Source organism: Humulus lupulus, chromosome X, assembly GCF_963169125.1.
Source record: "Humulus lupulus chromosome X, drHumLupu1.1, whole genome shotgun sequence".
Classification (NCBI taxonomy): domain Eukaryota; kingdom Viridiplantae; phylum Streptophyta; class Magnoliopsida; order Rosales; family Cannabaceae; genus Humulus; species Humulus lupulus.
Genome location: NC_084802.1, coordinates 97,042,852 through 97,114,940, shown reverse-complemented (window position 1 = coordinate 97,114,940; position 72,089 = coordinate 97,042,852). Strand labels below are relative to the sequence as shown.

Genomic DNA, 72,089 nt, shown 5'->3' with positions numbered 1-72,089 from the left:
CTGTTTTTGGGTATTCTAGTTGTATTTTTGGAGCAGATTTCTGTTGGGTTTTAGTGTTGATATTGGGCTGGAATGATGGTGTTATTATCTAGGATTGTTAGCTTGGTTTTGGTGGGAATTGGCTTGAAGAAAGGATAGAAAATTGATGTGGAAATCTGGGTTCGTTGTGGGCGCCGCGGCCCGCGTGCGCGCGCGGCCATGGGAGGCTGAGAGATTCATGCGCGCCACGGTGCCTGGTGGGCGCATCGCGGCCCGTGTGGGGGTCAGTGGGGAGCTAGCCTCTGTTTCGAGGCTAACAGCAGCTCTGGTGGGTGGGGCCGCGGCCCTTAGTGCCAGATTGGGGTTTTAGGGTATTTTAGGCTTGGGAACCTAAGGGGTAAGGCTCGGGATGGATTTTATCACCCGGATTTATAGAATTCAAGGACCCGGAGGTTAGGGTTATGGCTCGAAGTTATTTATGGATTAGAATTTAATGGATGGACGTTGTTAATGTGTTGTGACTAGGTTTTTGGCGAGGCTCACATTAGAGGACTGTGCTTAGGGCATCGGTGCTCAGAAAGCTCGGAACTCAGGTAAGAAAACCCCTGTTTCCATAGAGCTTGTGTGCAGGGCTGAGCCCAATGTGTTGAATGGAAATGATATGCAGGGCCGAGCCCAATATGCTAGAACTGCAAAGCATAGCTCTTTATCTGTTTATGCTTGAATTCTGTACTTGTTGTTATATCATGTATGATATTATGTGAGTGATCGGCATGAGCCGGGAACGGTGTAGACCGAGAATGGCGAGGGGCCGAGAACGGCAAGGGGCCAGGAGCAGCGTTGAGCACGTGGGGTGCGAGTTTCCAGGGCGAGTCCCTAAAAGGATAACTGGGATATCCTCACGGTATGGTCCGCGAACCCAGGGCTTGGTAAACGCCAGGGACGGCTAGGCCGTATGTGTTTAGCCATTGATGGCCTATTTATATGCTTGACTTGTGTATTGCATATGTTATCTATTATGGGTTTTCTTGCTGGGCTTCGGCTCACAGATGCTCTGTGGTGCAGGTAAGGGTAAAGAGAAGATCAGCCAACCATGAGTATAGCAGGCATGAGGCGGCGTGTACATGTTTGGCCAGCCTGGCTGCCACAGCCAGGGGATTTTGGGTGATGCTTGTAAATGAACTTAGATTTTGTCGTTTAGTCGACTCAGTACAGTTTTAAGTTGTAAATATTTTCTTAATTGTATTTTGGGATCCCAAGTGTAAAACTTTTATGGTTACTATGAAAACTACTATTTCTAATGTTTTTCTTTTATTTATGGCTTAGTTACACGGTTTGACTTAAAACCTCGATTAGCGAGTTGAAAGCACGATTTTAAACTCACTTAGTAACGGCTCTAAGGAAGTAGGGCGTTACAAGCTGCATAAGGCTCGGCATGGGGCATGAGGCAAGTAGCTGGGAGGTGCGGCTGGGGCGCAAGGGCTGTTACTGATGGCTTGGAAAGGGCGCACAGGGCTGGCAAGCGTAGGGGTGCGTGTAACGCCCCAACTCCAGGGATCGTTACGGTGTGCCTTGTAAACAGTGCTAAACTCGCTAATCGAGTCATTTGGACAAAATCGTGTAACTAAGTATGATTAGCGGTTTAGGGATTAAAAACTTTGGATAAGATATAACGTTTCATTAGAACGTTTAATATATATGTTGGGATCCCAAAATTATAATTTCAGAGTCTATTACAAGAAAATATGTACAACAGGCCGTTCTATGCGGCAAAACAAGGTTTAACCCTAGTTCCTTCTCAACCTCGACCGTGGTGGACGAGCAGCTGCATATGTACACCTCATCACCTAAGCTCTCCAACTCAAGGATAGTCTAGTTTTCTTTTGCCTTTACCTGCACCACATAACACCCGTGAGCCGAAGCCCAGCAAGAAAACTTAATATGCTCATGAACAGTTATAACATGTCGTCGGATCATAAGGCACACGCCCTACTCCAACAGGCAACAGATCCACATAATGTTGAGTATAACACATCAACCAATGATCATAATAATCATCCAGGACTCTTAGCCCCAATAAATAGAGATGCGATGTTGAGTATAATACATCAACCAATGATCATAATAATCATCCAGGACTTTCAGTCCAAACAAATTGGTGACAATCGTAAAAGTCACAAAAGTGGGTACAACCCCTTATAGCCATGTGACGATAGGGTCACTCGGGCTTAATTGATAAGTGAACCTTTCATAAGTTTGAACAGGATAGGGGTATGGTGAATAGTCACCAACGTAACCTTCCTCATGACCTTAGATTCATAACCTTGGAACAACATTCCCTAGCCACGTGACAAACAGTCACTGGGCCATATGACCTGGCTTTGAATAACTAGTCTCAGACTAGCCAAGCGCTTATAAGTTCATCGACCTTAGGGTCGGTCCAGCGTTAATACCCCATATGAGTCATTCTTTGCTGATATCGATTAGATCTAATCTTCATTTGGCTTGGCGTTCATAATGCTATGCCATTTCTGACTCTTAGGTCAATAAAACACGACCAGTGTTCAACCCATTGTGAACTTGACTAGTAAATCACAGCTTCACAGATGGATCTAACACCATTGCCGATTCTGACTAGTAAGTCAGTGCCACACACAAGTAAGCCATGCCACCAAACATATATCACATATCCAATTTCCATAAACAAGGTATTCAGTATGCTTACTTAACATGTACTAGTACAATTAGGACTATGCACGAACACAGAGGCTGAAGCTATGAACAATATCATACTTAGTATATAAAGCATGTCATAATCACATGTTTCTCGTGCATCATATGCATTATATTCAACAATCCAACATGCACCAATAATAGCCATGCATGTCACATAAACACAGGGTGTTGTTTTCTTACCTCACATTCGAGCTAGAACCAATATAAGAATGACCCTTGAGAATGATCAACCTTTAAGCCCTTAGTGGTCACCTAGTCATAACCAAATATGGAACACCATCAATAATAATGATCAACATAGGTTTCCACACCAAAATCTAGCCTCCGGGACATAACCCATACTAATCCAAGTAGTAGGAACACTCCCGAGGCCTATAGCGAAGTTCCCGAGGTCAAAACGAGCAAACGGGGTGAAAACAGGGCAAGGGCTGCGGCCCTGGAACCTTGGGCCGCGGCCCCTAGAATTTTTTGAGCCAAGGGCCGCGACGGCCAGTAGGTTCACTTCCTCCACCTGCTTCCTCATGCAAGGGCCGCGGCACCCCAAGAACAGGGCTGCGACCCCCAACCCTGGGCCATTCCCAAACTTGATTTTAACACTCCAAAGCCTCCAAAATCATACCTAAACATTCCCCAATCATCAAATCAAAGTTCCCAAGCTTCCCAATACTCTAAAACCCTCAAAACCCAAGGTTCAAACCAACCAAAAACTCAATAATTCACAAAGTCCAATTCTAAGCTTAAAAGCTTTAGAAACTCAAAACTTCAAACTTAGATTACCTTTGATTGGGTTGTTTTCCATCAAATCCTTCGGTTAAGAAGCTTCTAATCTTTCCAAGGATCGCTATGCCTCGACCCTCGCTTGATTCCGACTCCTACAACTCGAAATTCCTTTAAGAAAGCTTCGAACGGTAAAATAGGCTATCGGGAAGGGAGAGAGAGATTTTCTAACGTACATTCTTATCTGACAAGCTACTTCAAGCTTAAGTAACCTCAAATAAATCCTAGGGCTCGGGGTCCTGAAAACACCCCCGGGGACATTATAGTCAAAACTTCCAGAATTCCATCCTGATCTCAAATACTCCCAATTTATCATCAAATAAACATTTCTATTACCCCAAACTTGACCCCGTTATGAAAAAACCGCTAACTCATAATCTATGATCGTCTCATGCCGAATAGCTCGAATATATCTCCATAATAATAAAATCTCATTCACAAATTACAACATGCACCCAATTTACAAATATGCCCTCAACAAGCCAAATTACCAAAATGCCCTTATAATTATAAATACACCCATATGCATGCATTTGTCATCATATAATAATATAATTCACATTAACACACATATGATCATTAAATAGCATCATAATTCAATTATGGCCCTCCTGGCCTCCTAATCAAGGTCCTAACCCTTATTAGGAAATTCGGGGCATTACAGTGCGGGTGCGCGCGGATGGCGTAGGCACAGGGGCGCGCTGGCGAGGTGCGCAGGGGCGCGGGCGCGCGGCTGGGCGAGGTGAGTAGGGGCACAGGCGCGCAACTGGGTGAGGTGCGGAGGGGCGACGGCACACGACTAGGCGAGGTGCGCAGGGGTACTGGTGCGTGGCTGGGTGAGGCTCGGGCTTCGGGGCTCTGAACCCGGGGCTCGGGCCTTACAGAATTTTTTCGAATAATTTAATGCAGAAACTTAAATTTCCAAAAATTCCTATGCCCCAAAATGACTTTCATTTTTTATCTAGAATTTTAAGAACAATTCCTAAACCCAAAACACCATATAGTTAACAACCCTTAAGAATAAACTATAATGATACATACATCCATCCATTCACATATATTACAATAACATAAAAATTCATATTATGCCCACACAGTAATTAATGCATGTAGAGATTAATGACTGCTCTTGTACCAATTGTTAGGAACAAGTTTCCTAATGCGCAGAGGAAAGGTGGTGGGGTTGGCCTTGTGTACAACAAAATTTTTGTAACATATTTAAACTACCTTTAAATATGCGGATCCATTATTTACATACATTAATCATAAGCAAGATAAGGATAGAAATCATACATCTTGAAGCCTATCAAGTGTCATTGCTATATTTTCGTAATAAGAACGATCTTCCTATCCAAGCTGCTCCCAGGTACTCACACCAAGATCTTCCACATCGTTCTCTACACCCCAAGAAGTGTGTGGGCACTTAGAGAATAAAGGATGGTTAATTTTTTATTCTACTGGATGTACTCAACACATGAGATCAAGAGAATAGACCTGAGATTGGTTCTTTATATTTTTTAGGGAGAGATAGAAAAGTAACGTTCTTTTCTTATTCAGAGCGAAAAACTTCTTTTTTTTTCTGATAAGTCTTACTTAAATAGAAAATATTTAAATTTTTAAAAAATAAATCTGTAACCAATTTAAAATTTATCTTTTAATTAATTAATTATCACATTAATGAAAATATCCAAAAAAATAATTTTTGAATCTTTCATTAATTAATTAATTAAATAAATAAATAAAATTGAAAAATCTATCCCTGAAAATCATGCAGTACACGCCACACACAGTCTATGGACTGTGTGTGGTAGTGTACAACCCTTAATTTTAGGGATATTTGATTTTTCTATTTTTATTTAATTATTTATTCAAACTACCTTGTTTGAGAAAATGTAACAACCTGATAACTAATTCAAATTTAAATTAAATATCTTTTTAACTAATTATCAAATATAATTAATTATTTGAATAAATATTTATCTTTTAAATTCAAATCTAATTTGAACTTATCAGATTATTATCTCCCACTCAAATAAAGATATTTAATTAATTCTACCAATTAATTAAAATCAATATAAATTTCGAAAATAAAATATTTAATTAATTATAATTTCAAAAATTATAATTAATTAAGTTTTGAAAATCAATTTAATTATTAACATCAGTTCAAAAATTACATAATAATTAACTGTTAATTAATTTTGTTAATTACAACTAATTTGTAATTAATTAATTAATCACTATTATCATATAATTGCATATTTGGCTCGAAGAACAAATTTCTTCATAAATATGTCTTTTAACCATTTTTCCTTTATATCAACTCTTACCTTGAATAATGTTGATAGAGCCGATGTGGGGATCTATGGACCTATAATTCCAAGCTCAAATAAATTTATGATTATTAATTAAACTCTTTAATTAAATAATCTTAATTTATTAATCTCATGATTATTCCATTATAAATATGAGACTGCACTATTGTAATTATAGACATTTCATTTACTGAGTACTTTATAACAATAAAGTGTCCATTGATATAATCATTAGATACAAATTAACCCTCTAATAATGGTTCATAATTAATCGGGAATAAAATTACCATTTTACCCTTTTAATTATCTCTTGCTTCCTTAAGTACCATTGACTTTACCAGTAAAGGTTAATTCATAACTAAATTATGAATTTGAGCTCAATAACCTTTTAGTCCCAAAACTCAACCCTTAAGGGAACCATTATACAATCTCTTGCGAGAAGGTATAGATTCCATATTTGTATACTATGTCCCCAGCCATTTACATTAATGAGTTCCCAAAACAAAAGTTTCTATCCTGATCATTCTGATAGACCCTAACGAGGGAATCAAAGAACTCATATAACATAAACAAGAGTTCATAGTAACTTCAAGATTAAGATCTATTTGTATATGATCATTAGTTGATATGTTTAATTAATACTTCAAAACGATATTTAACTAATTATTAATAAACATATCTGGTTCAGTTCTATATATTCTCTAATAGATAAAGTACCTCCACTAAAGTGTCCTACTACACTAGTGATTCGGATCTAGATCACATGTATTCATAATACTAGTGGACCGTACTTGCAGTAATTATTCTAAAGATTCCATAACTTTATTTTACTATGAACTATTCAAGTTCATTTATCTCAAACATAATCCTCCTGTACGAATACGTGTTTGAGAATACATATATGAACTTAGGAATTTTTCTGATATTTACATAATATTATCACAGAATAATATAGCTCATAAAATATATGCATAAAAATTTTAATTTATTTATTTATTTCTTAAAAAAATGTCTTACTGCATATGCTTTTAGAGCACAATTCCCAACAGACATCGCATCAACATTACTCTTAGGACCTTGTGCCTAAGATGAAACACTAGATGTACACATTCGAACATTGACAGTGTTAAAGTTACTCTTGAGGACAACGAGCCAACAAGAGATGCTAAACGCTGGAATCACCTACAAAACGATTTGAAATCTTGTTCTCGTGGCAGTCAAGTTACGTTGAATTTACAGAACCAAATCAAATATTAAAAACGATTTGAGTTCTTGTTCTCGTGGGAATCATGTTACGTTGAATATATAGAACTAAATCAAATATTCATAATAGTTTGAGTTATTGTTCTCGTGGCAGTCATGTTACATTGAATTTAGAGAACCAAATCAAATATTTAAAATGGTTTGTGTTCTTGTTCTTGTGGCAATCATGTTATGCTGAATTTACAAAACCAAATCAAATATTTAAAATGGTTTGAGTGCTTATTCTTGTGGCGGCTAGGTTACGTTGAATTTGTAGAACAAACCATGTAAAATAGGACTTACGGTTCTTTTTTCTTGTGAATGCAATGTTACGAAGAACTAAAATAATCAAAGGAGTTTAAAAGTAGTGCATGCTATCATTACATTAAATATTTACATTAGCGCTTGGGGGCTCGAGCATTACTGATTTTTCCCTAACAAAATGGTAGCATGCATGCCTACTTGCAAATTAAAAAGAAATTTTTTACAGATTATGGAGGACCTTGGCCTAGAGGGACCTCACCCAATAGCTCTTCTACGTGGTCGACCTCAGGAGGATGATCCACAGCAATGTCTTCCCTGGCCTTAGCAATTTTTGCCTCCTCCGCTTCCAGACACTCCTCAAGCATTGCCCACATGTTGGGCTCTTCGGCAAGCAACAGGTCTATATCCATGTTGCTTTGCCACGCAACATATATGGTGTGTCCACCATGGTGTCGAGCACTTTCTCTACCTCGGCTGCTCAGAGACGGAAGGCTTTGGCATCCTTCTTCGCCTGGGCCAACTCCTTTATCTGAGCTGAAAATTCTCTCTTTGCGTTGGCCAGCTCCTCGGTCTGAGTAATAAGCTCCTCCGCCCTCGTGGCAAACTCCCTAGTCCTATGGGCCAGCTACAAGGTGTGGGCGGCCAATTCCCCTTCTACGACCTAAGTCTGGGCTGTAGCTTCCTCAAGCAGCTTTGAAGAAGTATCCTCTATAGTCGACACATTCGACTGCTCAATTGCCAACTGGTTTTCCAGGTCTAGGAAATGGGCCTTCGTGTCCTTCACCTCTTTTTGGAGCACTGAATATGCCTCTAGAGAAATCGACGACTCCATAAGCTGGACCAGTTCGTCTCGGGCTTCTCACAACTCAAAGGAGTGCATCAGCATGATGTCTCCTAACTGCTGGCTGAAGGATGCAGTCTGTACCAAAATAAGTAATCAGTACAAATACACAAGCACAAATATAGAATGTAACGAAAAGGATATATTTGAGACTTACCCTCAAAGTAGAGTGGTGGTTAGTAGCAACCAAGGACACCTCATTGTCGCTACCACATCAGGCGAAGCTGCGGTAAGGCATTTCACATAGGGACCCTACCATCCCTTGGCGTAACTCTGCGGCAAGCGGAGCAACCTTCTCTCCAACCCTGGTTACAAGGAGGGGCTCCAACTCCTCGCAACTTGGAGGCTCGGCTAGACCCTGCGAATGTCTTCTTTGAAGAATCCATCAAGGAGATTGAAGTCCTTAGTCCCCTCATCTAGCTTGGAGTTGTAAAACTCCACAACCCTTCGGTTTTTCTCGAGATCAACTCTCACAAAGTGTTCGGGGAAGATGATGAGCCGAGGCACCTAAGCGGAAGGCTCACTAGAAACCTTAGAAGGGATTTCCTTACTCTTCCTGGTCTCTCCCCTATCTTGACGGGGAGAAACGGAGAGGTTAATGACCTCGCCAATAACTCCAACAACTTGGTGGAGGGGGGGGGGGGGGGGGGGGGCAGCTGCAGGAGCTGCCGAAACCACCGTAGCAGGAAGAATAGTTGCTGGGGATACAGCAACTGGAAAGAAAATTATTGGGGACGCAGGCCCAGTGACTAATGTTGCCAACGCTTCGGGTTTGTAAGGCCTTATCAACCTTTGTCGCTTGTCTCGGATCATGTCCGCCAGGCCCATGTTGTCTACACAAAGGAACCAGGAGGGTCAGTGATCGGAATGAAGAAAAAGTTCCTATAAAAATAACAAGAGCACCACCACATACGGTCTCCTCCGGATGAAGGACAGAGTGGGCAAACTCACGCATGAATCGAACCATCTCTTGTGTTAGGTTTGTCTCATATTGACAAAACCAAGTTGCATGCATGGACATCGAGATGTTCAGAGGCATACGACCCTGAGGATTCTTCCTTCTCTTCGGGTTATCCAGGAATACATCGATGAGGTCCTGGTAATCTTGGTACTCCTCATCAGTTCAGTGTCCCACTGAGACTTGTCCGCACTCACGAAGCGAGGGCGAGAAGAGAAGATGGTCAGGACTAGCTCCCTCCCTTAATCAATTAGCATGATAAAAAATGATGGGGGTGTTACCTTGAGGCATGGCGGATGGCCCGATCCTGGCCTCGAGCTCTGCCTCGAGTTCCTGGTCTTCTCTCGCCTCCTCGACTGCCTGGATGGCATGGGTAGTCTGTACGTGCTCTTCGAGGAGATACCTTGTATATGCAATCTCGGCATGGGAGGCCATGTCGTTCGAGTGCCTCAACGCCTCCATGTGCGATGCCATCGAGTCACAAAAGCCAATGAGAAGTACAGAGCTGATCCTCTGCCCTAGCTGCAGTAGTCCATACATCCATAAGTTAGCGTCATTGACGAGAAACACGAGGCTCATATTCTCGTCAAGAAGCTCACTCATTACCCTAAACCTTGAGTTGAAGGAGTCAACGAAAGAAGTGCAGTCGTAAGCACCTGAAAGGAGTGAAAAACTTAATAAAAGCTGAGAAAGGATACAAATCAAAGGCACGAGGAGAAGACACTTACCAACACTGGAAAAATCTAGGAGAAGGGTGAGATTGGTCGTTGTGGGAAAGCCACTGGTCTTTGTAGTCGTGAGCATGGTTGTCGTTACCACATGGGGCCTTATATCTCATCCCTAGTTTTGTATACTTCATCAAAGTATAATAACCGTCTCGTCCATCCTTCTTCGAAACCTAGAAAAAACTGTAGAGATACAGTATCTCCGCGGGGGATGGAAAATGCCAGTTCTGCATCTTGTACATAACATATAGTCCCGCCAACACCCGATATCTATTCGAGATGAGCTGGAAGGGGGCTATGCTGATGAACTTCAAGAAGTCGACATAATATTGCTGTAGGGGCAGTGTTGCACCAGCTTGAAGATGAGAATCGCCCCAGGCTCTGAGGTCGTGGAGGCTCTTATGAGACTTCTTGTCATCCTGGGCAAGGTACACTAACATATTTTTGGGGTCCACCCCATTATGAGTTGTAATTTTTCCAGCACTCTTCGGTGCCTGTGCTTGCTGAGGATAACTGCCACTTCGAACACCTTGGCAGTATAAGGAGTGCCTAAAGGCACAGGGCCCAAGTTTGCCTCCTCCTTTGTGAGCCCAACTCGGAGAAGTTTGGTCGCTGGAGCGCATCTTCTCGCACAATGAGTGGTCGACTCTCATCGGCCACTTGCTTTCTCTTCTCGGCGCGTTGTTTGTTCTCTTACGCCATTGCCAATAGCTTGGAGTCAAGTGCGTAGAAACCTTGTTGATGGAGCTGATAAATCTCCTTAGACATCTGAAACAAACACCAAGCAATTAACGCCTTAACCAGAAGAAAGCTAAGCTAAAACGAGAAACCCTAAGACCACTGCTCGGGGAGAAGGGAAGGAAAGACAAACTAAGGACATTGGAGTGTCCTCACAGCTAGACACCTGAAGTCGAAGGACACCACCAGAAAATATGAACACTATCGGAGATGGTGAACATCGCTGAGATCTGGAAATTTTCCAGATTTCGGTCGGAGGTTCAAAAAGACGAAAAATGCCTCAAGACACCTCAGAACGTCTAAATAGGCCATTTAGACCATTTTTGATGACGAATAAGTTCAAAAAGACCTCTAAAATGCTCAAAAAACAACTTCTAAGCATGCATCCTATGTCCTCAAACATACCCAAAAAAAGATAGCCATATTTCAGAGGCACTTACTCGAGATGAAGCGTCGGATGGTGCTGAATCGAGTGTGAACTCTGAAGAATTGCTTGTCGTTTACCTAGAAATAAGAAGATTCATGCCAATCGTCCAGAGTGATAGAGAATTCAAAGAGGATGTAAAGCTGGGGGATGCTGGGAAGGAGAATGGTTTGGGAAGCTGAAAGAGGTTGGAGAGTAGAAGTTGCAGAAAATTTGAAATGAGCAAAGGTAACATTGGAAATTTGTTTCTCAACCTTTTATATGCTCAGTGTTTGGGGGTGAAGTAAGCTCACCCCGATCGTAGGATGACATAGGACATAGGTACTGGAGAGTGATCCAAGGGCCAGGATCCGAAAGGTGTGGATCGTAATAATTAGCATTGGAAAAGGAAAACCTCGAGTACAGATTGACAGGACTCCTAGGGTATGGAAAAGAAATTTTGGGATGTGGACATTACCCCTCGTTCATTGCACGGATTGATAGGCCCAACAATAGGGGCTCAACACCTAGCAGGAAATCTTGTAGTGATGTCAGAAGAAGTCCAAACATTTCCATCACATGACTATTTAATTTCTCCCCAATTTTAAGTCTCCATTATCCGAGGACAAATAGAGACTTGGGGAGAAAATGTTGTCTGTGTTTTCACCAAAGTATACATGGCAATCCAAAACTAGTATGGGTAGGGCACACGGCGAAGATGCGTGCCTCTTCAAGTGAGGCCACGACCCGAGGGTCAATCCTCGGAGGGTGGATATCTTGACTAAACGCCACGTCCCTCGGATAAAGGTAGGGCTCGGACGTCTCTCTCTAAGGCCATGCCCCAAGGACCAATTAGTAGTCCTTGAACTCTTTTCAAGCAGTTGTCTTCCAGATCAGGGACAATGTCCTCAGGGCCTAGAAGGCTAGCCAAGTGTCAGCCAATGAAGATTTGTAGCATTAAAGGATCGTCTGACAACCTTTTTGGCGATCCATCCACAGTGTTGTCAATTGTACGACTCAAAAATTTGCACTCCCACTACGCTGTATGACATGGAGATATGTGCGCATGCCCGGACAGTGTCAGGGGGATGTTCCCCATAAAGTAGGTAACTTTATGGGATGGGTCGGGTCGCACGTATCTCGCCTGAGCTGTGGTCTAGAGTTAATGCAACCCAATGGATTAAAGTGGTTTTAATACTCAAATAATGGGGAGAATGTGTATTAATTATAGAGAATTAGAATAAATGACCACAACCTCTATAAATAGGGTTGAGAGTGTCATTGTAAAGGGTTCAATTTTTTAGAGAGAGAAAAAGCCTTGTACTCAGAGCAATCTAAACGCTGCCTAACAAAACTCCATTGGAGCTTGCCCTAACAAGCTTCCAATATTTTTAACACCAGAGACTCGTGGACTATGGCTCTTTTATAGCCTAAACCACGTAAAAAAATGTTTTGTTTTTGTTGTTTATTTCTTTAATCTCTAATCTTTAGGTTAATAGAGAAAAAGGCAGTCAACAAAGTCTATATGCATACTCTCTATATATATATTCAAAACAATATACATAGTAGAAAGCATAAAATCATACAAGCATGTGAATATTACAGAGATGCGTAAATAAAATAATAAAATTATTAGAGAACATACGAGATGCGAAGCAGAACAATGACTACACCCTTTGGATTCTCTAACATTTTGCCCTTGTTGAATGCTAGGAATTTCAAGGAATCCAAACTGCTTTGAAACAAGACCATAGTCTTCCAAGTCTTTCTCTAAAACAACCTAGTTTTTGTGTGGGCAAGTCTCAAGACATGAGAAGATAATTCCTAGAGAGAAAAGTAAGAGAGAGTGCATGACTAGGTATAGAATATCAGGAGTGATTTTTTACCTTGTCAAATTCATCTTCTCTAATGCATTCTATAACTCTAATAAATATAAGTTGATGTCACGATTTTTCGCCAACAGTGTATTAAGTAATTATATAGGTAGATTAGAGCTAGATTATAAACTGCAATGAAGTAATAAACACTCACTCAAACACGCACAACTTTTACATGGTTCAGTGGTTAAAATCCACCTAGTCCATAAGTCAATATTATTACTTTTCTCTCTCAATTTCAGTAGAGTTTTTCAATACAAAAATGGTCGTTGCCTTCCCTGTCCAATATTCCTAGTATTTATAGGGGAATTCCATGGACAGGTTCGGGTAACTATGTGAATAAACCGCATGATTAAATAAGGTATATAATTAATACAGATTATTCCCATTTACATTGGGATATGATTTGATAACATAATAGAATATACTCCTACTATCTCGGATAATAAATGATAGATATGTGATATAGCAGGGGCATTAATGAGCGTATAAAGAATCTCTTAATCTCTTGGGATCCTTCAGTATGCATTCTCTCCAGGTTTCCACGAGCTGAATATCTTGCTCGAGTCTGTGTTCAACAACTATCTAAACCCTAGCTCGTAGTAAACTCAAAGTGCTCAAAGTTGGATCTGGTCATTATAAGTCTCGAACTTAACTATTATCCTGAGAGGTGGTCTGATAATAAACTGTGTATCGTGTTGTGAAACCCCCACACTTGAGCTATTCACATCACTGTTAACCAGATATTCTACTTGGCTATTTTTCCACACATTCATCTGCCAGTTGTACCTGAGCTAAGTAATTGAACTCGTGCTAATTTTAGGGCACAACATTTGCCCCTCGAGCTCCTGCTCGTGCTTGATATCGTCACTTTCTAACATGCACAGTAAGGGCTTTTAGGCTTCTTCCATGTAAAATCGGGCTTGCCCACTACTCAAGTATTGGACATGTGGCTTTCTGCAATTGGTTCATTTTCGGGTTTCGATGACTGACAACTGTCTAATCAAATTTTTGCTACCGTATGGTTCATTTAATCTTGGCCTTCGGATCTTGAACTAACCCAATCGGATGGCCTAGATTAATTCCCGTATTTTATGTATAAATAGGGTGATCCGACCTGAAAATTCACCACCTTTGTAATAAAAAAATTTCCCTTTCAAAAACCCAAGTTTCCCTTTTCCTTCTCTAAAGTCTTTTAAAAACCCTCCATCGCCTTTCAGAAGCTTTCAAGGAGCTTCCTGTGGACATATCAACATCTTCTCTGAACAAGCATATAATTTGTAAGTATTTCCTCACATGGTTTGAATTTTTTTAACTCTTTATTTTCCAGTGAGACTTTTACTCCGAAAAATGCCCTTTGCTCAATATCATTTAGGCTATATTTGAGTGTAAATAGGAAATAGGGATCAGTTTAGGCTTAATGAATGAAATCAGACTTGTTTAGAAATAAGGTACTCATTAAATTTGGCATATTTTTTGGGTTTTTCTGAGAAAATGCTAATGGTAAATCGGTTTGTATACCTGTTTGGGGTGTAGAAGTCGAAGGGTTTTTAGGTTTAATCCTAGGTAGCTTAAAGGTTATGATTCCTTAGGCGGTTTTGCATTAAACCTCTTTCAAAAGGAAAGAAGTGGGTCTGACAGATCTGACATGCGAATCCCGAAGTATCTGGGAATTTAAGAAATCGAGGCCCATGGCCTAGGACCACCTATGGGACCACGCGTTAAGGCTAGGGAAAAGCTTACCTCGTATAATTTTTCAAAACTCGAAAGTAAACCACTTAAGCGTTTGATCTTCCTTACCTCTACAACCATAGCTAGAAACCATCTTAGGTCACCTACTAATAGGCCGCTTTGTCGTCAAGCAATCTGAATCATGGCACCCAAAAAGCAAGCTTTCGTCAGCTCCTCTGTTCAGAACCAAGATAAAGGCAAGCAGGTCGCCTTTGATTCTTCCACCCCTCACTTTGGTCCTGTGGTGGAAAGATAGATTGTCGTCGACCCCAACACATTCTTTGAGGCTGAGCACATAGTCTCTCGGATAACGACTCAAGGGAAAGTGAACAAGATCATGTTGAGTCATAGGATTGAGATGGGAGCTGACAGTCTTGTCACCTGACCTGTGTTGGAGGGAGAACGGAGCTGAGCCCCCCCTCCAAGATGACTACGGGGCTTGGAGTGATGAACACCTGAAGGCTGGTGCCTTTCTCCCATTGGACCAGTATTTCGTAGACTTTTTGAACTACGTCAAACTAGCTCCATTCCAGCTCCCCCCAAACTCATATAGGCTTTTGGTGGGGTTAAAGTATTTGTTTATGAGGCATGAGTGGGAGGTCCCCACTCTAGCAGACATTATGTATTTCTTTTACCTCAAAGCCAGTCATGACCAGAAGGGGTGAGGTGACAGTTTTTGCTACCTTACTCATTTTCCAAACTCCACCTCTTCATCGACCTCCCCAGCCACCCAAATGACTATAAACATTTATTCTTTATGTCAAATGGGTTCAAGAACTGCGACCATCGATACTTCAACTGTCCTCGTAAGTCTTCTATCTTTGTGAATTCAACACGTGAACTTTAATCACTTGTGCATAATATATATATTGTTTTTTAGATTCTGACTGAGTTCACTCTTTGTGCAGCTATATTCGCGAGGACAGAGCGGTCTGTGACTCTCGGGGGTCAGTACAAGACACTATCTAGTCTTCATCCCAGTGAGAAAGACTATCATGAGATTGTGAATGATGCCACCATGGTGGCTTGCAAACTGATCAGCAAGGGCAAAACATTAGCTCTGAGGACCCGTGCTCCTCTTCCCGTCATCCCCGTGCTTCCCCTTTCTCAACTGACCTTGCTTGCCAGTGAGCTCCTGAAGATAATTAGGGGCCCAATCCTGAGTGAACCGCGTCTAGGGCAGCAGCCGGCCCCTCCAACCAAGGTAACCCATATCCTTATAGAGAGTTAGATCGGGCTGCTGCTAGTTATAGGCTAAATTGATTCAACCCTAACCAGCTCGTTAGTCATCACCCCACTGGCTCGAACCTAAACATAACCCTCCTCTAGTGCATGGATCATTTGGTGGTACGATATGATCATAGCTATCCCAAAGGTACTATCATAGTTGACAACACTTTACATTTTAGATCCACCATTTTTTAGAAGTGTGGGAAAAACCGTAGGTCTTGGGCTTCCCTTCTTCAGGGCGCATATGCCCTTAACTTTAGGCAGTATGTAGATGAGTCCAACCTTGAGGAAGGACCTGAACCCCCCAAGATCCAGGAGGTAATAGCTTTAGATTCTCCCCTACCTCCATTAATCCCAGAGTTAGAGGTTGTACCTAGCCCAACCAATACCCTCAGCTGGTTGTAATAGATTCCTCCCTTAGTCTGGAGGGTTGGATTCTTGCTCTTTTTCTTGTGTTTATAATATTTTTGAGTAATTACTTTTGTAAATTGAATCATCTGATCGCTCTCTTTCAAGTGAAGAGAATGAACTTCCAGGAGCTTCGGATTTAAGAGGTTTTTTTTTAAAGCCGACGGGACCGGAGCTGGTCATGTGATGAAAAGTCCTAGGGTGACCAAGAAAATAGCTCCGAAGACGGGGGCTACCACCAAATCCCTAGCTAAGGACAAGGATGCTAGCACCGTTGAGGAGTATCATGAAAGGGAACTTCCCCTAGCTTCGGTAACAATGGTTATTGTCCAACAAGATCCTCCTCCTCCTCCTCAACACATACCTCCCTCAAATCCTCAAGTGATCCGAGGCGAGACTCCTATTGTCCAGATCCCGATTGAGCCACACGACCTGGACAAGATCCCTGAGGCCTTTTGGGGTATTGTGTATGAGACAACAAGCTACATGGTGGGACATGCCTACAAAGCCAGTTTTAGGGATTTGAGGGCTATAGAGGAGCACAGTCCTGAAGACGTCCCCGAGTCCTTTACCGTGAGACCCTTTCACTCTCCTAACCTTTTCTTTTTCTTTAGCTTTTTTTTTTTTATAAAAAAAACACTATTCTTGACTTGCTTCATTCTTCTACAGTTTTCCTTGGCTTGATATGGAAGCATAGCTCGCGTTAAAGCTAGGAAAGAAGAACTCCAAGCTACCCTAAGTGTTGCTCAAGAGAGCGAGCAGGCCGCCAAAGCTACCCTGGCTTCTTCTCAGGAGGGAGAGTTGTCTGCAAAGGCCACCCTCTCAGCCTCTCAAGCTCAGGTTGTGGAGGCGAGTCATCGCACAAATCAGTTTCAGGCCAAAACTGCATAACTCAAGAAGAAGCTGATCGAGGTCGGGGCTAAGGCCAAGGAGGAAGCTGCAGTGTCCTCATCTCAAATGGAAGAGATGCTTTACCGTTTCTAGGCCTTCAACCAGGATGGGAAATTATCTTTCATGCAGCTTGAGCTATGGGATCCGTATCCTGCTAGGTTCAAGATTCAATTCTCATAAGAACCCTCGGAGACTGGCGAAGCTTCCAGAGCTGCAGAGGGGTATGGTGAGGAGGTGACCTTGCTGGAGCTTGCTAATGGAGCTCAACGATTTTATTTCACCCTCTGTATCATCATCATTATTATGTCTAATTTTTGTAACAATCCCTTGGGACCAAAACAATTGCCTTCGGGCTTAGTTCAAGGTTCTTTCTCCTTGAGAAGACAATATACTTTTCAATATACTCCTAGCTTGTGATCTAATTGTGTTTCCCTCTATAATGACCCAACTATTTCTAAGACCTTGGACCATTAAAACTACTACACATAGCTACTACTTTGAAGAAAACATACATAAGAAATAATCATAACTTTATTAAAACTCCAAAATAAATATTGTGCAAATTACAAAATAAAATATAAAATGTGGTATGGGTATCCATTGTTTAATAAAACATAAAAACATAGCTTTAAATCAATTGTTCGAAAACTAAATGTGTAATTACAAAAGAAACATAATTCAAAAGACTAAAATAAATGTCATCATCGATCGACACGCAGTCCACTCAGTCCATTCATCCTCAACACACAAGCCAAGCCACCAAGAATGCTTCCGCTTCCGTATCTAGTTTCTTGCATCACACTAAAAATAAAGGAGTGAGCCTAATGCCTAGCAAGGAAAACCTACTAACAATCATATAACATAAAACATAAACATAAGACTATATCAAAAACATATATCATAACTCTAACCCATGATCATAGTAATCTTGGGGTTTGCTATCTAAGCAACTATAAGCCCCAAGCAAAATAAAAACATTTGGGGTTTGCTAGCTAAGCAACTATAAGCCTCAAGTGACATAAAAGCATTGAGGTTTGCTAGCTAAGCAACTATAAGCCCCAAGGACTACAAGACATATTCATATATATATATATATAACATAACATAACTTAAACATATTATAACATAACATACATATAAGCATATAAAATCCATCCTATTTTTCTTACCAAAACCAGGATATTTGAGAACAAGAGCGGGATTAGAACACTCCTAAAACCAAAAGTAAGAATGGTGAGTTTCCAAAGAAAAGAGATGAAAAGAAACTAAACCATGAAAGAAGAAACTTACCGAGAAGAACCTTAAATCAAAGAAATTAAACACCTAACCACAAAACCATAAACAGAAGTTAGGATCTGAAAGAAACTTAAGGAAAACTAAGGAATCATAAAGAATAGAACTTATGAATAATATTACCCTGGATGAATTAGAATCGATCTACACCTCAATATCGAAATCACACTTAATCTCACTACCCAAGTGTTTATAAATCTTTAAGATGATAAAGCTTTTATCCCAAAAACCCAAGTGTATCTCTCTATATAAATCCTAGCAGCTTGAAGGCTCTGAACACAGCTTGAAGAATGAAGAAAAAAATGGTTGAGTACTAGGTCCTATTTATAGGGTTCAAGGGATGAAAATATCTCCTTTTAGCTTGAATAAAATAATAAATATTAAATTAAAAATATTTGAATATTCGTTCAACAGATGCTTAGGACTCGGTCAAAAACGTTCAGAGGCAAGTCAAGAGGTTAAGGGATGAACCAAGCTTAGATTCCTAGGAGTTCGAAAAACTACACCTATGGCCGATTTATCGCCCACCTTAGGCGATATATCGCCTGACCCTATATCCTGAGTGTTCGTGATTTCGTTCGTGCGAAGTCAACGTGTTTTTCGTATCTCCCATGCTGCGATATATCCCTCCTAAAGTTGTGATATATCAGCATACGTAGATATTTTAAACGCGTTTTTGCACAAATTTAGGAAAAATAGAGTTGGTTAATCAGCTTTGACTAAGTAATACGTGATTCCAATAGGTTTTGGAAGGTTCTAGAGCTTCTAGATACTTCTATTATTGAATTATCCATTTAAAATGCGTAAATCCTCAAATAAACAAGATTGTGACAAGTGTCATGCTCTTAAAATTCTATCTAAACCTTAGATTATAATTAAAATATTTCTATGAACAAAAATATTAATCAAACCTTATGTTATAATTAATATTCTAAACTATAGGTTAAACTTATAAAATCCATAACTATTGTTACGAATGTCCTACTAAGTCCCGGTTTGAACCAAAATCCACGAAATCTAGAATACTACAAACTACTACTAACTACTATCTAGCTAGCTAAGTAAACATTCTAGGACTCTACACCCTCATTTTATTATTTTCTCATGTTTATGAATCCTTAGACTCTTGTACATTCAAAATCTTAGGAATTGACTTTTAGATCGAGATAGATTTGATCGATATCTTAGTTGTATTCAAGATTTTGCTTGCTTATTTGTCTCATAACTATTAAGAATCAGGCCTCGAACTTGGTTATGTCCAGGGTTTTTAATAAACTTAATAGCATTATACCTGTTAGAAATCAGGCCTTGGACCTGGTTATATCTAGGGTTGTAGTGATGTCTCAAACTTAGTTCGCGTTAGGTTTATTGAAAACTCGAGCTTTAAAAAGCCGTTGAATAATAAATTTCTCGAAACTCCTAAGTTTTTAATCGTTATCCGAGTAAGCTTAAGTTTCTCAAAAACTCTCCTCAGTTATGTGCCCCCAAGGAACTAGAATGTATAAACGTTCTTGGTTGCTTTTACAACGTGGGCTCGTAATAATAAAACAAAGAAGTGTCTATTTAATAATCCATCTATTATTGAATTGAAATGGCTTTTATAAACAAGCCTTACATAAATGGTAATACTATTGATAATACTTTTTTAAATGAAGGGCATTCCAGGTCCGTGGGACTATTTCCCCACTTAGTCGGGCTAGCTTAAAAGTTCCTTCGCGCAGGACCCCTACGATCTGATATGGTCCTTCCCAATTTCGGGCCTAACATACCATCCTTGGGATCTTTATTCGCCAAAAAGACCCTTTGGATAACCAGATCGCCTAATCTGAATCTGCGTCCCATGACCTTTGAATTGAATTAACGAGTGATCTTTTGTTGATAATGGGCGAGTTGTAACTGCGATGCCTCTCATTTTTCTTCGATCAAATTGAGAGATGCACTAAGTACTTTGTTGTTATGATCTTGATCAAATGTCCTTTGTCTGTGATTAGCCACCATTACCTCAATTGGAAGCATGGCCTCACTTCCGAAGGTTAGGGAAAATGGGGTATGTCCCGTGGAGGTTCTATGTGAGGTCCGGTAGGCCTAGAGTACTTGTGGGAGCTGCTCGGGCCATAATCCTTTGGCTTCATCCAATCTTTTCTTCAGGCTTGCCTTTAGGGTCTTATTTATAGCCTCAACCTGTCCATTGGCTTGTGGGTATGCTATTGACGAGAAACTCTATGTTATGCCATATTTTTCACAAAAGTGTATGAAGAGATCACTATCGAACTACGTTTTGTTTTCTGACACGATCTTTTTAGGGAGTCCAATTCGACATAAGATATTCTTCACAATGAAATCCAGGACTCTCTTTGAGGTGATGATTTCCAGAGGTTCAGCCTCTACCCACTCCGTGAAATAATCGATCGCCACTACTACATACCGAACCCCTCCTTTTCCCATGGGTAGGGAACCTATCAAGTCAATTCCCCATGCTGCAAATGGCCAAGAAGATGAAATCATTGTTAGCTTGACTGGGGCAAATCAAGCAACTATGGTGAAATGCCTGACATTTGTCGCACTTTTGAACATACGAGATTGAGTCCTTCATTAAAGTGGGGCAAAAATAGCCCTGTCTTAGTACCTTCAGTACTAGGTTTTGTCCACCAGCGTGGTCTCCGCAAAAACCTTCGTGTATTTCTTGTAAAGTGGTTTTTGCTTCCTCGAGAAGAACACACTGCAGCAGGGGCAATGAATAACCTCACCGATATAGGATTCCCTCAACTATTACATACCGCAGAGCTTGATAAAGCAATTTTCTCGCATCTTTCCAATCATCAGGTAGCTTTCTAGTCGTGAGATATTCCATTATAGGAGTCATCCAGGTCGGTCTTATATCAATCATTCTGACCTCCACCATTTCTCCCGTTACACTTGGGCTTTCCAAGAAATCCACTGAAGCTACATTCAATGTTTCAGCCTCTTTGGTCATAGCAAGTCGAGCCAGAGCATCAACGTTAGAATTCTTCTCGCGGGCTATGTGTTCAACAGAGCTAAACTCGAATTTGAACAACTGACCCTTTACCTTAGTCAGGTAGGTCGTCATATTGATGCCTCGAGCTTGGTATTCTCCCAAAATCTGATTTACCATGAGTTGGGAATCATTATAGCATTTGATGGTTTTCGCCTTCAGCTCTTTCGCCACCCTTAGTCCTACCAATAAGGCCTCATACTTCGCTTCGTTGTTTGATGCTTCAAACCCAAACCTGAGAGTTGTATGGAGCCGATGTCCTTCAGGTGAGATTAAGATTATCTCAACTCCCAATCCGTTCTTGTTTGATGATCCATCAACGAAGATTTTCCATAATTCCTGCACTGGCTCCCTTATCAGCTCGTCCTGAAAACCAGTACACTTAGCCACAAGATCAGTAAGGGCTTGACTCTTGATTGTTGTTCATGGCTTGTATAATATGTCGAACTAGCTAAGTTCGATGGCCCATTTTAATAGATACACCGATGTTTCAGGCTTTTGCAATACCTGCCTTAAAGGTTGGTCAGTTAAGACGTTAATAGAATGGGACTGGAAATACAGCCTGAGCTTTCTGGAAGCCAAAATGAGACAGAGTGTCAACTTCTATATCAGTGGGTACCATGATTTAGCTTCGATAAGCCTCTTGCTTACGTAATATATGAGTTTCTGCGCTCGATTTTCTTCTCAAACTAATATGGCACTAACTACATTCTCTGTCACGGCCAGGTAAAGAAATAGACCATTTCTAGACGTTGGCTTTGGTAGTACAGAGGGTTCAGCTAGATGCGTTTTCAGATCGTGAAATGCATGTTCACATTCTTCTGTCCACTCAAATTTCTTGCTTCCCCTGAGCAAGTTGAAGAATGGTAGACACTTCTTAGTGGATTTTGAAATGAAGCGGTTTAGAGCTGCCACCCTTCCAGTTAGGCTTTGAACTTCCTTATGCGACATGGGCGAAGGAATTTCTAGCAAGGACCTGGTTTTTTCTGGATTCGCCTCTATCCCCTTTGTGTTGACTATGAACCCATAAACTTTCCAGATGCCACCCTGAAAGTACATTTTTGGGGATTCAGCTTCGTGTCGTACTTTTTCAAGATGCCAAAACATTCTTCCAGGTCAGATACATGGTTATTGGCAATCTTTGACTTGACGAGCATATCATCGACATACACCTCCATGTTTCTCCCAATCTAGTTTGCGAACATCTTGTTGACCAACCTTTGGTATGTAGCCCCATCATTTTTTAGTCCGAATGGCATAACTTTGTAGTAGTATACGTTATGCTCGGTCATGAAACTGGTATGCTCTTGGTCTGCAGGGTTCATTGCGATCAAGGTATATCCAGAATACGCATCCATGAAAGACATGAGCTCGTGACCTGCCGTGGCGTCTATCAACTGATCAATTCTTGGTAGTGGGAAATAGTCCTTGGGACAAGCCTTGTTGAGGTTGAAGAAATCGATACAGGTTCTCCACTTTCCATTTCGCTTCGGGACCAACACGGGGTTAGCAACCCAGATCGGGTATTTTTCTTCCCTGATAAACCTGCATTTTAGTAGGCGAGCTATTTCTTCTTGTAATGCTTCAACTCATACTATCCCCAAAAGCCTCTGTTTTTGGGACTTTGCAAGCACGTTCTTGTCCAAGTTTAAGGTATGCATTATTATACTCGGACTAATTCCCACCATATCCTTGTACAACAAGGGAAAAACATCCAGGTTCTTCCGTAAAAACTCGACTTGCTGCTTCCTTCTGTCTTCAAGATTTTCCCCAATTTTTACAACCCTTGAAGGTTCTTTCGAGTCGATGTTTAATTCCTCGAGTTCTTTTATGGCTTTAAGCTCAGACCTGTCATCGCCTACTCGCGGATCAATGTCGTCACGTTGGGTGACCTCACCATCTTTTTCTTGAGGTTCTTCCATCCCACAGGTAACTTCCATTTCCTGGGACTCCTCACCTCCCTCACTTATGACCTTCGCCTACTGCCCGGGTTGTGATTTTCCCTTCATAGAAATTTTGTAGCATTCTCTGGCAGCGAGCAAGTCTCCTCTTACTATGCATATCCATGAGGTTGAGGGGAATTTCATTGCTAGGTGTCGGGTCGAAGTGACAGCTTCAAATGCCATCAGTGCAGGTCGGCCCAAAATCGCGTTATATGCGGCCAGACTATCGATTACCACGAACTCGAGTATTTTGGAGGCAGTTCGTGACTCTTCTCCCAATGTCACAACTAGTCTGATTGTCCCTACGGCCACTGCTCCTTCACACAAAAACCGTACATAGTCATTGAGGTCGCCTTCAATTTGGATATGGACAATCCCATCTTTTCCAGGGTGGACCTAAAAAGTAATTTTATGGAACTTCCATTATCCATCAGTATTCTCTGTATCCTCCGGTTAGCGAGCTGCACGGTTAGCACCAGGGGTCATTGTGTGGGAATTGGACGTGGCTAGCACCTCTTATGTGAAATTGATTCGTTGTTTTTCCAACTGCTTTTGCTTCGATAACCGCTGCTCCGGGACAAAGTCCACACCACTATGAGCCTTCAACTCATTGATATACCTCTTTTGTGTCCTGCCACTCGTGCCCGCCAAATGAGGTCCTTCGGTAATAGTGGTTATATCTCCTCCTACTATTGGGGGAGGGTCGACCTGATTCGTCTGAACTCCAGGTAGACCTATCGGAGCTTCTGGAACTGACTGAGGATTCTGCCCGGCAGGTTGATTGGGAACTACCCGATTTTGGGCGTACTAGGATAATGGTCCAGCTCGAATGAGAGTCTCAATTTCATCCTTCAGCTGCTGGCAATCATTAGTGTTATAACCGATGTCATTGTGGAATTGGCAAAACTTTGAAGGATCTCTCTTTTCCTTCTGGTGCCTTAAAGACTCTGGCTTTCTCCATGGGAGGCAATTAGAAATAGCCAGGAAGATATGCTCTCGGGTGTCTGTTAGGTCGGTATAGGTGGCGTAAATGGGCTTGAATTTCTCCATAGACTTATTCTTCTTCGTCCCGTTCTAGTCGCCCTCACCATTCCCTTTCCTCTTGTTATTTCACCCTAGTTTATTCTAGGTAACGGGTTGAGCCGTAGCTCCAATATCCGTCATCATTCTAATGGGTTGGACAGGGGACTGGCTGCTTCCTGCAACAGAAGCTTATTCTAGGTAACGGGTTAGAAATTTTTTTATCCTTTTAAGTCCTTTTCTTTGGAGTACTTGCCACAGGTCGCCTCCTACCAAGATTCATGTTCTCATTGCCATGAGCTTGGAGCTGTCATCAACATCCCTAGCTCGTGCAGCAACATTGGCAAATCTGGTCAGGTGTGCTTTCAATGTCTCACTAGGTTGCTACTTTGCGTTGGCCAATGAATCAACTTCAACACGAGCTGCCTGTGAAGCTAGAAATGCTCTTTTAAACTCAGAGGAAAATTTCTTCCACGAGCTTATCGAATGCTTCTTGTAGTGTTTAAACCACTGCCTAGCAGGTCCGACTAGAGTTGCAGGGAACAAGATACATCTTAGATCGAGCCCAACATTGTTGGCCATCATCATGGTATTAAAAATCCCAAGGTGATCAGGCAGATCTACATCTCAATCAAACATCGCCATGTGCGGCATCCTAAAGCCAATCAGATATGTTGTCATTGCAATGTTTGGAGGAAAAGGTTCGAGCTCCTCATCTGAGTCACAATCGTCCTTTCGCTACCCAGATAAGAGTCTTTTCATTTGTTCTTCCATTAAAGCCAACCTTTCAAGGGTTTGGGCCCTGGTCCCTAGGTTAGCTGGGGGCTGTTCAACAGCTCCCATCCTATTATACATGTTTGATGGGTTGTTGTCCCTCCAAGTTCGAGCTTGGTAAGATGGGACATTCCCATTGTCGCGTACAATGGGCGGACCTCCCTTATGCCGAGTATAGCTAATATCCTCATTTCGAGCTGGATATTGTAACACCCTTGATAACCAAGACCGTTACACTGTGTATTTTAAAACAGTGCAAGACTTGCTAATCAAATCTTTTGAACATAAATGTGATTCTAAAGTCATCTAACAGGTTAAGGTTAAAAGATTTTGATCATAAATGGTTAATTCTCATTAAAACAAATGTTTGGTACATGGGATCCCAAAACAGGATATAAGTGGTAAATAGAACTCCCAAAAGTTGATACAACAAAAGCAAGTATAATGGAAAAATAAAAATTTAGAGCTCTATTCCTATAACTTTCCCTCGGTCATGGCGGTCGAGCAGATGACAATGTACACTCTGTCGTTAGAGCTCTCCAACTCATGGTTGGTCCAATTTTCCTTTGCCTTTACCTACACCACGTAGCCCCTGTGAGCAAAGGCCCAGCAAGAAAACCATAAACAACAAACACATATAGCAGTAGTAGCATCCAATCAACCTTAATCCAATTAATTCAAAGACTCAAAAGAGTACAAGCATTAAGCTAAACAACGATATACATGTATTTTCAAGCATAAATTTCAATCAGCAATACAAATGTTCAGGGTCGGTGCCCTTAGGCCGAGCCCTCTGTTTATCTAGCTAACCCTGGTTCGCTTAAGACGAGTTGCGTTCAGTACACTTATCATCAGCCCTAGCACCCTTAGGTCATATATTCATATAATGCATAACAACCACACAATCACACAGTACATATATTCAATTACTGGGAACTTCATTCCCATTCACAACCACATGGGTGCAGTTTTCTTACCTCGAATGCCAAGCAATATATTAAGAGCGGTCCCGAGCACGATCCTCGGTCCTCAGCCTTAAGGGTAACCCTAGTCACAAATAACAATGGATAATTATCAATCTCTAATCCAAATAAATGTTTAGGAAACAAAATTAGCCTTCGAGACCTTGAATTCTACTAAACCGAGTAGTAGAATTCCTCCCAAGTGCTTAGGTTTGAATCCCTGAGCCTAAAAACATGGCTGCCCATTAATTCCTATTTAGGACTACGACTTGCACCTAAAGGCCACAGACCGCCCCTAAGACAGAGGCCCAGCCCTCCCTGCTGGAGGGTATGGGCCACGACTTGCACCCCTCCAAGTTACGGCGTGCCTGAAGAACCAGAGGCATCTAGCCTCTTTAAGCACACGGGTCGTGGCGCCTAAAGAACAGGGTCGCGGCCCAAGGCACCAAACCTAGAAATTCCTTCTTTTTCTCAGTGTTTCCCTCGAGCCTAAGCCTTAAAATCCACCCCAAACCTTCAGCCAAACTCAGAATTGAACCCTAAATTTCATCCTTACAACCTATAAATCATAACTAGTCTATAAGCCAATTCTTACACCTATTAAGCACCCAAAATTAGCTTAAGAAACCAGAATCCATGCAAGCTCTAGCTTCAATATAATTTCAATAGAATTCAGAGATTTACAACTTGAAACCTTACCTCAGCTTGCAACTTAAATCCTCAACAATTTCTAGGTTGCCCTAGCTTTGATTTCCCAACTATCTTCACTTAAATTCCCAGCTTGAATCCCTGGCTTTACTCCTTCAAATTCTCCAAGTTTAGCTTAGATTCTAGAGAGGGTGAGAGTGAGAACGTGGAAAAGAGAGGGGGAGTCTTCTTGGTGTTTCTAATTAATTGCTAAGGATTTTTGTGCATATAGTTAACCCAAAAAGACCAAATGTCCCTTATGTTTTCCCAGCCCTCTAATTGCTTCTAGGGGTAAAATGGTCATTTCGCCCCCGTTTCTCGCTAAACCTTGAGTCATCCTACCAATTGCCAGTTAATCTCGTCATGTCCAATTAATTACCAAATACTTATTCATTATTCAATAAATCCCAAAATATTCTCTAAATTCCCGAAATACCCCTAGACTCCCCCAAGCTGGGTATTAAACCCCGCTGTGACTATTTCGGTAATCCGCTCACTAGGACCCTTATACTACAAATATATCGACATAATAATGTGGTCTCAACCATTTATCACATATAATCACATTTATGCCCTTAACGGGCCAAAATTGCAAATATGCCCTTATAAACAGCAAAAGGCCCACATGCATATCATCAACATGCATATAATATATCCACATAATCATATAAATCATGCATGTCACATAGTCACACATTTAATCAATTAAACACACATATATCCAATTATGCCCTCCCGGCACGCTAATCATGGCACTACACCCTATTAGCAATTTTGGGTCGTTACAACTATCCCCTCCTACTGAGAATTTCGTCCTCGAAAATTACCTGAATAAATTGTGATAGTGATCCCGCATAGTTGACTCAAGCTCCTAGGTCGCTTCCTCGACCTTGCTATTCCTCCATAATACTTTGACTAGAGGAATAGTCTTGTTCCATAGACCCTTGTCTTTCCTATCTAGGACTTGTACTAGTCGCTCCTCACATGATAAATCTGTCTATAACTCCAAATCCTCATATCTCAACATATGAGTCATAGCTGAGATGTACCTCCGAAGCATAGATATGTGGAATACATCGTGAGCCCCTGATAACGATGGTGGCAAAGCCAATCTATAGGCTACCTACCCGATCCTCTCCAGGATCTCAAAAGGTCCTATGAATCTAGGGCTCAACTTTTCCTTTTTCCCAAACCTCCTCACCCTTCGCAACGGTGAAACTCGCAGAAACACGTGGTCCCCTACCTGGAACTCCACGCCCCTATGCTTAGGATCAGCATAGCTTTTCTGTCTGCTCTGCGAAGCGAGTATTCAAGCTCGGATCTTCTCAATAGCTTCGTTAGTCTTATGAACAATCTCCAATCAAAAATAACTTCTCTCACCCAACTCATCCCAATGAATGGGCGATCTACATCTCCTCCCATACAACATCTCATAAGGAGCTACTCCAATCATTGATTGATAACTATTGTTGTATGAAAACTCAATCAACGAGAGATACTTACTCCAAGATCCCTCCAAGTCCAATACACACGCTCTAAGCATGTCTTCTAACACCTGAATTGTCCTATCAGACTGTCCATCTGTCTGAGGATGAAATGTTGTACTGAATTTCAACTGAGTCCCCATAGCCTTCTCCAAACCATCCCAAAACTTGGAGGTGAATATGGGATCTTGGTCTGATACTATAGAATTAGGAACCCCATGGAGACGTACAATCTCCCTGACATATAACTCAGCATATTGATCTAGAGTATAGGTCGTCCTCACTGGTAGAAAGTGAGCTGACTTGGTGTGTCTATGTACTATCACCCACACCGAGTCATGCAGCCCCACTGTCCTGGGTAAGCCTCCCAAAAAATTCATGGTAATGTCTTCCCATATCCACTCGGGAATACCCAAAGGCTGTAGCAACCCCGCTGGTTGCTGATGCTCAGCCTTAACCTGCTGACAAGTTAAACACTTGGCCACTTACTAAACTATGTCCTTCTTCATCCCAGGCTACCAATATAAGGTCTGTAGATCTTGATACATCTTCGCGGTGCCTTGATGGAGTGAGTAAGGTGTAGTATGGGATTCATCAAATATTTTTCATCTAATACCCATATACATCATAACATAGATACGACCCTTATACTGTAGTAAACCAGTCTCTAAAATGGAATAATCCTTAGCCACTCTAGCTAAGACATTCCCTCTAACTTCCTGCAACTGCACATCATCCAACTGACCCTCTCTTATCCTCTCTAGGAGGGTAGGATGTAAAGTAATATTGGCCAACCAGCCCACTACAAATTCTATCCTTGCCCTGGTCATCTCTTTTGCCAATTCCTTTGATATTTGCTTCGAACAAAATAGCTGTCACAGGCCTCTCCGGCTCAGCGCATCTACCACTACATTGGCTTTCCCTGGGTGGTAAAGGATGTCACAGTCGTAGTCCTTCACTAATTCAAACCAACATCTCTATCTTATGTTCAAGTACTTCTGGGTGAAGAAATACTTCAAACTCTTATGGTCGGTGTATATCTCACACTTTTCTCCATACAAGTAATGTTGCCAAACTTTCAGTGCAAATACCACCATTGCCAACTCCAGATCATGGGTAGGATACCGCTGCTCATACTCCTTCAGTTATCGTGATGCATAAGCGATAACCTTTTCATTCTGCATCAACACACATCCCAATTCCAGTCTCAACGCGTCACAGTACACTAGAAACTTCTCTCCCTCTAAAGGAAGACTTAACACAGGAGCGGTAATCAGTCATCGCTTCAGTTCCTGGAAGCTCACGCTTGTCTAACCAAGTGAACTTCAGATTCTTCCATGTCAACTCTGTCATCAGTGTGGCAATCTTCGAAAAACCTTCCACGAACCGTTTGTAATATCCTGCTAATCTAAGGAAGCTCCTAACCTTTGAGGCATTCCTTAGCCTCGACCAATCTCTAATTGCCACTACCTTAGCTGGATCCACCTTAATCCCATCTCTACTCAAAATATGTCCAAGGAATGTCACTTCTGGTAGCCAGGACTCACACTTCTTAAGCTTAACATACAACCGATACTCTCCCAATCTCTGCAATACTTGTCGGAGATGCTGCTCATGCTCTGCCTCTGAATTGAAGTAAACCAAGATGTTATCGATGAAGAGAATCACAAACTGATGTAAGAAGTCCTTAAACACTCTATTCATCAGATCTATAAATGATGTTGGGGCATTGGTCAAACCAAATGACATGACCAAGAACTCATAATACCCATACCTCATTCGGAAGGTCGTCTTTGGAATATCCTTATCCTTGATCCTTAGCTGGTGATAACCAGATCGAAGATCAATCTTTGAGAATACCGCCTTTCCCTGTAGCTGATTGAACAAGTCATCGATCCTTGGTAAGGGGTACTTGTTCTTGATGGTGAACTTGTTCAACTCCCTATAGTCTATACACATTCTTAGAGTCCCATCATTCTTCTTAACAAACAAAACTAGAGCACCCTATGGAGAGAAGCCAGGTCTGATGAACCCTAAGTCTAGAAGCTCCTACAACTGTATCTTCAATTCCTTTTACTCTATCGGGGCCATTCTATATGGTGCCCTCGACACTGGTTCTGTACCCGGCGCTAACTCGATTACAAACTGAATCTCTTGGTGTCACAACAGTCCTAGTAAATCCTCAAGAAACACATCCAAGAACTCGCGTACCAACCTGGTCTCACCCAGCCCCACCGGCATAACTCTAGTGGTATCCACCACACTAGCTAGAAAACCTATACAACCTCATTGTAATAGGTCCCTAGCCCTTAACGCTGATATCATAAGAACACAGGGTCCATGCATAACACCCACGAAAATAAAGGGTTCCTCACCCTCAGGCTTAAAGGTCACCATCTTCTTCCTGCAATCTATAGTAGCCCTATATCTGACTAGCCAATCCATCCCCAAAATCATCCATACCCAACTCAATCAATTCTATTGATAGTTCCCTACTATCTACCATCACTCGCAGTGCCCCAATCCACCTCCTAGAAACTACCAGTTCCTCTGTAGGCAATATAGTCCCAAACCCCGGAGTACAATGCTCACTAGGTCTACACAATCTATCAATTACCTTACTAGAAACAAATGAATGTGTAGCACCAGAGTCAATCAATACAGTATATGAAGAGCCAGCACTAGAAAGTTGACCTGTCACTACCGAGGGACTAGCCTCAGCCTTTGCCTGCGTCAAGGTGAACATTTGAGCTGGAGTCAAGCTGTCCACCTTCCCTGGTTCCTCTTTCTTTGATGTTGGGCAATCTTTCTTGAGGTATCCAACCACCTTGTACAAGGCTTTGTCAGACATTCCCCCAGATGGCGCTTCCTGCATCTCATGCACTCTAGATAACTTCTCCATGTCTCACTGCCACCCTGAGCACCCTGACCCCTCCTATCAAGACCAGCAGTGGCCGAGGTGTCAAGGGTCTTCCTTTTCAAATCACTGGGGCCTTCGCCCCTACCAAACCATGTATAAGGAGGCACTGCTCTACAAACATCCCTTCTCGCTGCATTCTCCCTCCATATCTTATTATTTGCCTCCTTAGCAGTAAGAGCCTTCTCAACAGCCTGGGCATAAGTCGTTTGCCCAGTTACTGATGTGATCCTCACATCTCAGGCAATCATAGCATTAAGCTCTCGAACGAACGAACCTGTCCTGTCTAGATGCATTTGTAGGTACTATGTCTGGTGCAAACTTCGCCAGCCTATCAAACTTCAGGGTATATTCAGTAACTGTCATACTGCCCTGTACCAACCCCATAAACTCATTCACCCTTGCTGCCCTGATGAAAACGTTGTAATACTTCTTGTTGAATAGATCTCTAAACTCATCCCAACTCAAAGTAGAAACATCCCGAGTCTGTGATGCCACCTCCCACCAAATACGGTCATCCTCTCTAAGCATATAGGTGGCACATGCCACCCTTATATTACCTTCCACCCTCATAAAATCCAGGATGGAGGTGATCATACTCAACCATTGCTCAACCTTCAGTGGATCTTGTCCTCCCTCAAAGGTTGGAGGATGATGTCTCTTGAACTGTTCATAAAGTGGCTCCCACCTGTTCCCAACCTCAGGTGGCTGTACAATTGGTGCCACAGTAGCTGGCACAATAGTTGCAACACTCCCTGACAGAGCCTGTTGTCTCAAAAGACAAATCAGCTCTTCCTGACTTTGTCACCTGGCTTGCATATCAGCAAGTATCTACTGCCAGTTCTCAGGGACTGGCGGAGTGTTCTGGTCCTGCTCATCATCTCTAGCCTTGAACCCTGTGCCGGCTAGTCATATTGATTGCCTTGGACATATAACTATCCAAATTTACCTGGAATCAACGACTCGGCAGCCAGGCAATGATGACAGGTTAACGTTCTTTCATTGATCCAAAATCAAAATTCAACCAACAATATGCAATCAAGAAGCAAACAAGCATTTAAACATTTATTCACATACAGTAGTAATGCTAATAAGCATGCCTTATCATGATCACACAACAGTTAAGGGCCAGGCCCTATCGATATCTCATGCTCCCTATTAATCATGCAACAACACATTCATATTTCATTTAAACATTTAAGCATATAATCACATATATATAGTTACCAAACCCTGAGCTGAGCTTGTCTTTAGCGGCGATTGTACATGCCCATCTAGTCTTCAAGAACCCTTAAACGTAGAACGCTCTGATACCAAGTTGTAACGCCCTGGACAACCAAGATTGTTACATTGTGTATTTTAAAATAGTGCAAGACTTGCTAATCAAGCTGTTTGAACCTAAATGTGATGCTAAAGTCAACTAACATGTTAGGGTTAAAAGATTTTGATCATAAACAGTTAATTCTCATTAAAACAAATGTTTGGTACATAGGATCCCACAAAAAGGGTATAAGTGGTAAATACAACTCCCAAAAGCTGATACAACAAAAGCTAGTCTAATGGAAAAATATAAATTTAGAGCTCTATTCCTGTAACTTTCCCTCGGCCTTGGCGGTCAAGCAGCTGACGATGTACACTCTGCCCCCAGAGCTATCCAACTCATTGTTGGTCTAGTTTCCCTTTTCCTTTACCTGCACCATGCAACACCTGTGAGCCAAGGCCCAACAAGAAAACCATAAACAACAAACACATATAGCAGTAGTAGCATCTAATCAACCATAATCCAATTAATTCAGTGACTCAACAGAGCACAAGCATTAAGCTAAACAAAGATAGACATGTATTTTCAAGCATACATTTCAATCAACAATACAAATGTTCAGGTTCGGTGCCCTTACACCGAGCCCTCTTTTTATCTAGCTGACTGTGGTTTGCTTAGGCCGTGCTGCGTTCAGTACACTTATCATTAGCCCCGACACCCTTAGGTCGAACATTCATATAATTCATAACAACCATACAATCACACAGTACATATTTTCAAATAATAGGAACTTAAGTCTCGTTCACAACCACATGGGTGTAGTTTTCTTACCTCGAATCCCGAGAAATAAATTAAGAGCAGTCCCGAGCACGATCCTTAGTCCTGAGCTCTAATGGTAACCCTAGTCACAAATAACAATGGATAATTATCAATCTCTAATCCAAATAAATGTTTAGGAAACAAAAACTAGCCTCCGGAACCTCGAATTCTACTAAACTGGGTAGTAGAATCTGTCCCGAGCGTTTAGGTTTGGATCCCCGAGCCTAAAACCTTGGTTGTCCATTAATTCCTATTTAGGGCTGTGACTTAACCCTAAGTGTCACAGGCCGCCCTTAAGATAGAGGCCCAGCCCTCCCTGCTAGAGGGCACAGGCTGTGACTTGCACCCCTCCAGGTTGCGGCACGTCTGAAGAACCAGAGGCATCCAACCTATTTCAGCACAAGGGTCGTGGCTTGAGGCCCCAAACCAAGAAATTCCTTCTTTTTCTCAGCATTTCCCTTTAGCCTAAACCTTAAAATCCACCCCAAACCATCAGCCAAACTCAGAATTGAACCCTGAATTTCATCCTTACAACTTATACATCATAACTAGCCTATAAACCAATTCTTACACCTATTAAGCACCCAAAATTAGCTTAAGAAACCAGAATCCATGAAAGCTCTAGCTTCAATATAATTTCAACACAATTAAGAGATTTACAACTTGAAACCTTACCTCAGCTTGCAGCTTAAATCCTCAACATTTTATGGGTTGCCCTAGCTTTGATTTCCCAACTATCTTTAGTTAAATTCCCAGCTTGAATCCCTGGCTGAGGTTAGGTTCAGCTTAGGTTCTAGAGATGGTGAGAGTGAGAACGTGACTAAGAGAGAGGGAGTCGTCTTGGTGTTTCTAATTAATTCCTAAGGCTTTCTGTGCATTTCCTTAAACCAAAAAGGCCAAATTGCCCTCAAGCTTTCCCAGCCCTCTAATTGCTTCTTTGGGTAAAATGGTCATGTCTCCCCCGTTTCCTGCTAAACCTCGAGTCATCCTACCAATTTCCAGTTAATCTCGTCGTGTCCAATTAATTACCAAATACTTATTCAATATTCAATAAATCCCAAAATATTCTCTAAATTCCCAAAATACTCGTAGGTTCCCACGAGCCGGGTATTAAACCCCGCTGTGACTATTTCGCTAATCCACTCACTAGGACCGTCTTGAGCCATATACTGCAAATATATCCACATAATAATGTGGTCTCAACCATTTATCACATATAATCACATTTATGCCCTTAACGAGCCAAAATTACAAATATTCCCTTATAAATAGTAAAGGGCCCACATGCATATCTAATACTCATAAACATGCATATAATATATCCACATAATCATATAAATCATGCATGCCATATAGTCACGTATTTAACCAATTAAACACACATATATATATCCAATTATGCCATCCCGACACGTTAATCATGTCACTACACCCTATTAGCAAATTTAGGTCGCTACAGATACCTTCGTTGTGACTTCAAATGATCGTGCAAGTTGAGTTGTGGATCATATCAAGGACTTTGTGCTAAACTCAAATGATTTCTCAGGTCACTATCGGGCCTGCCTCCATGATGGCTTTCCATCCAGTAACTTCCATTTGTGAGACTCACAACTCGCGTTTGAGATTGAGGACCTGGATTCTCAGCACGCATCTGTGGGGCGTAAGTATTTACAGACGGAGGAGAATTTCTTTTATTGTTCCCACGAGCTGGAGGATCTCGTTGAGGGTGAAGTGGTGTTGGATGTCTTACTGGTGACAGAGGATGCCTTATTGGCGAGGCTATCCTCGTTCCATCACGTCGAACTAAATTAGCCTGCCTCGGTTCTATTGCAATGTCCCTAGTTCTCTGTGCGTGGGGCTCTGACTGTGGCACAAGGGGATTCACTGGAGCATTTTTCCTTTGTGAGCTTGTCCCAGCCCTCCCTACGAGTTACTGTGGGCATTTTTAGGAATCTGTGAAGAAGGCACAGAGTTGGGGGTCGCAGTCCTGACCGACCGACTGACATGTTGATGATGACCCCTATGATGACTAGTGGACAGAACACTCCGATGGTTTCGCTCTGAAGGCATAGAACTCAGAATGGCGATTCTGACAGAATGACTAGGTTTAGACTGGTTATTCCTATGGGACTTATGAGACCCACTTTGCCTCTTTCCGACATTAACGTCGGTTACAATAGGGGGTAACCAAGCCAAGACCTCTTCAATCTATTTGTTTTCCCTAGCGAGATGGCTCCTTAACTGGGTGTTTTCCATCTCGACGATAGTGAAGTATCCTGGATTAGGATTTGGTGGGAGTGACGCTGAACTCCCCAATGTCATCCTGACCCACTGGTTGTTTTCCAGGACGTTGTCGAACATCTGGGCCCCTTTCAATGGGAACAGTGGTATGATGGGCCTCCTACCCACTAGGTTGTTCCATCTCATTATCATGTATCGATCAAGTGTGCACCATGATGAAAGTTGGCTGAAACTTGTGAAGAACTAATTTCCTCTCAATGAAAGCACCAAACTGTTGATGCGGTTTTTCGCCAACAGTGTATTAAGAAATTAAATAGGTAGATTAGTGCTAGATTATAAACTGCAATGAAGTAATAAATACTCTCTCGAACATGCACAACTTTTACGTGGTTCAGTGGTTAAAATCCACCTAGTCCACATGTCAATATTATTACTTTTCTCTCTCAATTTCAGCAGAGTTTTTTCAATACAAAAATGGTTGTCCCCTTCCCTGTCCAATATTCCTAGTATTTATAGGGGAATTCCATAGACAGGTTTGGGTGACCGCGTGATTAAATAAGGTATATAATTAATACAGATTATTCCCATTTACATTGGGATATGATTTGATAATAGAATAGAATATACTCCTACTGTCTCGGATAATAAATGATAGATATGTGATATAGCCTGGGCATTAATGAGCGTATAAAGAATCTCTGAATCTGTTGGGATCCTTCAATATGCATTCTCTCCAGGTTTCCACGAGCTGAATATCTTGCCCGAGCTCGTGTTCAACAATTGTCTGAACCCTAGCTCATAGTAAACTCAAAGTGCCCAAAGTTGGATCTGGTCATTATAAGTCTCGAACTTAACTGTTATCCTGAGAGGCGATCTGATAATAAACTGTGTATCGTGCTATCAAACCCCCACACCCGAGTTGTTTACATCATTGTTAACCAGATATTCTACTTGGCTATTTTTGCACACATTCATCTGCCAGCTATACCCGAGATGAGTAATTGAACTCGTGCTAATTTTAGGGTACAAGATAAGCATGTAGCTAGGACATAAAATAGTCTTTAGTTTTCCATTTTAATTTAATTATTTAATAATTATAATTAATTAAATACTAGTCAAAATTAACCAATTATAATTTTGACATTTATTTAATTCATTTTATTAATATTAATATCAATCTATCAATATTAACAAAATTGTCACAATTGGCTATAATACTCTCCTTTTGAGACTTTGCAATAAAATCAATAAAATTCTTCTATTTCTTTTCTCACAAAATATCAATAAATAATTTCTTAACTCCCACTAGGTTCCTTGTAAATGATATTTCCATAAATTTAATTACAGAAATGAGTACTCTATCATTTAACACTTTAACCAAGCTATAAGGAAATCATCGTTTTACTTCTTAAACAGAAGCTATAAATTTCATGTCGATGGTAAATACTCCCACTCAATTATACTACCAAATCTCCAAAATGTAACTATGAGCTAGTCCGTAGGGTAAGATGGTAACGAACACATCAAAAGACTTGAATAATACAATTAGTAGAATATTAATCACTCAGAATTAAGATTGAACTGACCTATGGTCAACGTTATGATATGATTTGATTAGATTAGAAAATAACGATACTTACTTATCTTATCAATAATTAATATCGGTCCAGTCCAATGTACTAAAATACATCTGATCTTATCTACTTGGTCAATGTCTTGGATAGGAGACCACACCAGATGTGTAAGTAGATCTTATCATAGATTACCGAATCAGTAAAAATCCAATGTACTGATTTAATCTTAGGACAAAATCATTTTGAACATATAATTACAATTATAATCCACCTTGACCGAGTTACTATAATTGTAACTATACATATGTTCGGGATTTTCTAAACACTTGTATTAATAATAATTAATCACGAAATAAAACATGTAAACAACGCAATTAGATTGAACAAAATGATTTCTACTACTTTATTGATAATGAATGAATTACATAAAAAAATGTGGTTTTATAAGAGTATAAAACTTAACATATTCTGTGTTCTCAAAGTGAGCTTTAGAGAGCTTATAATGTATAAAAAGGTGATTTATGAATTACTTTGCAGCCAAAATATCAACTATATCAAGTGAGTTGATTCAAGTAGCCTGACCCAACGCTATATATGAGCCCTTTACAGATGTACTCACACAAACAAAATGTTGAAGACATAAATATATATATATATATATGTGTGTGTGTGTGTGAAAAAGTAGAAGATTTACATTACTTCATGAAAGCAAATGATGAAAATATGGAAGAAGAAAAACGTGTATGAAAGTATTTATATGTAACGCATTACTAAATTAGAGATGTTTAAGATAATCAATAATCTTTAACTATGAACAAACTTTACTAAAGGATAATGCTAGTGTATTCAAGCAAGATACTATTCAATACCTCCATTTTCCTTGAAACGTCTTTCAGATATCAACCTGTCAACACAAAATATAATCAACACATTATGAGAATATAAAAACAAAACGTGTATAATCAAAGCACTTAGAAAATTTTAATTTTGCTTCATACTCATCATGTAAAAAGACAAGAGTACACTTTCAAGTATATCAAAACTGAATCAAAAAGGGGTGGGGCCTATATCTCAGGAGATTAGAGCATGTGGCTAAGAACACGATGTCGGGGTTCGAATCCCTCCTCATCCACAACTTGCCAAAAAGGGAAGGACTTTTTACTTTGGGGGTAGGAAAATCATGATCGGGATTGCGGACCCAAAGCTATGGAATTTGGACGTTTCAAACCCAAGAAATCGTCGTTGCCCCAAGGTTGTTGGGCCGAGAGAAGAGATCGAGAGCGGAGAGAGAGAGAGAGTGTGTGTGTCGCCACCTGCAACACAGAGAGAGTCGATGACGAGAATGAGCATCACCCCCGAGTCGTTTCCCCTGGGTGAAACCACGAATCGCCATTGATGCCTCCAACATTAAGTGGCTAGAGAGAGTCAAGAGATACCTTATCCTATTGATGTCGATCAAGCTTTTGCCACTAGCCCCCACCTGCACTGTCGATCCAAAGCTCTACCTTCACTGTCAATCCAAAGCCTCTTTACACACACACACACATAGCAAACAACTAGGAATGATAGGGGAAGAAATGGTTAGAGACCAAGAGAGATAGATAATGTGGGATGAGTGAGAGAGAAAGAAAGATAACATGGATTTTTTTTTTTTTAAATTGACTATAAGCGTTAGTAGCCCACTAACATTTATGAGAGGTACTGCCGTCAATGATTTATTAACCCGCTTCTCCTTGCCTTTTTATGGCATTAGTCAACAATGTTGACTGACGCCTTAGAGTGACGTGATATGTGAGTTTTGTAGTAGTGACTAGTGAAGCCATAAGTCTTAATTAATATAGACGTGTTATGAAATTATATTTATGTGGATGTCTTAGGTAATCATCAATCTTCTTCTTTATCGCCACAACTCCCTATTAATTCATTGTAACCTATGTAACTTATGACTTTCTATTTTTTACACTTGATGGTCATTGCCCTATAAATAAAGTCCATAATCATGTAACGGTACACGTGAAGAAATGAAATATTAGTTTTAACATCTTATTAATGTGGAACAATAAAAATACCAAAATATAGTGTTTTCATTTAAAAAGATGTCTTAAAATCCCATATAAAAAAATTAAAAAACTTTTTGAAGTACATGCATACTTAAAGCAATTACATCTAGTTTAACAAATAAAAATCCAGATTGAGCCTTTAACATTTTTCAACACTTAATAAAAATATTTCAAGGGCATCTGACATCCCACAGTCAGGCCACGTGTATACTGGGCAAAGGAGACTCCAATGCTCATTGCTCCGTTTTATCATTCCACTTACCTACAACATGAAACAACTGGATAAGCGATAACACTTAGTAAATCAACCTCACAATAATAGCAAACAAGAATGAAGCCAATGATTGAAATCATTGGATTGAGAGAACAATTTAATACACACTAACTCGACCAATGGTGTAGGTTAAACCAGACCATATATACAAAGTAGAGGGCGCCTACGCCTCCTTGGATACTAAAGCACAACCCTAAAATAATTCCATTAGAGATCCAGACCGGAGATATAGAGTCCTTAACATTACCCACCAATACACAGAGTTCAAAACCGTAACGCCCTAATTATTCTATCTTTTTTAAAATACATCATTTGACATAATTCATAACAAAATGACAGTTTTACCAATACCACCTTTCTAATAATAAGACATGGACAAAATACTGGATCTAGGTTTAAGTAAAAAATCAATGCAACATAATATATGACTTTAAAATCCTAATTTCATTTCTAAGATGATATTGGACTTATTTAAACTGTTTTACAAGATAAAATAAGATTATGGCGTTCGTGATCAATTTCTGGTTCATATGGCCCCCACAACATACATACTTCATATGGATGGGCTTCAACTCGTCACACTCATAAGTATTCATTCAAATAATACATGCAACTGGAGGGAAAGTGAGGGGATGAGCTCGAGAGCCCAGTAAGGAAGTACAAAAAAAACATTTCAATAATCATAACCACTTTATAACTAACATAAAATTAGAACTTCCTTAGTTCATACTAAAGTTGCAGCATTTCCAAGGCATTTCTAGCATTAGCTTAACTCTTACCGTTCATTTATCTATCTCATTCTCATAACACTAATAATTTCACATACACATTGATATCTTAACATGCATGACATCTATCAAACAGAACATTTAAATTCGTCAAAGCCTAACATCAACTTGGCAAGACATAACATCAAACTAGTCATAGCATAAACACCACAAAGGTCATAACATACACTCTCTCACATAACATATGTCAAGTTTTTCATTCATACATTCACACATAAACATATTAAAGGCAACAAGTATTATGGAATAGAAGTTTGGTGAGAACAATTATCCTCATGGGACCACATTGGTCAAATTTTAGGGCAACCACTGCCGAGTGTTCATACATGGTAAACTCATCTACCCGAATATTCTTTCCTAGAATCATCTGCAATGTCCCAAATTACCTAATAAGGCTTAGGGCCTTGATTAGGGGCCAGGATGGCAATTTATGGAATTATATGCTTATATGAGTTATATTTGTGTGTAATTATGTGATTATGTAAGTTATATGATAATATAACTAGATATGCATGAAAATGTATGGAATTATATGCTAATATGAGTTATATTTGCTTGTTTCTTATTAGAAGGGAAATTTTCATAATTTGGTCCGTTATGGGCATAATTGTATATATGAGCATATATGTGATATATCTGAGGGACCACATTATCATGTGGGTTTATTTGGGTTACTCGACACGGGACAATCCTAGGGAGCAAGTTAGAGGGAAAGTCACAATGGGAACCCAGACCCACTCGGGGCGAGTCAAGGACTATTTTGGGTGTCTAGTTCAGTATCGAGTTATCAGATGACGGGAATAAGTATTCGAGTATATATTTGGAGTCGGTGAGATTAGGAGAGAATACCAGGGATTTTGACCATTTTGACATCGGGGACATTTTTGGTACCCCGAGCCTCGGGATTAGCTTAAGTTACTCAAGCCTTAAGAAAACAAAACAAACACTCAAACATTCTCCTACACACTCACCCAACAGAATCTCTCTCTCTCTTTCATTCTCTCTCAACTTTTCTAAGTTAATTCATTGATAATTAAGGAGATCTTTTGGCTTAAAGGTTGGGAATTGAAGGCCTAAACTTGGGATTGGATTAGCTACAGCTAGGGGGAAATTGTTTGCCAGTTGAGGTAAGCTTTAGACCTTGTTTTCCATTGAATTTATGTTTAAGTTTGGCTGTTCTTGAGCTTTGAGGCTCAAGGTTATGAATTTAAGTTTTGGGTGGAGTTTTGAGTGTGTTGACATAGGGTTTTGTTGCTGGTATAATGTTGATATTGTTCTGAGGATTTAAATGTTGTTCTAGGATTGATATAGGTAAATTTTGGTAGGCTTTTGGCTAGAGAAAAATAGAGGAATTTTGGTTTCGCAAGGTCAGGTTGTGGCCTTGTTCTTGGGGCGCCACGACCCAAGTGAACCCAGGGCCCGCGGGGGAGCTTTTGCTTTGAAGGCGCGTCGCGACCCTCTAAGGCAAGTCGCGGCCCATGTCCTGGTTCCAGGTGCCTTTGACTTGGGAGGTGCATCGCGGCCCTTAGGGGAAAGTCGTGGCCCATTCAACATCCTAGAGGCTAGGACTCGGTCTGGAATCCTTTATTTACTCAATATTGACGGGATCCTATATTATGATTTTGACTAGGTTATCGCTAGGGGCTCAGAACCAGGATCGTGCTTGAGGGTTGTTCTTATTTTACTGTGCACTCGGACCTGAGGTAAGAAAACTACATCCAATATGTGATATATGTTATTAGGGCTTGGTCCGATTGTTGATTATAATTATGAATAAGGCTCAGGCCCCTGAGAATGTACGTTTTTGAGTTATGATTGTGCTTGTTGATTAAACATACTTGAATATTCTGTTTCTGGCTAAGTGTTATATGATTATTCACATGGTTTGTGTAGCTAGGGCTCGGCCCCGTTAGGGAACATGGTTATTACTATGTTTGCATTTAATTGACGGTGTTATATGATAATATGTATGCATAGCTGTATTGTCTGAAGTATGCTTATATGTATCTGTATTTGTATCTGTATTTGTATCTGAATACATGGTTCGGGGCTTGACTTATTAGTCAAGGGCGGCAATAGCTCGTTGCGCGCTGGTTGAAAGGCTTAGGCCCAAATCAGCAACGTACCATTACATTGGTCGACCCTATGGTCATTGGAAAACAAAGCGTTTGGCTAGCTTTATAGCTAGTTACTCAGATCTAAGGGTGAGGGCCTCAGGTGACTCTATGGTCACATAGCTAGGGCATAGGGCCCCGGGGTTGACTCTATGGTCTACTATTCAAGGCAGTGGCCCCAAAATGGTCCAATGACTATTTATTTGTAATTGTATACATGCATGAGTAGGTTATTACTGTTGGGCATGCTAGATAAGTATTTGGAAATTTGTGTTTCCTATCCATGCACATGTTTAAGTTTTCTTGCTGAGCCTTGGCTCACAGGTTCTATGTGGTGCAGGTATGGGGAAATGAAAGCTTGACCAACCATGAGTTGGAGAGCTTCGGTGGCTGTGTGTACATATGCGGCTGCTCGTCCACCATGGCCGAGGGTATCTCAGAGGAACTAGAACTGAATCCCTTATTTTGCCGCTTAGGTCGACCGATTGTAACTTTTGATGTATATACACCCTTTAAACAATTGCTTGTAATATTTTGGGATCCAATGTATTTATGAATCTTTTTAAATGAAAAGTCAACAGTTCCTTTGACCAAAAATTTTAACCCTAACCCTTGATGTTAACCCTAGTTACACATTTATAACCAAATGACTTGATTAGCAAGTCTGACACTATTTAAAGTACACAGTGTAACAGTCCTGGATATTGGAGGACGTTACATCATCATCATAAATATAGCAACCACATAACACATCACATCATAACCAACAACCATAACACGAAACTACCATCATAACTCATGAATACATAACCATGCATAAATGGATAGAAGCTAGGAGGAATAATTGTCCTCAAAATACCACCTCGGTCATATATAGCATCTTCCCTAATACTTGCTTGAAAACATTGGCATTAACATATGCAACATAAACTAAAAAACAAAGTCTGACTTCATTTCCTTGGCGTGAGTGGCATTGTGAGAAAATGATGTGGGAAACTTTACGTCCAAAACCTTTTAGACATCAAATAACCTTTTTAAATATCCATCATATAATTAAATTCAACCCTTAAAACAAAATCCAAAACCCTAGATAAAAAGTAGAAACATCCTCTCAAAATACCACTTTTATTCTAGCATAAATTTAAAAATAACAAAAACCTCAAATAGTTACCTTTCTTTATTAGACCAAAAACCTCAACAAGACCTCCTCCCTTGGTGTATTTTAAAAAACCCGAACACCAATGTTACCTCTTAGAAACCCATAAAGGTGAAGGGAATGAAAACAAGAAATGGAGAAAGCTTATCTCTAAACCTTGTTTCTCCTTTCTCATTTCTCTTTCTTGATCTTTTTCTTTCTTTCTTTCTCCTCAATATTTCACCCCTCTCCCTTTCCTCTCTATGTTTGTTTCGATCAAGGCCCTACACATCTATTTATAGGATCCAAAATTCTCCAACAAAATCTCCATCAATTTCCATATAAAACCTAATTGATTCAAATCCTTCCATTCACATTTAAATCAAACCTAATCAAATGAAGACCAAATCATATATCTTCCTATGATCATTTCCCAAACCTTGAATCTATACATAATTCCTACTAGGTTCATCCACCAAGCCCTATCACCTAAGGATTTCGAAATCCCCTTTGATTTTTTTAAGAATTGTGTATTAAAGCTAAAACGTGACTAGGTTGATTTCTACCACCCATTTAAAAAATCTTGGTAATTCCATTTACCATTTTGATGAAAAGTAAAAGATTTAGATGCCTTTCTTAGAATATTCAACAATCCCCTTAGAATCATAGAAAATATTTCCATATGTCATTACCAAAAGTACTCATATTTTCCCAAATAGGGTAAGTTTTCAAGATCTTTTCTCTTGACCTAATCAACACCACCACTATTATCTTTTCTCTATGCCACACGCCCAAGGTGGTTGTTCACACACACACACACATGCACACACCCAAACACACTCACACACCACACACATAATCACATACAAAAGGACAAATCCCCGATATTAAAATAAAATAGGAAAAATAAATAAAATAACAAATAAACAAGCAATTAAACAAATAAATAAACAAATAGCTTAATTAATAAACAATTAATAAATCAAACAAATAATTTCCAAGCTATGTGTACCAGATACTACAAAAACTAACCCATAAGAGAGTTTAACCCCACACCAGCATTCCCAGTATACGCAGAGTATATCCTATCATACATAGAGTTACCAACCAAAATTTAATACTATATTAACATGGGAAACTATAATAATTACATGAATAAGGTGTTTCCTCGGGTGTAGGTGATACTACACCAGTCTAACAAAATTTCACAGTGATACATAGCGAGATGAACTGTCTTAAGGAATTTAGACATCCTATTGTTATCAGGTACGCTCGACTACTCTAGCAAATTTATTACACACAAATAATTTGTGTAGGCCACAAACACTACCAGCATATTTATCATATAGATCCACACAGGCTTTGGGCTTTTTTGGTATATTTATCACACGAATCCACATAGACTTTGCACATTGTTGATCATAATAGAGCTGACATCAAAGGCACACAACCACATACTATAACAATAAGCTTAGTTGGAACCTTGTTCACAACTAGTGTCCATTAGGATAATTGTCTCTTAAACTTTCTACAGCAATTGTGTATGCATATGTTTGTGTCCTATTATCTAGCAAACATATCACTAGTTATTTCATATTGTATCCACGTAAATCAAAGGTTGATTTACTTGGTGTTGTATCCTGAATTAATTTTAGGTTGTTAGTTCAGGTTATATGGATTCAATTTGTATATTTATCCTTAAGGATTAATAATGCATGTTGCGGGTCAAGTCAAGTTCAGAGATTAAGAGGGCGAGCTAAAGAAAGAATATAGGGCACCAATCAATAAAGCTCAAAGTGATAGCTAGGTTGAAGTAGGGAGTTTAATCCGCTAGTACATTTATGCCTGCAAGAGTGAAGAGGATGATTAGCTTGCCTATGTTAAGTTCGAGTACGTTGTTGTCTCTAAAATGGGTGTAATATTCTCCCCCAAGAATTTGGAATTACATCCATATTTAGAAATATATTGTCTCATCATATAAGTTGTCAAATATTTGATAATAAATGTAAATTATTATGATTATCATGTACAAAGGGGAAGTAACCCGTTAAGTCTTTTTGGGAAACCTTAGGCATTGGCCAACCTATAATTACAGTTGGTTGATGCCCATTGAAGGGGATAAATGTTTGATGTACTGAAACTCTGGAGAAATAATCTCAAAGTATTCTCTCTCAGAAATCCTTGTGCTTGTGATCATCATTTACATACGGTTTTTTATTGAGCATAATACTCATTACATTTGAAGTTGATGAAAAACAGGGTCAACACTTGGAGTCTTTTATTATTCAACCAATTTATCACCTTTAGTTGGTGACCTCACCCTTCTTAGTCGTTATTGTTTCCAATATACATACATACTTGGATTAATTGTGATAATCTCATACACTCTAACTATTTTGGGCATTAACTAGATAATAAAATGTTAATTAGGAATATACAAGTCCTTCAAGGACCAAAAATATTTAATAGCAACCCTATAGCAATAAGACGTCCCTAACAAGTCTCACCCACTCTTAGGAAGGCAACTAACAAAACCTCAGCCTAAAGTACCATGTTGTGTTACTTAGCATTTCGATAAGAAATAGAGGGTTTAGCCTAGTGTAGTACTAAATAATTACTATTTCTGCTCTAGGTAATATAACATATTTAAAAACATTACCGCTTATAAGGTAACCCTAATCATCCATAGAAGTAACAGAGCTAACCCCCAGCACATAGCTAATAAAAAAGGAGACCATTAATGGACTTATCTTAAATGTTACTCAGTTACAAAACCTTGGGAATTATTATTTTCCTTAAGATAAGAGGTTGTTGTTATACACATAAGTCTCCTATTAATTAATAAAAGTGTGCTTGTAAAGAAATTTATTTACTAAGATTTGATATTTAGTAAAAATAGGGCTTTAAACCCTTTTTAATTTCTTAATGTTCCAAACAATTGCATAGCCATCCAAAATAAAATCTAAGGGGTCATTTACTATAAAAATAGCTTTATTTCCAGTTAATTACTTAGGGCTTATTCCTACTCTCAAAATTTCAGTTTTTGTTCACTACTTTGAAAAATCACAAGAAGTTGGAATTCAATGAAACTTTCCAAAAATTAAATTAGATATTTAATAACATATATATAAAATTTCAAGTCAAAATAACAAGCTTTTTCTATAGAAATAATTTCCTAAAAACCATTGCTCAAATCTGCCAGTGTCAAAACAGTTTCACACATCGATTTTCAAACAGACATATCTTACTCATTTCTAAACAGTTTTTAGTGTTTCAACCAACTAAGAATATCTAAAGCTCCTAAATAACATCATAGAATTAAGAAAATCCAGAAAAATATTTTTTTTGGATCTGCTTTACCTGTTGGAAGTCAAGCCCTAAATCTTTCATTCATGCATGCATGCTTTACCTGAAAAATAACCATAAGCTAAAGGAACTTTGGATTCCTTAACCCTAACGTGTCCTTCCATTCATGCATGCATCTAAATCACCATAATATCCACAAATACAGTTTACAGAATCCTAAGTCCATAAAGAATTTACATGCAAAACCATATTTAACTTATACACTAATTTATCCCCAAAATCACAAAATTTACCTTAGATGGGTTTCTAGGTCTTGTAGATAAGTTCTTCAATTTGTGACCACTTCTAGCACCTTGATGACACTTTCAAAACCTCAACCATAAACCCAAAGTTAGATTAGATTCAAAAACCTAGGAGGTATATGTACAAAAAGTTGGGTTTCCAAACTCTAGAGTACTCACCTTTCTCTTTGATCTTTAAGCACTTTGCATGCACCACTCTAAGCTTGAATGAGCTTTCCTAAGCTTTAGATCTTGCATGCAAGATTTAAAAAGAGTTATCAACTAATAAAAGAACAGAAAAGAGTTTGTATATCTCGGCCTTGAATAGAGAAAGTAAAGAGAGAAGCCAAAAACACAAGTTCTCACATTTGTTTTTCTTGCTTTAGCCCTAGCTTGGAGGGTCAATGGAGGCTCTCCTCCTCTAGAGAAAGAGACCCAGGAAAAATGGAGAGGGAAAGAGAAAGAAAATCACTAACTTTTGGTTGAGTTAATTTGAAAAATTAAAGGGAAAGAGAGTGAGGTGTGTAAGTGAGTAGAATATAGAGAGAAAGGTGTGACTTTGACCCTTGCCAAATCACATTTGAGTAATGTACAAATCCAAACCCCCACTACAACAAAATAAGGGTTTGATGACTACATGAGAAAGACATTGTAGACATTCAATGTTTTTCCTTGTTGAAGACATTGAATTAGGAGCTATCTTAGGTGGCTCCATGATGACTCGCAAAGGGAGATGTCTTACACCCTTCAACGTCTCTCCCTAGGAAACTTTGAATATAATCAAAGTCTCTCATTGAGAGACATCGTAGGATTTTTTGTTTTTTTTTTTAAAATTGAAAATTAGTTTTTTAATATTTAATTAATAAAATTATATTGAATTTTTTTTTTGTCAAAAAATTAAATATGTGTGCCATCTTTGCTATCCTATTTTACAAATTTTTTTAAGGGTTCCTCTTTTACATATTAGAATAAACAAATGTTTAACTATTGAATTTCTGCATATTTTAATATTAGTGCTACTTTATTCAAATAAAATTAAAATTGAAATATAGCATATACGTACCCGAATAAGTCTTAATGTATTTATCTATCAAATATCTTAATATACAATTCTAGTCTCTAAATAGTGCTGACTTTGCATAGATTATTCAAAGATTTACCTAGCAGCAAAATCATCATCTAATCCACCCAAATCCATTATTTTTTTCAATGTTTCAAATGACCACAACATCGTGCCTTTAAGCTCAAATTCAAACAAATAATGCAATGTTTCAAATCCATACAATCAACAACAAAACTCAAAACTTGAGATTTTTCTTACCAAATTTTATATTGCTGTGTTTCTAAAAATAAAAAAGAAGAAGAAGAATGAAAATCGTTCTCCCGCAGCAATCAACGCTCTATGCAAGCCGTGTTCCAACAACCCCACCACCTACTTGCTCCGCCAACCCCACTTCCGTGCTTCGTCTATGTACCGCTTGCTCCATCACATGCCCCAACGCCTCCGTGAGAGGGGAAGAGGTGTGGGGTTAATTTTAGATAAGAGATGGAGTTTGAGAGAGAAATTGGGAGGCAGCACATTAGAAGAGAGAGTGTGTGAGAAGTTACGATAAATTAGGTTTAGGGTTTGTTTCTATATTTACATTTATTTATTATTTTAAATATTAGAACAGGGAATAACATGTGGATATATTAATGAAAGGAGACTGAAGTTTTAAACACAGATTTTTTTAATAAAATAATAAAAAAAATCAATGATTTATAGCTGACCGGCAGTAAACATGCACACAGCTGGCTTCCATCTCTCCTTTTTTGTTTTTTTTAAAAAATTTCAACGGGTGACGTTACAGTACTTAACTTTTGATGTCTTACCAATTTAGCCATTAATAAAATCTTTTAATATCTTCTAAAATAAGTCATTAAATACTCTTAATAATTTTTAATGGTGTAAGACAATCAAAAAGTCATTAAATGTCAAAATTATTGTAGAGTTGAAATATTTAAACTCTCATTGGACATTATAATGTCAGACATCCATAAGTGATTTTCCTCCCATCATTTAAATTTTTACTACTTAAATTAAACACAAACTACTAACCCTTTATTGAAATAATGAAAAAGAAACTTTAGTATAATTTAATTAAATCCAAAAATGTGACATTAAACTTTATTTGAATGTATCTGAATACATTTAATAATTCTCGTAGTATGTGGCATAAATTTAACTTAGGGACATACCCTAATAAAGTTCGGTACGCTAAAATTTCACCATAACCACCGTTTTAGTTTAGGTTGAATAATAAACTTAGGGCATCCATTTTAATTTGTGTTTGACACTAACAAATAATTATGCAACATATTCTTCATAGCCATGATTTATTTGTGGAATTATTTACTAATTAAAGCCACCAATATGCTTAACAAGCAATTTCCTTTAAAAGGGCTATTTAAATTTTTTTCCCAAGAATTCCAATAAGTTAAATACTCTCACAATATTTTATAATTATTCCTAAGCCCAAAATAGATTTTCCATAATTATTTATTCTCAATAGTTCATTAATTTGATATTTTTCCCCGGTTATAGTTTTCTATTTCATCTTTTACCGAATTTTCATAATTCCGGTTAAGATAACTCTAAAATATGTGACACACCCAAACCTATGATAATAAGCCAACATTTGGGATATAATATGCTTCATTAATAACTTCTACATTCCCAAAAGTTTGGTACGTTATAGTAGTCTTGCTCATTCTCTCATACCTATTATGCTCTTTAGTATATTTCTTAGTTACACTTATATTATTATTTAACATGTTAATTATCAACATGATAATATTTTTGTGAGAATCATGGAATGACCTGATCATGTACTTGGAGCAAATATCAATAAAGAAGGCTTATGTCTAGTAACTACACATACTATTCTTAAAGACAAAATATATTTTTACATATAACATTAGCTTCGACTGGTATTAATACAATGTGTGGCGTTTCAAAATGAATTGAAGTATTAATACAATGTGATGTTATTGAATGGAACAAAATTATTAATAGACGAAGATTTATTTTCAAGTAAATCATAGAGAAATCTACTAAGCTTTAAGGATATACGTCGTAATGGTTATCATATTGAAACCACGAATTTAAAGGATGTTGAATATTTACATATTACATCAAAGATCTCAAATAAAATGTATATCTTGGAAAAGTTGCCAGCCTTTTCTTCAAGAGTATACTATAGATATATAAATCAAATTGAGTCAATGCTGTAACAAACCAGAAGTTACATGATTCTAAGATTTTCATTATTTAGCATTGAAATTCCGTTTTTAGTAATTACCAAATTAATTAAACCATGTGAATTAATTAAAGTGCGGAATGGTAATTAACTGTTTACACAGATAGCATTTCTGTCGGAGCAGAATCCAAACTTGTCACAACAGAAACTGAATACAATAAATAGACAGTGCAAAACAATAAAGAACACATCGAATTTTACAAGGTTCAGAAACCCTTTCAGATTACCTACTCATTGGGGCCACGCCCAGAGAATAAACCAATTAGTAAAGAAACAATGTGTACAAAAGCATTGACTTAAACAATGTAAGACTCCCTCTTAAACTATTGCCGCAATCTTGTTGTACTATTCTTTACGAATCTAATTTGATGAAACGTTGATTCTCTTGAACTCCCTTCAAAGAATAACGAGTGCACACTTCCTCTCGAAGTGAGACTTAGATAGAATCCTCTCCCGAAGATCCTTATGAACACGTTCACAATAGACACTGTCTGTTTACAATGGACTAGATAGATATCCACAAGTACACTCAGCACTCTCACAAAGATTAAGGCGAACAAATTTAATCTCTACAAATAAAGACACTCTTCAAAATAACATAATGTTTACAAATATTCAAAATGGAAGAGATGAAAATTCCAAAGGCCTTGGCAAGATATTTATAGGCAAGGAAATCGTCCAAGGTCATCATTTTCTGGTATCTTTGAAATCAATTTGCGTATTCCTTTGATTTAGGAAATCAACCAGCCAGATGAATTCTGTGTCGATAGAAAAGGAAACTGATGAGTTAGCAATGTAATCAGTTTTATCTGGCAGAACGAACATGGTCATTTCTTTTGACCATGTTCATTTTCGACATCTTCTTTATTCCAGAATAAACATAATCCCACATAATCCTTGAAAATAATCTCAAGATAATTGCAAAATATATTTTTACCAAAAATTGATTATTTGTGATAAATAATGCAACAAATATATTCACACTTAAAGATATTTTCACATTAGAAAATCAACTGAATAATTTGATAATTAATCCGAAAATCAATATGGAGATATGCTACTAATTTTCTTTAAACATTTTAAAATATTTTGTCTAAATTAAAGTTTAGCCAAAAAAGGATTTTACAATCTCCCCCTTTGGCAACTTGATCGCAAAAAATATTTGAAGAGTTTATTTTGAAAGATCCTGCAAAGACAAAACAAGTTAGAGCAAATAGTAATGGAATTACTCCCCCTGCGAAAAGCATCTCAAATGTAACAAGGATCACAAACATAAAACAAGATAAACCGATCAAAATGAACCTTCTTACTCCCCCTTGTTGTCTAGCAATAAGCCAAAGGAGTAACAGAAATAAAACAAAAGAAAAGACACTAAACATCGTTCTTTTACAATTTATTTAAACCAAAAAGAAGCAAAACAAAATAAAAGAAACGATGGCCTCATTTGGAAGGTCCCGCAGCAAAGTGAGACATCATGGTCGAGAGACAACTCTTGAGACTGACCACTTCTATCTGAACATATTCCAGAGTGGCTTTGACAACAACAAGTTCAGTAATGACAGAATCAGCATTGCCGGCCTTGAGAGCAATCCCTTTAGTTGCCTTTACTGATGAGGGTTCCTTCTTGAGTTTGTAGTCTGCACCGGTAGTGGGAGGTGTCACGATTTCATATTCCAATCGAAGAGACTTTTGAGAATCAAGTAACTTGTAGATCAAATGAGGAAACACAAAATATTGGCCTTTCTTTTTGGCTTTTCCTAAGGAAGTGATCTGATAAAAAATGAGAGTGGCAAGATCAACTTGGAGATCAGTCTCGACTTTGTACAGAAAGAAAGTCGTGTCAAAAGTAATGGTGGAGGTATGAGTGGTAGGAATCCATTTGTTGGTGGAAAATTTGTGAAGCACGGCATAGTAATGAGTAAGATCCGTCACTTTGAGTACCGAGTGAGGTTCCCAAACCATATTCTGTCCCACCAATTCAGACAACACCGTATCTTTTGTTGAATTCCACAACAACATTGTCAACAGTAGGGGCAAATTGAGAACCTTGGCAATTTCAGCAGCACTAAACAAATACCAATGCCCCCGAACATAAACTTGACCAAACATAAAAGACTTGCTATCAAACAGATCATCATTGAGATTAGCATAGAATTCTTGAACTACTCGAGGAACAAAACCATCCAACCCAGTTAAAGAACCTAACCACCCCCGATCCTCAATATTCTTAATGGCCCCAAACACTCTATGGGCAGAAAAAGAACAAAATTTCTCACAGATAAAATCACGATGCACATAATGCTTCATATTTTTCTCATTGTCATTGAAACAGAAATTCAAAGAGTGAGCCTTAAAAGATGAACCTGGAGAGACTTTGGGACCCACTGGTGACTTAGTGCGAATCTCAGGAATTTTCACAGATTTCTTGCCCTTTGGAGAAACAGGAGGGTCCTCTGATGGGTCAGACTCGGCTTTTGATGTAACATTTTCATCAAGAGAGGGATCTTCTTCAAGGGGATCATCATCAGAGGGAACACAATCTGTAGATGGATCAGATTCAGAAGAGGAACAGGGAGGAGGAATTTTCTTTACCTTCGACCGAAACTTGGAACGTGGAGTGGAACCCACGAGAGACGAGGCCTTTGGAGTGGAATTTGAAGGATTAGACCCTTTGGATCGAGGAGATTTTCGAGAAGATGAGACCTGGAACCATCCTTTGCTTTTCTTCTTGGGTGCAAGCACATCAGGGGATTCTGAGGAGACAGAATGGGTTTTGGCTGAATCACAGTCATGATCAGAGACATCATCTGAGGGGGAAGCTCGGCCCCTTTTTGAGGACCCAGGGACAGAGGTGAGCGGAGCCGCCGATGAAGGAGGTCCAGAAGGTACTTTGGGGGCTTCTAGGCCAGGAATGACCATAGCTTTTCTCGTGGTGATGGAACCGTCAATGAGACTGGGTTGAGACAAGGTACTCTTTCGAGCCTTTTTCTTGGTGAAAGATGGAGATGCAGTCAACGAGCCAGCCACTTCCTTGACAGACCGAGAGCCACTTCCTCTAGTTTTCACCATGATTGCACAAGAATGAGAGAAAACTGTCAAGGAAAAAGAAACCAGAAAAAATGAAGGATGGAGACGGTTGAGATATTGGGCCCAAGGATATCCGAATATAAAGAAAGGGAAAGATAGGGATATGATCTTTTATTCCTTTATTTGAGCATTAAATGGAATAAACACTTTTTGAAAGTACATAATAATATCCCAACAATAACTGCCAACAATTATTCATGACACAAAGTTGGGAAACAAGCCAAAAAAGGAAACTTTTGATCTTAAAAAAATACAAGATAAAGACAAAAACAAACATGATACAACATACCCTTTTTTACACACTCATATTCGATTTCCCTTAGAAAAGATATATATATATATATTATTTTTTTATTATATAACCAAATGTACCAAAAAATATCCCATTTTTTATTAGTGCTCAAAGTCTTCGTGCCCTTGCATGTGGAGAAAGAATCAATCATTATTTCAAAATAAATTTTTACTATAAGGTTAGAAAATATATTTAATATAAATCATGCTTTTATTTTTCAAATTAAAATATCACAAAACATTTACTCCTGTCACAAAAAATATTTTATTCAAATCAATTAGTGTGTATGAGACTTACAAACTTTTCCAACAGTATATCTTAAGCATTTGTGTGTGAATGTGAAAGCAGAGATCATTGCCCTGTATGGCAATTTTAGCCTTTTTCAGGGACATTGCCCTATGTGGAAATTTTTAGCCTTTTTCTCAATGAGTACCCAAATTAGACGCTTTTACACTACACTGAAGGCTGTATTTAACAGTGGCAGAGTATCTTCTACATAATTTTTAGTTACATAGTTCCAACTTACTCAAAGTTAGCAATTTAGACAATAGTGTAGGTAGCTCTATTCTAAGATGGAGCTTGAAAATACTTTTCAAGGATCAAATGCTCATACACAACAAACACAGATTGATTTGAAAGAATATTAATTGGAGGGACTATTTATTTTGAATTTTTTTTAAAAAAAGCATGAGCATGAAATATATTAACTATAATTTCTAACCTGAAGTAAAAATATATTTTGACATAATGATTGAAACTTTTTCAGTGAGCAAGGACAAGAAGACATCACACAACCATTTCAAGCACAGGGATAAGGTACATCACAAAAAAAATTAATTGGGACATACCCCCAAGGATTTCCTGAGGGAATCAAACCTGACTGTATCAAGGGCTTTTGTAAAAATATCTGCAATCTGTTTGTCAGTCTCAATATATTCTAAGATCAAAGTTTTATTTTCAACGAGTTCCCTAATAAAATGATGACGAGTGTCAATGTGTTTAGTGTGAGAGTGTTGAAAAAGATTTTTTGAGATATTAATAGCACTAGTGTTATCACAGAAAATAGTCAAGGTTTTAAGATCAAACCCATAATCTGTCATCATTTGTTTCATCCATAATAATTGCGTACAATAGCTTCCTGCAGTTATGTACTCAGCCTCAGCAGTTGACAGGGAGATTGAATTTTGTTTCTTGCTATGCCAAGAAACCAGATTGTTTCCCAGATAAAAACATCCACCACTTGTACTTTTTCTGTCATCTGCATTGCCTGCTCAATCAGCATCACTAAAACAAACAAGGTTATAGTTTGTTTCCTTTGAGTACCAAATTCCATATTCCTGAGTACTATTCACATAACGAATGATTCACTTTACAGTTGTCACATGTGATTCCATAGGATCCCCTTGATATCGAGCACATACCCCAACACTGTAGCTAATATCAGGATGACTAGCTGTGAGATACAGAAAACTTCCAATCATGCTTCTGTACAGTGTTGGATCTACTTTAGCACCATTTTCATCCTTGGTTAGTTTGACTGTGGTTCCCATTGGTGTTTTGGCATGTTTAGCAGACTCCATCCCAAATTTCTTGACCAGATTTTTTGCATATTTACTTTGAGAAATAAAGGTTCCATCTTCTGACTGTTTGACTTGCAGACCTAGAAAATAGGTTACCTCACCTACCATGCTCATTTCAAACTCATCCATCATTTGTTTGACAAATTCCTGCACTAAAGTGTTAGAAGTAGAGCCAAAAACAATATCATCAACATAGATTTGAGCAATAACAATATTAGAATCAACATTTTTTATGAAAAGAGTTTTATCAACTCCTCCTCTTTTATACCCATTCAAACACAAGGAATTGAAAGGAATTGAGTCAATCTTTCATACCAAGCTCTAGGAGCCTATTTTAGACCATAGAGAGCTTTTTTAAGTTGAAAAACATGATCAGGATTATGTGGATCTTCAAATCCTTTTGGTTGTTCAAAAAATGCTTCCTCATTCAAAATTCCACTTAAAAAGGCAGATTTAACATCCATTTGAAATAATTTGAATCCAACAACACAAGCAATAGCCAATAGCAATCTTATTGACTCAAGTCTTGCGACAGGGGCAAAAGTTTCATCAAAATCAACTCCTTCAATTTGAGTATACCCCTAAGCAACTAGCCTAGCTTTATTTCTTGTTATTGTACCAAATTCATCGGTTTTATTTTTGAAGATCCATTTGGTACCAATAACATTTGTATGATTTGGTCTAGGAACAAGAGTCCATACCTCATTTCTTGTGAATTGTTCCAACTCCTCTTGCATTGCTTTTATCCATGACTCATCATTCAAGGCTTCTTTCACATTTTTTGGTTCAAAGCTGGATGTAAAGCAAACGAATTGAACCAAATTCACATACCTTTTTCTTGTCACCCTACTTTCTTCAATATCACCAAGAATGAGATCTGAAGGATGATTCTTTTTAATTCTGGTAGAAGGTTCTCTCTGTATTGAATCTGTGATTATTTCTTGCCCTTCCTTTGTTAATCGATCAGATGATGTTGGAACAGATTCAGCTTCTGTTGCAACAGATTTTGTATGAGAGGGCACAACATCACCTATTGTCACTGCAGGAGATTCTGTCTAAGAGGTTTCGACAATAAACCTCTCAATTTCTTCTTCATTGTAATATTCAGAAAAATCTTTTAAATCATCAACAACAACATTGGATGATTCCATAACAGTTTGAGTTCTCATGTTATAAACATGATAAGCTCTACTATTCATAGAATATCCAAGAAACACTCCTATATCCCTTTTTGAATCAAATTTTTCAATATTCTCACGATCTCTAAGAATATAACATATACATCCAAAAATATGAAAATAACTTACATTGGGCTTTTTACCTTTCCAAATTTCGTAGGGAGTTTTGAAAGTACCTGGCCTAAGAAATACTCGATTGATTGTGTAGCAAGCAGTGAATATTGCTTCTGCCCACAATCGTTTGGAGAGTTTCTTACTATTTAGCATTACTCTGGCCATCTCCTGCAAGGTTCTATTTTTTCTCTCAACAACCCCATTTTGTTCAGGAGTCTTGGGAGCTGAGAACTCATGGGAAATCCCTAGAGATTTACAAAAATCATCATAAACAGTATTCTCAAATTCTTTACCATGATCACTTCTAATTCTCACAATCTTACCTATATTGCAATCTTTTTCAACTCTTAATTTAATGCACAGATTTTTGAAGGCATCAAACGTGTCTGATTTTTTCCTTAAGAAGTCAACCCAAGTAAAACGAGAAAAATCATCAACACACACAAAGATATACCTTTTTCCATTAATACTTTCAACTTGAATGGGACCCATGAGATCCATGTGCAAGAGTTCAAGAACTTTTGAAGTATTGATTCCAGTAACACTTGTCTGGGAGTTTTTTAATTGTTTCCCTAACTGACAAGGTTCACATTTACCTGCAGATTCTTTTCCCAATTTGGGTAACCCACGAACTAACCCTGCACTTGCAATATTTTTTAAACTTTTGAAATTTATATGACCCAGTTTCTCATGCCATAAGTCAGTGGTATTACCTATAGCCGAATGACATGTGAGGGTTGGCGAAAGAGTGTAGCAATTATCAATAGATCTATATCCTTTCAATACACTCACGCCGTTTTGATCAATAACATTGCAATCATCACGAGAAAAATTTACTGCGAAGCCTTGATCACAAATTTGACTTATACTAATTAAATTAGCCTTAAGGCCTTCAACAAGTAAAACATTTCTCAATTTTGGTAATCCATCAAGACTTAGAGTGCCTTTTCCAACAATATTAGCTGACATACCATCACCAAAGGTTACTGCACCATATTTCATAGATTTGAAATTGGTGAGTATATTTGCATCACCTGTCATATGTCTAGAACATCCACTATCAAAATACCAAGAGTTAGAGGCACGAGATTTATGCAAGTAAAAGCAGCAAGACAATTTGTTCTTGCTTTTTCAACCCAAACACTTTTTGATGGTTTTCTTTCAACCTGTTTTGTTTTACTATAATGATTTAATAATTGTTTTTTAAAAAATTCATCATAGTAAAACATCTGGACCGGATGTGCCCTTTCACTCCACAAAAATGACATATTGGAATGAACCGATCTGTGTTGGTTCTTTTGAGAAAATTGGTCTGTTTAACAGATGTGGAAACAAATTTGATTTTTGTAGAATCACTTGTCTGAGATGTACCTGCAGAGACATTAGTGGATGCAACAGAATGCATGTCAGATTTCACAAAAATGGTTTTGCCTTTTGATTTAAAACCATCAGATCCTAATCCAGAAAAATTACCAGCTTTTTGTCCTACACCAATAACATCATCCAAAATCCTAGAATTTGGATTAAGCATCTTAACACCTTTTACCATGTGGTTAATTTCATTTGATAATCTCTTAATTTCACAATCTTTTGCAATAACTTTATTCTCAAGATGCTTCACAGTGTTTACAAGATCATCATTCTTTTCCTGTAAGGATTTATTATTGCTTGCCATTAAGCGATTATCAGAACAAACCTTTAACCATTGATCATACATATATTTGTATGATTCTTTTAGGGAATCCTCATCTAGATCAGACTCACTGGATTCACATTCAGAATTATCTTCTTGAATTGTGTTGTTCAGACAAACAACCCTTTTATTATCCTGCGAATTCAATGTTAATCCAGAAACAATAGAGGTTAAAGCATGATTTGAGTTATCTTTCTCATCACTACTTTCAGAGTCCTAATCACTCCAAGTAGCTGCCATTACCTTTTTATTTTTCTTCAGTGTGTTGGCACATTCAGATTGAATATGACCAAATCCTTCACATTCCCTGCATTGCACACCTCTTTTATTGTTATTGTCAAAAGGTTTAGAAAATTGATTACCTTTGGAAGATTTGAAGGTGGATTTTTTGTTACCAATCTTTTTCATGTATTTTTGAAAAATTTTGGTCAGCAGGACCATTTCTTCTTCACCATCATTTTCATCTAAATCTTTTATTTTTGATGATTTGAGAACAACTGATTTTTCTTTGGGAGCACTTGGATTTTCCTTTTGGCGAATTTTTTGATTGAGTTCAAACGTTCGCAATGAACCCATCAATTCCTCTACTTTCATTGTGTCGAGATCTTTTGCTTCTTCAATTGCTATGAGCTTTGTTTGAAACCTGTCAGGAAGCACTCTAACAATTTTCCGAACTAACACGTTATTTTCCAATTTTTCTCCCAAGGAAAAATATTCATTAGCTATATCAGACAGTCTTTCATAGAATTCTGTGAGAGACTCAGTTTCTGTCTGTAACGACCCAAATTCATTAATAAGGCTTAAGGGCCTTGATTAGTGTGCCCGGAGGGCATAATGGTGATTATGTGTGGTTTTAATGATTAAGATGCATGATTATGATTTAAAACATGTTATATGACTATTTGAATATTTTAGATGCATGACTATGTGTATTAGTATGCATGTAGGCCCTGACTAGGTTAGAGGGGCATAATCATGATTTTGGCCATTATGGGCATAACTGCTTTGATATATGTGATAATTGTCGAGACCACATTATTATGTGGATATATCTGTGATCTGTGACTCGAGACGATCCTAGTGAGCAAAGTAGCGGAAAAGTTATGGCGGGGATTTATACCCGGTTCGGGGTGAGCTCAGGGGTATAAATGGGAATTTAGTGGATAAACTGGAGTCTATTTTGACATTGAGGAATACTATTGGTGATTAATTAGGTATTGGGAATTAAGCGGGAAATATTAGAGACACTCGAGGAGTTAGCAGGAATTGGGTAAAATGACTAAAGTGCCCTAAGTGAATTAAAGGGTTTGGAATTAATAGGGAGGGCATTAAGGTCATTTTGGCTTTTAAGGATGGGTATTACTGAGGCTTTATGTTAGTGGGATTTGTAGAATATTACAGAAGTCTGAGGAAAGAAAAGAAAGAAAAGGAAGGGAAAAGAAAGGAGGGAAAACAGAGAGAGTTCTCTAAGTCGGTTTATGTTTTCTTCACCAATTTCTTGAGGATTTCTGGAGTAAAATTTAGAGGAGAGTTAGTCCAATTAAGCCACAAGGTTACTGAGCAAAGATTGAGGATTTGGCAAGGGTTTAGCAAGATTAGGCCATCACTTGAGGTAAGGTTCTGCAATCTCTTCAGTTACTGGTTTGGTTTTTGTTTCTGGTTTTTGAGCTATGGTGCTTAAGTTGAATTGGAACCTTAGGGAATTCAGGCTTGAGGCTTAGGAGAGGCAAGCCAAGAGGGTTTAGAGACAGCTTGTGGTCGAAATCCTATCAAAGGTATAAAGTCTAAACTCTAACTTTGTTGTTCAGCTGGTTTTTACTGAGTTTTAGAGCTTAGGAGTGGCTATGGTGAATTATGAGTTTGTGGATGCATGTGCTTGAGTTTTAGGTATTTGGGGTGCTTGGGATGAGTGGAGTGTGGTCATGAGGTTGTTTTTGAGTTTGGGGAAGATTTGGAAGAGTTTTGGTTGAGGTTGGTTTGAGAAAATCGCAGAAGAAAAAAATGGTGCTGGGCTGTCTGTGACTAGCGCTCCAGCGCTAGCCTTTGGGCGCTGTAGCTAGGCCATAATGCTGAGGGGATTTTGGCTTCTGGTTGTAGCGCTGTAGCGCCCTCCCAAGAGCGCTGTAGCGCTACCCTGCTTCCTGAAGGGGATTTTTGGGTTGTTTGCAAGGGTTTTTGACCTAGGGTTTGGGGTTTGGTTCCACCACCTTGTTTTGTGGAACTAGGACTTCCCGGGGGCTCGGGATTGGCCCCGAGGCTAGGTTTTGAACTTGAGGATCGATAATGACTTTGGCTCACGATTGTGTTTAGGTGAGCGCTAGGGCTCGAGGGGGATCGTGCTCAAGGAGTCGAGGGATCAAAGCTAGTGAATTGAAAGGTAAGAGAACTGCACCCGGTTAAATTTTTGTGAGGGGACTAAGTGCTCCCGAGAATTGTATCGTGTCAATGTTGGTATTACGCCATGGGACATGTAAAAGCGGCCTAAGAGTGCCGTACATAATATTAGCGCACAGGGCGCGGTTTGGCCATTGGCAGCCATGAACATCGGGATAACGGAGGTAGCAGCCTGAGGGCGCTAGCCCTAGTTATCATCTGTGAATTGTACATGTTATGAATTGATATGCCTAGTATGTGGAATACTTGACTATAGTGTATGGTTATATGGTTGAGGTATTGTGATGCGGTGTGAGATATTGACTTGTCTGCTAATTACCTATGCTCTGTTGTTGTTGTGTTTTCTTGCTGGGCCTTGGCTCACGGGTGCTACGTGGTGCAGGTAAAGGCAAGGGAAAGTTGGACCAAGCCTGAGGTGGAGAGCTCCGAGGTGAAATGTACATAGCCAGCTGTTCGATCACCATGGTCGAGGAGTGGACCAGGACAGGGATTACCTAACTACTTGTTTTGCCTTAGTATGGCTGGTTAATGTAGCTGAATCTTATAACTTTTGTAAACGATATTTAAACTTGTATTTTTGGGATGCCGTGTAAACAAGTAATGTTTCTTAATGAAAATGAAGCTTTTGAGACCAAAATATTTTAAACCCTAGTTCCTTTATAGTCTTAGTAACACGATTTTGTTTAATTGACTTGGTTAGCAAGTCTGGCACTTTATAAACACACAGTGTAACGGTCTTGGCTATCCAGGGCATTACAACTTGGTATCAGAGCGTCCTAGGTTTATGGGTCCTGAAGACTGGCTGGATATGTACATTCGCCACGAGAGACAAGCTCAACTCAGGGTTTGGTAATTGTGTATACATGATTATGTGCTTAAATGATTTGAGTGAGATATGATTGTCAATATCTGTCTGATGGATAGGGAACATGAGATACTGATAGGGCCTGGCCCTTGACTATTGCATGATGTTATTGAGGCGTGCTTATTAGCACCGCTGTGCATGTGAATGAATATCTGGATAAATTGCTATACTTTGACTGTTTGTGAATGATTGGAGTTCCAGTGATGGATTATGAAAGGATTATTACCCTGTCATCATAGCCTAATTGTTGAGTCGTTGATTGCAGATTGACTTGAATAGTTATGCGTTCAAGGAAATCCACACGGCTAGCGGGCAGGTCTGGGGCTAGAGATGATGACCGGGGTCAGACCCCTCCACCAGTCCCTAAGAACTGGCAGCAGTTAATGGCCGACATGCAGGCCCGACTTCAGAGCCAAGATGAACAGATTCGAATTCTGCAGCAGGCTCCATCTGGGAGTGTTGGCCCTGTTGTGCCACCGGCAATGGTGCCTGTGGTACAGCTAGTTGATGTTGGGAACAAGTTGGAACCATTGTATGAGCGGTTCAGAAAGCAATAGCCCCCGATCTTTGAGGGTGGACCAGATCCACTGAAGGCTGAGCAGTGGATGACATTGATCACTACCATTCTTGATTTTATGATAGTGGAAGGACATGACAGGGTGGCCTGTGCCACTTATATGCTGAGGGAGGATGCCCGAATCTGGTGGGAGGTGGCATCACAGACCAGAGAAGTTGCTACATTGACTTGGGAAGGGTTTAAGGACCTGTTTAATCAGAAGTATTATAATGTTACCATCAGGGCAGCGAAAGTGAATGAGTTCGTGGGGCTGGTTCAGGGCAGTATGACAGTTACAGAATATGCCCTGAAGCTCGATAGACTTGCGAAGTTCGCACCAGATCTTGTGCCTATGGATGCAACTAGGCAGGATAGATTTACCAGAGGGCTGAATGTTATGATAGCCCGAGATGTAAGAATTACCACAGTTCCTGGAGTGACTACATATGCCCAGGCTGTGGAGAAGGCTCTTACCGCTGAGGAAGCGGAGAATAAGATATGGAGGGAGAGTGCTGTGAAAAGGGAGGGCCGCAGGGCGGTGCCTCCATATTCTAGTTCTGGTAGGGGCGGGGGCCCCAGTGATTTGAAGAGGAAGACTCCTGATGCTCCAATCGTTCCTAGGTCTGATAGGGGAGGTCGGGGTACTCAGGGTGGCCGTCAGGGAGGTGGTGATTCATGGAAGACTTATCTAGAGTGCACGAGGTGCAAGAGACGCCATCCAGGCAAGTGTAGGGCTAAGGCCTGCTATGTGTGCGGGGTGGTGGGACACCTCAGGAAGGATTGCTCGACAGTGAAGAAGGGAGAGACAAGAAAAGTGGACAGCTTGACTCCAGCTCGAATGTTCACTCTGACACAGGCGGTGGCCGAGGCTAGTCCCTCGGTAGTGACAGGTCAGCTTTCTAGTGCTGGCATTCCTTTTACTGTGTTGATTGATTCTGGTGCTACGAATTCATTTGTATCTGATAAGGTGATTGATAGACTGTGTAGACCTAGTGAGTATAGTGCTCTAGGGTTTGGGACTATATTGCCTACAGGAGAACTGGTGGTTTCTAGGAGGTGGATTAGAGCATTGCCAGTGTTAGTTGATGGTAGGGAGTTATCAGTAGACTTGATTGAGTTGAGTATGGAGGACTTTGATATGATTTTAGATATGGATTGGCTGGTTAGATATGGAGCTACCATTGACTGTAGGAAGAAGATGGAAACTTTTGAGCCGGAGGGCGAGGATCCCTTTGTTTTTTTGGGAGCAGTGCATGGACCCCGCGTACCCAGGATATCTGCATTGAGAGCCAGAGATTTGCTACAGGGTGGATGTATAGGCTTTTTGGCTAGTGTGGTGGATACCACCAGGGTTTCACCAGTAGGACCGGAGGACACCAGATTGGTTTGTGAGTTCTTGGATGTGTTCCCTGAGGATTTTCCTGGGTTGCCGCCGCGTAGAGAGATTCAATTTGTTATTGAGTTGGCACCAGGGACAGAGCTAGTGTCGAGGGCACCATATAGGATGGCACCGGCGGAACTGAAAGAATTAAAGATACAGCTGCAGGAGCTTCTAGATTTGGGGTTTATCAGACCTAGTTACTCACCGTGGGGTGCTCCAGTTTTGTTTGTTAAGAAGAAGGACGGGACCTTGAGGATGTGTATTGACTATCGAGAGTTGAACAAGTTAACTATTAAGAATAAGTACCCCCTACCGAGGATTGATGACTTGTTCGATCAGCTGCAGGGTAAGACAGTGTTCTCAAAGATTGATCTTCGACCTAGTTATCACTAGCTGAGGATCAAGGATGAGGACATACCTAAGACGGCCTTCCGAACGCGGTATGGGCACTATGAGTTCTTGGTCATGTCTTTTGGTTTGACCAATGCCCCAGCAACCTTTATGGATCTAATGAACAGGGTGTTCATGGACTTCCTAGATCAGTTTGTCATAGTCTTCATCGACGACATCTTGGTGTATTCTAGTTCAGAGGTAGAGCACGAGTTTCATCTTCGATAGGTTCTTCAGAGGTTGAGGGAGCACCAGTTGTATGCTAAGTTTAAGAAGTGTGAGTTCTGGTTGCCTGAAGTGACATTCCTTGGACACATTGTTGGCGCAGATGGGATTAAGGTGGATCCATCTAAGATAGAGGCGGTTAGGGATTGGCCGAGACCAAGGAATGCCTCGGAGGTGCGGAGTTTCCTTGGGTTAGCAGGTTACTACAGGCGGTTTGTAGAGGGTTTCTCGAAGATAGCAGCACCGATGACAGAATTGACAAGAAAGAATTTGAAGTTTATCTGGTCAAACAAGTGTGAAGACAGTTTTCAGGAGTTGAAGTGACGACTTATTACAGCGCCAGTGTTGAGTCTTCCTTCGGGGGAAGGGAATTTTGTTGTTTATTGTGATGCATCGAGGTTGGGCTTAGGCTGTGTGTTGATGCAAAATGAGAAGGTTATAGCTTATGCGTCACGACAGTTGAAGGAGTATGAGCAGCGGTATCCTACTCATGACTTGGAGCTAGCAGCGGTGGTTTTTGCACTGAAGATTTGGCGGCATTATCTATATGGGGAGAAGTGTGAGGTATACACTGACCATAAGAGCCTGAAATATTTCTTTACACAGAAGGACCTGAATATGAGACAGAGACGTTGGCTGGAATTGGTAAAGGATTATGATTGTGACATTCTTTATCACCCAGGGAAATCCAATGTGGTGGCGGATGCATTGAGCCGCAGAGGTCCAAGTCAGTTGTATAGTTCTGTTCAGATCTCAAGGAAATTAGCTGACGAGATGGTTAGAGCAGGGATAGAGTTGGTGGTGGGCCGGTTGGCTAATATTACTCTGCAGTCGACCCTGCTAGAGCAGATCAGAGAAGGGCAGTTGATAGATGCTCAGTTACAGAGGGCTGGAGAGGATGTCTTAGCAGGAGTAGCTAAGGACTATTCTGTTTCTGAGGTTGGTTTACTTCGGTATTAGGGACGGATTTGTGTTCCAGCTAATGAGGGGATCAGATGAGAGATACTAGATGAATCTCATACGACGCCGTACTCACTTCATCCGGGTACCACGAAGATGTATCAGGATCTGCGAACTTTGTATTGGTGGCCCGGGATGAAGAAGTATGTGGTAGAGTATGTTGCCAGATGCCTAACCTGTCTGCAGGTGAAAGCTGAGCATCAGCGACCAGCAGGGTTGCTTCAGCCTTTGGGTATTCCTGAATGGAAATGGGAGGACATTACTATGGATTTTGTGGGAGGATTACCCAGGACAGTGGGACTTCATGATTCGGTGTGGGTGATAGTGGATAGATACACCAAGTCAACCCATTTTCTTCCAGTGAGGTCAACATATACTGTGGATCAGTATGCTGAGTTGTATGTGAGGGAGATCGTACGTCTCCATGGGGTTCCTAAGTCTATAGTGTCGGACCGGGATCCTATCTTCACTTCCAAGTTTTGGGGTGGTTTGCAGAAAGCTTTGGGAACTCAGCTGAAGTTCAGTACAGCCTTTCATCCTCAGACTGATGGACAGTCTGAGAGGATGATCCAGGTACTGGAGGATATGCTCAGAGTATGTGTGATTGATTTTGAGGGTTCATGGAGTAAGTGCCTTCCGTTGATTGAATTCTCGTACAGCAACAGTTATCAGTCAACGATTGGAGTGGCTCCCTATGAGATGTTATATGGGAGGAAGTGTAGATCACCCATTCATTGGGATGAGATGGGTGAGATAAGATATTTAGGACCAGATATGGTTCAGAGAACAAGTGAGGCCATAGAGAAGATCCGGGCTAGGATGCTCGATTCACAGAGTAGACAGAAAAGCTACGGTGATCCTAAGCATAGAGACGTGGAGTTTCAGGTTGGTGACCACATCTTTCTTCGAGTTTCGCCTCTGCGAGGGGTGAGGAGGTTTGGTAAGAAGGGAAAGCTAAGCCCTAGATTCATTGGACCATTCGAGATCCTGGAAAGGATTGGGCAGGTGGCTTATAGGTTAGCTCTGCCGCCATCGTTGTCTGGAGTTCATGACGTGTTCCATGTCTCCATGCTTCAGAAGTATGTCTCAGATGTGACTCATGTGCTGAGGAATGAGGATTTGGAGTTACAAGCAGATTTGGCTTATGAAGAGCAACCAGTTCAGATCTTGGATCGAAAAGATAAAGTGTTGCGGAATAAGACGATTCCTTTGGTTAAAGTGCTGTGGAGGAACAGTAAGGTCGAGGAGGCGACCTGAGAGCTTGAGACAGCGATGCGGAATCAATATCCCGAGTTGTTCAGGTAAATTTCGAGGACGAAATTCTCATTAGGAGGGGATAGTTGTAACGACCCAAATTCACTAATAAGGCTTAAGGGCCTTGATTAGTGTGCCCGGAGGGAATAATGGGGATTATGTGTGGTTTTAATGATTCAGATGCATGATTATGATTTAAAGCATGTTATATGACTATTTGAATATTTTAGATGCATGACTATGTGTATTAGTATGCATGTAGGCCCTGACTAGGTTAGAGGGGCATAATCGTGATTTTGGCCATTATGGGCATAACTGCTTTGATATATGTGATAATTGTTGAGACCACATTATTATGTGGATATATCTGTGATCTGTGACTCGAGACGATCCTAGTGAGCAAAGTAGCGGAAAAGTTATGGCGGGGATTTATACCCGGCTCAGGGTGAGCTCAGGGGTATAAATGGGAATTTAGTGGATAAACTGGAGTCTATTTTGACATTGAGGAATACTATTGGTGATTAATTAGGTATTGGGAATTAAGCGAGAAATATTAGAGACACTCGAGGAGTTAGCGGGAATTGGGTGAAATGACTAAAATGCCCTAAGTGAATTAAAGGGCTTGGAATTAATAGGGAGGGCATTAAGGTCATTTTGGCTTTTAAGGATGGGTATTACTGAGGCTTTATGTTAGTGGGATTTGTAGAATATTACAGAAGTCTGAGGAAAGAAAAGAAAGAAAAGGAAGGGAAAAGAAAGGAGGGAAAACAGAGAGAGTTCTCTAAGTCGGTTTATGTTTTCTTCACCAATTTCTTGAGGATTTCTGGAGTAAAATTCAGAGGAGAGTTAGTCCAATTAAGCCACAAGGTTACTGAGCAAAGATTGAGGATTTGGCAAGGGTTTAGCAAGATTAAGCCATCACTTGAGGTAAGGTTCTGTAATCTCTTCAGTTACTGGTTTGGTTTTTATTTCTGGTTTTTGAGCTATGGTGCTTAAGTTGAATTGGATGGAACCTTAGGGAATTCAGGCTTGAGGCTTAGGAGAGGCAAGCCAAGAGGGTTTAGAGACAGCTTGTGGTCGAAATCCTATCAAAGGTATAAAGTCTAAACTCTAACTTTGTTGTTCAGCTGGTTTTTACTGAGTTTTAGAGCTTAGGAGTGGCTATGGTGAATTATGAGTTTGTGGATGCATGTGCTTGAGTTTTAGGTATTTGGGGAGTTTGGGATGAGTGGAGTGTGGTCATGAGGTTTTTTTTTGAGTTTGGGGAAGGGTTGGAAGAGTTTTGGTTGAGGTTGGTTTGAGAAAATCGCAGAAGAAAAAAATGGTGCTGGGCTGTCTGTGACTAGCGCTCCAGCGCTAGCCTTTGGGCACTGTAGCGCTAGGCCATAATGCTGAGGGGATTTTGGCTTCTGGTTGTAGCGCTGTAGCGCCCTCCCAAGAGTGTTGTAGTGCTACCCTGCTTCCTGAAGGGGATTTTTGGGTTGTTTGCAAGGGTTTTTGACCTAGGGTTTGGGGTTTGGTTCCACCACCTTGTTTGGTGGAACTAGGACTTCCCAGGGGCTCGGGATTGGCCCCGAGGCTAGGTTTTGAACTTGAGGATCGATAATTACTTTGGCTCACGATTGTGTTTAGGTGAGCGCTAGGGCTCGAGGGGGATCGTGCTCAAGGAGTCGAGGGATCAAAGCTAGTGAATTGAAAGGTAAGAGAACTGCACCCGGTTAAATGTTTGTGAGGGGACTAAGTGCTCCCGAGAATTGTATCGTGTCAATGTTGGTATTACGCCATGGGACATGTAAAAGCGGCCTAAGAGTGCCGTACATAATATTAGCGCACAGGGCGCGGTTTGTCCATTGGCAGCCATGAACATTGGGATAATGGAGGTAGTAGCCTGAGGGCACTAGCCCTAGTTATCATCTGTGAATTGTACATGTTATGAATTGATATGCCTGGTATGTGGAATACTTGAATATACTGTATGGTTATATGGTTGAGGTATTGTGATGCGGTGTGAGATATTGACTTGTCTGCTAATTGCCTATGCTCTGTTGTTGTTGTGTTTTCTTGCTGGGCCTTGGCTCACGGGTGCTACGTGGTGCAGGTAAAGGCAAGGGCAAGTTGGACCAAGCCTGAGGTGGAGAGCTCCGAGGTGAAATGTACATAGCTAGCTGTTCGATCACCATGGTCGAGGAGTGGACCAGGACAGGGATTACCTAACTGCTTGTTTTGCCTTAGTATGGCTGGTTAATGTAGCTGAATCTTATAACTTTTGTAAACGATATTTAAACTTGTATTTTTCCGATCCCGTGTAAAAAAGTAATGTTTCTTAATGAAAATGAAGCTTTTGAGACCAAAACATTTTAAACCCTAGTTCCTTTATAGTCTTAGTAACACGATTTTGTTTAATTGACTTGGTTAGCAAGTTTGGCACTTTATAAACACACAGTGTAACGGTCTTGGCTATCCAGGGCGTTACACTGTCATTCTGAGATTTTCAAATCTAGTAGTTAACATAACAAGCCTAGAACGTTTTACATCAGCAGTTCCTTCGAATTAAGTTTGAAGGATTTCCCAAGCTTCTTTGGTAGATTCACACGAGGATATTAATTTTATGTATCCTTCACCAACGCCATTAAAGATAGCATGCAAGGCTTTGTTTTTATAACTGGACAATTTATCTTCAGCATTGGTCCAATTAATTTCAGATTTTACCTTTGTGACATCATCAGATTCAAATGGAGGTGTCCAACCGGTTAAGATTGATCTCCACGCCTTTTCTTCTTGAGATTTAATAAAGGATTTCATCCTAACCTTCCAATAAGGATAGTTGGAATCATTCAGTAAAGGAGGACGAGTTATAGATCCACCTTCTGCAAAGAAAGACATTTCACAAGGCACAAAACAAACGGAAAGAAACAAGATCGCACTAAGAGTTTAGTGACCCTCTCTGATACCAATTGAAATTCCGTTTTTAGTAATTACCAAATTAATTAAACCATGTGAATGAATTAAAGTGCGGAATGGTAACTAACTGTTTACACAGATAGCAGTTCTGTCGGGACAGAATCCGAACTTGTCACGACAGAAACTGAACACAATAAATAACAGTGCAAAACAATAAAGAACACACCGAATTTTTACAAGGTTCAGAAACCTTTTCGGATAACCTACTCCTTGGGGCCACGTCCAGAGAATAAACCAATTAGTAAAGAAACAATGTGTACAAAAGCATTGACTTAAACAATGTAAGACTCCCTCTTAAACTATTGCCGCAATCTTGTTGTACTATTCTCTACGAATCTGATTTGATGAAACGTTGATTCTCTTGAACCCCCTTCAAAGAATAACGAGTGCACACTTCCTCCCGAAGTGAGACTTAGATAGAATCCTCTCCCGAAGATCCTTATGAACACAGTCACAATAGACACTATCTGTTTACAATGGACTAGATAGATATCCACAAGTACACTCAGCACTCTCACAAAGATTAAGGCGAACAAACTTAATCTCTACAAATAAAGACACTCTTCAAAATAACATAATTTTTACAAATATTCAAAATGGAAGAGATGAAAATTCCAAAGGCCTTGGCAAGATATTTATAGGCAAGGAAATCGTCCAAGGCCATCATTTTCTGGTATCTTTGAAATCAATTTGCGTATTCCTTTGATTTAGGAAATCAACCAGCCAGATGAATTCTGTGTCGACAGAAAAGGAAACTGATGAGTCGGCAACGTAATCAGTTTTATCTGGCAGAACGAACGTGGTCATTTCTTTTGACCATGTTCATTTTTGACACCTTCTTTATTCCAGAATAAACATAATCCTTGAAAATAATCTCAAGATAATTGCATAATATATTTTTACTAAAAATTGATTATTTGTGATAAATAAGGCAACAAATATATTCACACTTAAAGATATTTTCACATTAGAAAATCAGCTGAATAATTTGATAATTAATCCGAAAATCAATATGGAGATATGCTACTAATTTTCTTTAAACATTTTAAAATATTTTGTCTAAATTAAAGTTTAGCCAAAAAGGATTTTACAAGCATGATCGCTTAGGACATTCAAGCTCAATTATGATGTGAGGGATCATAAGAAAATTCACAAGAAAATCTTTTAAAGAACAAGAAGATTTTCTTGCTAATGAATTTTCATGGTGTATGTTCTCAATGAAAATTAATTGTTAGACCATCACAAATGAAAGTGACAATGGAATCTCCATTTTTAGAGAGAATTCAAATTGATATACGTGGACCCAGTATCTCGACATGTGGACCATTTCATTATTTTATGGTATTGATAGATACTTCAACACATTGGTCACACATTTTTTTATTGTCAAGTCTCAATGTTGCATTTGCAAAACTTCATGCTCAAATAATTTGATTACAAGCACAATTTCCAAATTATACAATCAAGAAAATCTGACTTGATCACACTGGAGAATTTACATCCCAAGCATTTAATAATTATTGCACGTCAATAGAAATTGTTGTTGAGCACCTTGTTTCACATACACATACTCAAAATGGATTAGCAGAATGCTTAATCAAATGTTCACAATTAATTAATAGACCATTACTGTGACATCCTGAGTTTTGAACACTCATTAGTAGTCGATTCAAGCCGGGGAAGAATTATATGGAATATTATTTTGGTAAATAATATTATATGAAATTGTGTTATTTTGTGAATTTTATAGTTGTTGTGATAATTTGGTAAATAGTTTAGGCCTATGCAAAGAAAAATTGGTCTCGGATCGAGGGTCAAACCCTAATATTGGAAAAATCTCGAATTTGGTAAAATAAGAAATATTATGGCATAAAAATATTTTGGCAACTGAGACTTTATAGTCGATCCAATAAATTTAAGAAAAAAATATTGAGGTTTGAAGTCCAATCAACCAGGCCTAAGAATAAAAATTTCTTGCTCGGGCCTCTAAGGGCATTTTGGTCAATTTGATAAATTGCCAAAATTATGTGATATGTGAAAATTTTTATTTTTGGGTCACATTTAATTTAATTAATTAAGCTTGGAGATTTAAAAACTATAGGGTAAAAATTTAGGGAATTTTAGATAAGGAAAATTACCAGAGGGCCCTTAAGTGTCTTAGGAAAGAGGTAAAAGTGAGTAAGGTCATAAAGGTCTTTTCCAAGGGAGGAGAGAGAGAGAGTGGTGGGTGGCAAGACTAGGTCCTAAAGCTCTCAAGAGCCTAAGACACATACCCTAGGAGAAGAGTAAGAGTCTTTCCCCACTCACAAGTAAAGACCTCATCATTTTCTCTAGCAAAATTTCTTTTCTCTAAAAAAACACTCTCTCTTCCATTTTCCTCTCCCAAACCTGAAACCCTAAGCTCTACAATCCTCCATTGCTGCAAATTTTTCTCCATAAGTCAACTACACTCATCCCCCCATTGAAGAAGGGAGAAGCTCAAGAGAAACCTTCTCTAGTGTAAGTTTCGAAACCTCATTCATCTTCTTTTCCATTTTCCTCTTCAAACCCGAAACCCTAAGGGTTTATTATGCATGCATGTGATCTAATAGTCATGCATGGCATTGATCTTGTGTTCTAGGGTTCAAGGGAAGCTTGTACTATTTGGATCTCAAGGTTGAGCACTTTGGTGATCAAGTAAAAGCAAGGTAAGAGATCTTTGTAGTTTGCATGTTCTTGACCCTCATCTAAGTCTCTCTACCCTAATTCATTCTTAAAAATCTTCACGTGGGACTTTGGGACTCGGTTTGAGAGTGTAGA

At 39.4% G+C, this 72,089-nt stretch overlaps 1 protein-coding gene and 1 long non-coding RNA gene across 2 annotated transcripts; both read right to left on the bottom strand.

Annotated features, from left to right (window-relative positions):
- Nucleotides 1–39,163: 39,163 nt before the first annotated feature.
- Nucleotides 39,164–48,737, bottom strand: LOC133803300 (uncharacterized). Its single transcript, XR_009877872.1, has 4 exons — nucleotides 48,383–48,737; nucleotides 47,242–47,312; nucleotides 47,074–47,142; nucleotides 39,164–39,425 (listed from the first exon to the last, which is right to left on the bottom strand). It is a non-coding gene; the product is annotated as an uncharacterized LOC133803300 (long non-coding RNA).
- A 2,794-nt stretch (nucleotides 48,738–51,531) lies between these two features.
- Nucleotides 51,532–53,429, bottom strand: LOC133806080 (uncharacterized). The gene is made up of 3 exons (XM_062244215.1): nucleotides 51,864–53,429; nucleotides 51,633–51,683; nucleotides 51,532–51,546 (listed from the first exon to the last, which is right to left on the bottom strand). Exons 1-3 carry the CDS (start codon nucleotides 53,427–53,429, stop codon nucleotides 51,532–51,534), a joined length of 1,632 nt encoding a protein of 543 aa, XP_062100199.1.
- Between the last annotated feature and the right edge of the window lie 18,660 nt (nucleotides 53,430–72,089).

What these genes read in the sequence shown, in the direction of transcription:
- LOC133806080 (XM_062244215.1), bottom strand. Translation starts at nt 53,429, where the DNA reads ATGGTGAAAACTAGAGGAAGTGGCTCTCGGTCTGTCAAGGAAGTGGCT. An exon ending in AATATGTTCAGATAGAAGTG is followed by an intron (nt 51,684 to 51,863) that starts GTCAGTCTCAAG and finishes GCTTATTGCTAG; the next exon opens with ACAACAAGGGGGAGTAAGAA.